This window comes from Dipodomys merriami, unplaced genomic scaffold (assembly GCF_024711535.1).
Source record: "Dipodomys merriami isolate MVZ:Mamm:240054 unplaced genomic scaffold, mDipMer1.0.p SCAF_26, whole genome shotgun sequence".
Classification (NCBI taxonomy): Eukaryota; Metazoa; Chordata; class Mammalia; order Rodentia; family Heteromyidae; genus Dipodomys; species Dipodomys merriami.
In genome coordinates, this window is record NW_027204048.1 from 15,233,729 (window position 1) to 15,305,817 (window position 72,089).

The window sequence follows — 72,089 nt, forward strand, 5'->3', positions numbered from 1 at the left end:
GGGCTGCTGCTGTTCCAAAGGAAATCAACTCTTCTCTGATCTGACATTGTGAGGGCTGCTGCTGTTCCAAAGGAAATCAACTCTTCTCTGATCTGATACCATGCCCACGTGCGCACAGGCCAGTTCTATACCTTGAATTCAGGACCTCATGCTCTCAATTGGCTTTTTTTCTCAAGGATGGCACTCTACCATTGAGTCGCAGCTCCACTTCTGGACTTTTGCTAGTTAACTGCAAACTGTCATAAACTATCTTGCCTGGGATGGCTTTGAATTGTGATCTTCAAATCTCAGCTTCCTATGATTATATGTGTGAGCCACCAGCACCTAGCAATGGCTTTGAAAACAAGAGAAATAGAAGAAAACAAAGTCCCAACTTGCCTAGTTCTTATTGTTTTTACATACCACTGGACACATTGTAAACACATAAAGTCAACTAAATATACCTGATTTAAGAAGAAACATGGGCTGGGTTAGTGGCTCAGTGGTAGAGTGCTTGCCTTGCATGCATGAGGCCCTGGATTCCATTCCTCAGCACCACATAAGCAGAAAAGCCAGAAGTGGCGCTGTGGCTCAAGTGGTAGAGTGCTAGCCTTGAGCTGAAGAGCTGAGGGACAGTGCCCAGGCCCAGAGTTCAGGCCCCACGACCGGCAAAAAAAAAAAAAAGAAGAATATAGAAATTTAGCCTGGTGCTTGTGACTCCTGCCTATAATCCTAGCTGCTCAGGAGGCTGGGATATGAGGATCACAGTTCAAAGCCAGCCTGAGCAGGAAAATCTGTGAGACTCTAATCTCCAATTAACCACCAATAAACTGGAAGTGGTGTTGTGGCTCAAAGTGGTAGAGCACTAGCTAGCCTTGAGCAAAAGAACTCAAGCTCCACTACCACTTCCGGCAACAAGAAGAAAATGAAAAATATAATTCTATGGGTTTATTTCTGTGACATGTTCATCTGTAGCTACAACATAAAAAAAGACTCTGAAATAGATTTAAAACATTTGAGGGGCTGGGAAGGTGGCTCAGTGGTAGAGCACTTGCCTTGCATGCCTGAGGCCCTGGGTTCGATTCCTCAGCACCACATAAGCAAAAAGAAAAAAGCCAGAAGTGGCGTTGTGGCTCTAGTGGTAGAGCACTAGCCTTGAGCTGAAGAGCTGAGGGACAGCGCCCAGGCCCAGAGTTCAGGCCCCACGACTGGACCAAAAAAAAAAAAAAAACATTTGATAGCCAGTATAGGAAGAAAGAAGCCTATATGAAATCACTTGTGTTTTGAATCACATTTTGGTTAGGATGCAAATATTATCTACCACAAATATCTAAGTGTAACCACCAAAAACTTGTTTTCTTTTGGGTTTTTTTTTCAATATTTTAATTAAAAACAATAAATAGGAAAAAATTGGGAGAAACAGGAACTGGGAAGCTGTATTTTTAGCAAAGTCTTTTTAAAACACAATTCCAAAAGTATAAGATTCTAGATCATCCCAGAAGTGGTTTTCTTTTTTTCTTTTCTTTTCTTTTTTTTTTTTTTTTTTTTTTTTTTTTGTCAGTCATGGGGCTTGAACCCTAGGCCTGGGCACTATCCCTGAGCTTTTCAGCTCAAGGCCTGTGCTCTACCACTTGAGCCACAGAGCCACTTCAGGTTTTCTGGTGGTTAATTGAAGAGTCTCACGGACTTTCCTGCTGGCTTTGAACCTCAATCCTCAGATCTCAGCCTCTTGAGTAGCTAGGATTATAGGCATGAGCCACTGGCACCCAGTTTTTTCTAGAAGTTTAAAGAAGGCAAGGATCCAGTTCACCACACAGCACAGAGTAGTCTAGAGACTCATACATAATAATTAGAAATAGAACAACTGCTTTAACATGATGTAGTGGCATATCTTAATATTTTCCTGGCATCAAAAGATTTTTCTTTGTAGTTCTTCACAAAAATAGCTGCAACAGGAATTATTCAATTGAATTACGAATTTTGACTTTGGACCTAGATTAAACACTGAGAAATTTGGTATAATTTTACTGGCTCTTTTTGTTGTTGTTGTTAGTCATGGAGCCTGAATTCTGGGCCTGGGCGCTGTCCCTCAGCTCTTCAGCTCAACGCTAGCACTCTACCACTTGAGCCACAGTGCCACTTCCAGCTTTTTCTGCTTATGTGGTGCTGAGGTCTTGAACCCAGGGCATCATGCATGCAAGGCAAGCGCTCTACCACTAAGCTACCTTCCCAGCCCTGGCTCTTTTTAATCCTTTGTATTTTCTGAATTTCCTATAGTAGGCATACAATGCTTTTAGAACCAGAGGAAAATATGAACATTAGATAGAAAATTTGAGTCAAAGTTGTATTGTCAAAGTTTATGGAATTTATAAACTTTATAGACCATGATGACAATTTGCCTTGTGAAGGTTAAAATGTGTCTGTGACTTCAACTTAGTATTACTATCCCACAATAATGTGAAATTTGTGAAATTTATGTAATCATTTAATCTCAATTTAAAAAATTTTTTTAAAGAAAAAAAAAATTGAGTCGAGATCCAAAACCCACTTCTTGAGGCCAACCAGAAGGAGAGAACAAATAGAGAAAAAGTTGTAAATTCTTACAAAATCTCCACCAAGTGTAACTTAGGTTTTTAGGGGCTCTTTCTTATATTTAATAACAAACACTGGGGATGATACAGGAAAACACAATGACTGATGAGCACTGCAGGAGGGGGTACTTGCTCAGCTTTTTACTGCATGGAGACTGGAAAATAAATCCTCCAGCACTTTTGTAAGCAATGTGAAGGCAGCTTTAAATAAAGCCAAAGCGGAGGTTGCTCTGGACAGTATTAAACCATGGGAGACTTCTGCCGCGTGCATTGTCAGGCCTATCGAAGCCAGCATGGATGAACTCCTCACGTGAAAATTAGTTCAGGGACTAGAAAGAGAAGCAAAACAACCTCTCTCTCTGTCTCTGTCTCTGTCTGTCTGTCTGTCTGTCTGTCTGTCTGTCTGTCTGTCTGTCTGTCTGTCTGTCTGTCTCTCTCTCTCTCTCTCTCTCTCTCTCTCTCTCTTTCTCTCTCTCTCACACACACACACACACACACACACACACAGGATACCAGATACTCTGTCAAGTGCTTGACCAGCTCTCATACTTAAGAGCTTTATGACCCTGGGCCATTTACTCCACCAGTCTGACCCTCTGCTAAGATTTAAAGGATGACAATGATCACAGTAGTACCAACAGAGAGGACAATTGAAAAGATTATCCTGAACATATTACTTGGGAAATTTGCTAGAATGGGGAGAATGTACCAATAAACATTAACTTTTACAGAAAACCACATGCTCTTCTCCACTGGCTCGGCAGTGATGCCAAAGTGAAGAGCAAAGTCTAGACATTTTAGATAGGTTGACCACAGAGAGGACTAGGTTGTACATACCATGCTCCTTCTCTTCATGCGAAGGCTACGACTGATCATTAGAGCCAGATAGATAGATCCTAGGACACTTGAGCAGGCAGATGGGGAGGGGTGGATGGACGGAGTGGAATGATGGAAGGGACGCCACTCATCAAGACATATTGTACACATAAAACAGACGTGTTAAGTTGGAAACCCTTTATACAACTGATGGAAAATAAATAATAATAATAATTCAAGAGGAAGAAGAGGAAGAAGGAGAAGAAGATGATGGTGATGATTTGGGCACCAGTGGCTCATATGCCTGTAATCTTATATACTTGGGAGGCTGAGGTAGGAAGGATCTTGGTTCAAGGACCTGTTCCTAGGACATCCAACAACAGCTGGATTTGCTAGCATGTTCCTTTTACGTTAGCGTCTTGAGAAATGTAAATAGGAAGCTCACAGTCCAGGCACATTCCTCAGACAGGAAATAGGAACCCTTTTCAGAAATGACCAGTGCCAAAAAGGGCTGGAAAGGTGGCTTGGTGGTCGAGTCCCTGCAAAGTACAAGATCCTGAGTTCTAGATCTGGTACTACTGGTGAAAGAAAGAAAGAAAGAAAGAAAGAAAGAAAGAAAGAAAGAAAGAAAGAAAGAAAGAAAGAAAGAAAGAAAGAAAGAAAGAAAGAAAGGAAGGAAGGAAGGAAGGAAGGAAGGAAGGAAGGAAGGAAGGAAGGAAGGAAGGAAGAGAAAGGAAAGAAAGAGAAAGAGAGAGGGAGGGAGGGAGGAAGGGAGGGAGGGAGGGAGAGAGAGAGAAAGAGAAAAAGAAAGAAAGAAAGAGAGAGAGAGGGAGGGAGGAAGGAAGGAAGGAAGGAAGGAAGGAAAGAAGGAAGAAAGGAAGGAAGGGACGGAGGGAGGGAAGGAAAAGAATTAGAAGGTGCAAGTGTGGTGAGAGCACTTTTCTGATTCATGAATGGTCCCCTCCTGCTACATCCAAAAGGGGTGGAAATGGAGAAGGCTACTCTGAGAACTTTCTCAGAAGGCCACTAGCCTCATTCGAGGCCCCACCGGTATGCACTAATTGCTTCCTAATAGCATCACGTTAGGGATTAGGTTTCAGCGTTAGGGTTGGAATGGGGCACAGACACTCAGGTTATGGAAGCATCAGTTCCTTGGGAGCCTCAGACGTGGCTTACGATGTTAAAGACACAGCTCCTGAATTTCCACCTTGGCGTCTGAGAATGCCTAACACCACCGCCCATATTCTCTCTGCTGGGCTATGCGGCGGGTACTCTTTTAATCCAGAAAGTCACACTCAGAGAGGTTGTGTCATTGGTTCACTGTCACACAGTAAGTCAATGGCCAAATGGATACTCCGGGGTGGAACATTGCACTGCAAGGTTTCTGAGCCAGGACTTGAGGGGGCAATGAAAGTGAGAGGTAAAAAATACTTCTGCAGGGGGTACAAGGGAGGCAGGGGAGGGGAGGGGAGGGGAAAGACTGCAGAGGGGCAGGGGAAGGGAAGAGGGGGCGGAGCTAATGATGAAGACGCTGGCCCTGGGAGAGGTGGGGAGCAGCTGTGTGGCCACCACGAACCCCTGGGAGCCTGGGACACGCCCTCTGTCCCCAGGTGCCCCAAAACCTGAGTTACACGGATGCTGGCCAGGACTTCTAGGGGTGGGCCACTTATTCAGGGAGGGAAAACAAAGGAAGGGGCCATTTTTTCCCCCAGTTGGACCTAACACTAGCCTTTCCCAAGACCTGCTTCTCCTTCTTTTGTACAGATTTTAGTTGATTTCCAAGTATTACAGTCAAGAGGGGAGCGTCTGGAAAGTTCTGGCTATTCCCACCTGTGCTCTAGCTGCTCCTGAGGTAGGTCCTGACCACAAAGCAAACAAACCCTAAGAGTCTACCCGGAAGAAATAACTAGAGCAAAAGGAGCTGGGATATGATTCAAGAGCTAGAACTCCTAGCTTTAGAGTCCATGATTTCCCAAGTTCACAACTCAGTAGAGCCAAGAAACAAATCAGCAAAGCAACCAACCCACAAACGCAACCAGGGTGGCATGGGATAAAAGTTGGTTTGTGTGTGTTTGTTTTGTTTTGTTTGGAGTGAGGAAAACTCTCACCAGCCGAGAGAAAAACAAGGAGGAAAACTCTTACACCAGAAGCTTCTTTTTTTTATTAAAGTCAGAGACACGCACAATAGGCCCCAAAAACAAAGCCACAGCGGGAGAACACTGGGGTAGGGGTTTGTTTGGTTTATTTTGTGTTGCTTCTCTCTTCCTCTCCTCTTACCTGTGTGTGCTGGGCAGGGAAATAGTCTGGGTTTGCAAGCTGTCTCCAGGGAGCGACAAGACTTTGTGTAATACACACGAGCAAATGCCAAAGCCCCCAGCAAGCCTATGAGCTGCTGGAGGCCACAGAGCCAAGGAAACCTTGGCGTGGGGACCGTAAGTGCGTTAGCTGTGGCCGTGGTCACTGCCCGCCTGGGCAGGCTCCTGACTCCCTTGGAGAAAATACAGACTCTGGTGATTGAGTGGTGTTGGTTATCAGGCGGGGGAACTCCAAGCGCGCGCGCGCACACACACACACACACACACACAGCCTCATCTAGAGAAAAAGATCCACAACCTCCAGCCTGTTTCCCAAGCAATCAGGACCCTCCAGACAGACATTACGACAACCAGAAGTTCCCACACCTCCTAGCACAGAAACATCAGGCTCGGGCCTTTTCTTTCTGGAACAGCTGAGCTGAGGCTGCCCAGCCCATTCTTCTTAGAAAAACCCCCGAGGCCTTCCCAAGACCACAAGGAGGGAAGGGAGCCAGCGATGGGCACTGAACTCAACCCCTTTCCCAATCTAAACCTAATCCTTCTTAAACCCCTCCTGGCCCTAACTACCAGGACTCCAGCCAGTGCCAGATGACCCTGGCGTTGATGTGTCTGCAGCTCAGGTCTTAGCACCGGCTCCCTGAGCCCCTGAAATCAAAGCCAACTGCCACCTGCTGATGAGTGGTAAACAAAGGGTAGCCAGGGCTGAGGAGGGGGCCGCAGCTGCGGAAGACAATCCCTGTGCACTCTTTCAGCTCAAATAAGGTCAGGGCTCCTCGGGAGTCCAGGGGCTCAGGAGCTGTGAGCCGGCTGCTTCCCTCTGGATCCCCTTCAAACCACAATGGGGTGTTAGTGACACTGCCCCCCTCTTCCTGAGACTGGGGGACAGGCACCACTTTTTTTGTTTTTTTGGTGTTGTTATTGTTTTGTTTCTGTTCTTGTTTTGACCCAGGTAGGTTTGTTTTCTAGAAGATTCTGAGACACCTCCAGGTGGAAACTAGCACATAGGATCTGACCCCTATTTATTTCCTCCTCCCCTCCACACAGAGTTGTTTTTCTGATCTGCTCTACCCTGGAGGAGAGAATTCCATCATTAGCCCTGGACTCGATGGACACATGAGCTTGCCTGGTCAGATTTGCTACGATCTGACCGGAGAGGGGTTAAAATGAAATAAGTGCTCTCCAGAAGGAGGTACCGCATTTGAGAGTCTTTCATCTGTTTCCTTTCTCAGAGCAAATGCCGCCTTTTAATAATTCTTCCTAGGAGATCTGGGCACTCTTCTGTCTTTGGGCATAGTAAAGAGAAGAGAGCCACGCACCCAGCATCTGCTTGTACCACGCCATGTGTTGCCACACTGTGCACCTTCTCGTACCTCTGCAACGTCTCCTCAGCTCTCAGAGGAGGACAGAGAGGCTGAAAACACCAACAGCCACACAACTGCCACCGTTTATCCAAGCCTAAACACTGGACTTGAACCTGTAACCAGACAGGAACTCAGGACCAGAGTTGACTGAATGCCTATTGTTACCTATGGGGTTCAGTGAAGAAGAGAAGGCTCTGTGTGTGGGGGGGGGTGTATTATTTTTATATCTTAAAATTTTTATATCTTAAAAATGAAGGTGCTGGGGCTGGGAAGGTGGCTCCATGGTGGAGCACTTACCTCGTATGCATGAGGCCCTGGGTTCGATTCCTCAGCACCACATACACAGAAAAAGTCGGAAGTGGGACTGTGTCTCAAGTGGTAGAGCGCTAGCCATGAGCTGAAGAGCAGAGGGACAGCACCCAGGCCCAGAGTTCAAGCCCCATGACTAAAAAAAAAAAAAATGAAGGTGCTCAGTAGAGAAATATCTACAATTTCTTTTTGTCTTTTCTTTTTTTAGCACTGGGAATCAAACCAGGAAGTTGCACTTGCTAGGCAAATGCATGCCTCTGAGCTACATCCCAGCCCCCCACATTTTCTTTTTAAACCTACCCCTTCACCATTCCAAGAGGAGTACTGTTAAAATGTTAATGTTAGGGCATTAGTCTGCTTTGATGCATAATTTTTAGTTCTGTATATTTAAAATGGCTGTGATTGTCTAGGCATATTTTGTTTTGCTCTTGTCACTTCATTTGACAACATAATATGATGTTATTTCCCAAAAGATTCCAAATTCTCCATCACTTTTGCTGGCAAAATACTAGTCTCTTGAGTAGGACAATCCAGGCTGACAAGGATTTGCTGAGCATGTAGTGTTTCCTGTATATTGGGCCAGGCACTAGAATACACAGATGCATAATTCTGGAGGTTTTGTGGTAGTTGTTGTGTCTCTAAAAGGAACTAACATTTTAATGGAGGACAAAGAAGGCAACAAGATAACTGTAGTTTCGATATTAGCTACCACCACTGCACGTAGACTGTGCTGCAATCATCACTTGTATGTGCAGATTCACCAAATGCTCATCACAAACTCCCAAGTAGAAACCATCCCTCAGCTTTTTAAATACATGTCAAGAGTGAAGCATACCTTAAAAAGATAGTGGTAATAGTTATGATATCCAAAAGAATGGGTCCTCAAAGCTGTTACCGTAAATGGTAGATGTTACCATAAATGGCTGTCAACTGTAAGGTAAAAATGATAAAATGGATTGCATAGAAAAATGGACTTTGTGGATGTGATTATAGAAAGGGTCTTGAGATGGGAAGATTATCCTGGATAATCATGTTGTGTACAGTATTATCACAGTGTGCAAGTCAGAGACAAGAGACCAGATCATGCAGATGGAGGGAGGGAGGGAGAGGAGGGGGGAGGAGGAGGAAAAGGAAGAGGAGGAAGAAGAAGATTTTTATTTATTTTTTGGGGGGAGGGGTGCTAGGATAGACCAACCCATACATAGCCTTCTGCATGCTGGGAAGAGCTACAGCTTTAGCCTAATTCTAGAAAGTTGGAATTTCAGCGCTTTATTCTAGTGGTTTCACATTGTACTAAGCTATTAAGTTTGTGTTCCATTTGTTACTACAGCAACAGAAGCAAATACACAAGGATTCAAAGACTCTACTGCCAGCATTTCGTATCTACAGCCATGTATGATGTTGTGAGCTGCATCCAAGATGCCATGTGAACCTAGAGAAAATGTTGCCCAAATGGCTGGTACTTTCAGAGACAAGCATGTAAGTTTTCAGAAAAAAAAAAAAAAAAGTGTCGGCCTTTAAGCGATTGTTCTAAAGTTTAGTTTTGTTTCTGAAAAGGAACAGAGAAATTTCTAAAGGAAGCTGCAACTGAACTCTGCTCATTACAATTCTAAATTCTCCACTCAGGTAGATTCGCAGCCACCATTCACGGAGTCTGGTATCTGCATGCTACCTTTACATGAATCTATTCTGAAAGAACATGTAGGAATCTCTCCATAAGAGGGGAGACCTTGCCTTGGGAATAATCCCTCATACTTTCCTTACTTGGGGCAAGTAATAAACTTCTTTTCAGAATCTTCCATCTCCCATGCACTAATCCAAAACTCCTAAACACTTCGTTTGGTTACAAAAAGGACACTCAACAGAGTTGGGTAATTAGCAGCAACAGGACAACCAGTCTTTTTAATACTAGGCAGGAGTTAGGAAGGAAGGAAGGGAGGGAGGAAGCAAGCAAGCAAGCAAGTAAGAAGGAAGGAAGGAGGAAGTGAGGGAGGAGAGGAGGGAAGGAAGGAAAGAGAAAGGGAGGGAGGGGAGGAAGAAAAGAAGGAAGGAAGGAAGGAAGAATAGGAGGGAGGGAAGGAGGAAAGAAGAAAGGGAAGGAGGGAGGGAGAAAGGGAAGATGAGATAGAGGGAGGGAAATTGAATTGAAATAGGAAGATACTCATGACATAGCATAGTAAGGAAAATATTTTAAATATTTTTAATATATTTTTAAATATGTGCATGTTTTTCCATTTCTGTTTTTAATATATATGTGAATGTATGTATTTTTATATTCATATTGCAGATGATATACTCCCATAATTCCTTCTTGGGTTGGAGTTCTATGCAGTAGATGTGTGGAGAGGTCTCACATTTTCCTTATCACTTTTCACATAATTTGAAAATATCACCATTTGTAAACCGAAACATCTGATATGTGTCCTTTAAATTTTTTTTTTTACTATTATCCTTAAGTAGTTGTATAAAGAAGTTGTCATTTAACAAAACAGTTTATGAATACAACGTGTTCTTCTTTTTAATTGAAAGACATAATATACATTAAGCTGCAACCCTCCTCCCATACAACTTGGTGCTTGCATGGGGAAATTTCATTAGTACATAAAAGTCCCAATTGTTAAATCAATGGATAGAAATATTTGGAAAATATACATTTTTAACAACCCAGAGTTATATAATCTGAAGCAAAATGAAGGGAGAGAGGATATAATCCTGGCACTGACAGATATGGTAGTTGTCCACTTAAATGTAAAAACTGATACATAGTTTTACCAAGTGCCTCATGATTTACACTCATTGTATGGTGCACATGATAATAATATATAACAGTGTATTATTTTCTAGAGCTGCTACAACCAAATCTCACAGACTAGGTGCCATGAACAACAGAAATTTATTTTCTCACAATTAAAGAAGCTGGAAGTTCAAGATGAAGGTGTCTGCATGGTTGGTTCTTTTGGAAAATTCTCTTCTTGACTTGTAAAATGGCTGCCTTCTAACTATGTCATCACAAGATGCCCTCTGTGTGTATGTGCGTGCATGTGTGCATGCGCACATGTGTATGTCTTCATTTTCTTTTTAGAACGACAGTAATCTTATTGGAGCATGACCCACCATAATAACCCTGTTTGAATTTTTTTTTCATTAAAAACTCTTGTCTCCAGACATAGAGATACTCTGTAAATACTAGGAATAAGAACTTGAGCATATGAATTTGAGAGGAATACAATTCAACCTATAACACACAAAAGAAAGTTCCAGAAGAATGAACCAATGCCAGTGAAGAGACTTTCTCTTCAATGCAAGAAGGAAACTTGGGAATATTTCACCATTTCCCTTAAAGGTACAGCATCAGGGCACACACATTAGGGCTGCGCTGGTGGTAGTGTGTTCTCGATTCCCAGCCGGGATCTCAATGCTTGTTGTGATGACCGAGCTGCGTAGACCCACTCTGGCCTTTCTCTTTGAGGTAACCCTAAGTCTGCTGTAAACAACTGCAGGGTTTTCTCCCAGCTTCCACTCTTGGCCCACTTCATTTCCACAATCCATCTTCGAAGACAACAAGAGAAGAGAGAACATAAATCATGATTAGGAAAAACACTTGGCTATTTTCCCCTCCCAACAAAACCTGCACTGTAACCCCTGTGTGCCGGTCTTCTACTATTCATCCATTCAGATCCCAATCCTCTTCTCTTAGAGAGGGAAAGGTAGGTAGGGACCTGTACACACTCTCTCTCTGTGTCTCTGTCTCTTGTCTCTGTGTCTCTGTGTCTCTGTCTCTCTGTCTCTGTCTCCCTCTCTCTCCCTCTCGCTCTGTCTCTCTCTCTCTGTCTCTGTCTCTGTCTCTGTCTCTCTCTCTCTCTCTCTTTCTCTCTCTCTCTCTCGCCAGTCCTGGGGCTCAAACTCAGGGCAAGGGCTCTGTCCCCAAGCCTCTTTGTTCACTAGGCTAGTACTCTACCATTTGAACTACTGTACCACTTCTGGCTTTTTCTCAGTAGTTTATTGGAGATAAGAGTCTCAAGGAGATAAGAGTCTCAAGGACTTTTCTACCCAGGCTGGCTTTGAACCTCGATCCTCAGATCTCAGCTTCCAGAGTGGTGAGGATTAGTAGTGAGCCACTGGCACCCAGCTTTGCCCTTTCTTTTTAAAGTGAGAGGACAACACCCAGAGAGAGCTTTATAGGTATGATTTAGGATCAGCAAACTATGTCTGTAAAAAGGCAGTTAACAAGTGTTTTAGAAATTGTGAACTACAGAATCTATATTGTGATTATTTAACTCTGCCACAATAGCATTAAAGCAGCAATAGATAATTTGTTTGCTTGGTTGGATTGTTATTTATTTATTTATTTGTGCTGAACCCTAAGGCTTAGACTCAGAGTCTAGGCCCTGTCCCTGAGCTGTTTTGCTCAAGACTAGTGCTCTACCACTGGAACCACAATGCTACATTCAGCTTTTTGGTGGTTAGTTGGAGGTGTGAGTCTCACAGACTTTCCTGTCCTACCTGGATTCGAACTGAGGTCTTTAGATCTCAGCCTCCTGAGTAGCTAGGATTACAGGTGTGAGCAAATTATTTCTTTTTAACAGATATTACTATGTTCCAATACAATTTTCCAGTTTTCATTTCAGTCTATGAGTTACAGGCCAAACTTCCCAGTTTCCACTTTGGGTCTATGGGTTATAATTTGCCAATCGTTGATCTAAAAGTCATAATCCAAGATAACTGAAAATATTCACTAGTTTGAACATATGTAAATAGTGATCCCTGACTAAGGCATTATACTCATTTCATTGTGTGTGGTCTGTGTGTGTGTGTGTGTGTGTTTGTATTTGTGTGTCTGTCTGCCTGTTCATTTTTTACCTAAGGAAGTAGGTATGAAAATCAATAGTAGTGTATTTCAGAACTAGAACTTTAGGTGTTCTAAAAGGTTATTTTTTTATGCAAATGCTTCCAGCAAATCTGTCACCAAAAATGATGTATCGCACACTATAATTCGAAAATAAGAGACGAAGAGACAGAAGTCAGGGTTATGAGTCTCAAAGAGTTAGCCTTTCATTCTGTCACGCTTCTAACCAACTAAGTCTTTCATGTTCCTATGTTCAAGGCTCTAGAAAATTCCACAAAATAGACATAAACCCTATCTTCTAAGCCCCCATTGTTTCTTCACTCGATAAAATGACCAATGTGCTCACAGGAGATCATGGGACCAAGGCAGAGGAAAAGGAACTTTCCTGTGGAATTTGAATCGCAGGTGGAAAAACATGGCTGAGACACATGCAGTTATTCCTTTGAGGAAATGCTTCAATAGCTTCTGCAACTGTGTCACAAAGAACTTTGGTTTGTGGTGGGGATTAATAATAAATAAGGTGGGAAAAGTAGGGTGAAGGCCACTCTGATGGGCCTTCGTGACGGAAAAAGCCTGATCTGTGTTCTGCAGAAAGAGAAGAAAAGCTTCATATCATTCTGTAATAGATTTGAATGGGTTCATGAGAAGCCGTGAATGCAACTTGAATGTCTGGAAGGTGTTAAAGAATAGCCTGGATTGTTCTAGGCAGAAAGGTCATTGACGATCAAGACCATTTTGGCATTGTACTCGGGCTTTACTCTTCTGGGGTGATCCAGCAGAATTTCTCTACCTTGACCTTAGTGCTGTCTGGCTGGGTTCTTCTTGGGGGCTTGCCTGGCCTGTGCACGGGAGGAGGTTTAGTAGGATCCCTGGCCTCGCTCGCTATTACCCAGAACTGCTGCCCCTTGCACCATGACACACAAAAATGTCCCCAGACATTGCCACATGTCCTCAGGAGACCTGTGTTAATGTCTATTGCTGTAGTAACAAAGGAGGGCAAAGTTAGTGCCTAAAAACAACACAGATTTACTCTCTTCAATCCAGACGTTAGAGGTTCTGAATGAGTATTATGCAGTTAAAGTCATGGCAGAGCTAGCTCTTCCTTTGAGCCTCTGAGAGGGGACTCTATTTGCTTGGTGTTTTCCGTTTCCAGGAGCTACCTACATTCCTTGGCTTCTGGCCTCTTCTTCTGTCTTCAACACATATCATTCCAGACAAACGAGCCATCACTCTTCCTCCACAGTCATTTCCCGTGGTCTGCTTTTTAAAAATAAAATAAAATGAAGGCTATTGTGATTAAATTGAGCATACCTAGGTAATTCAGTCTTAACTTCCCCCACCTTAAGATCCTTAATTTAATTTAATTGCATTTTCAAGAAGTGTTATTTGTACCATAGGGTAATACTCATAAGTTCTTATTTTTTGCTGTTTGTTTTGTTTATTATCAGTCATGAGGCTTGAGCTCTGGGCCTGGGGGCTCTTCTTGAGCTTCTATCGCTCAAGGCTAGCCCTCTACCACTTCTAGCCACAACCCCACTTCTGGTATTCTGGTGATTAATTGGAGATAAGCCTGCCCAGGCTGGCTTTGAACCACGATCCTCAGCTCTCAGCCTTCCGAGTAGCTAGGATTACAGGCGTGAGCCACCAGCGCCCAGGAGAAAGGTGTAGGCTGGTTTAGTCCTCCTGTCTCATTCTTATTGATTACGGACATGCCCGCCCCCCCCCCCCAGTCGTCCATCAGTTCTGAGTGCTAGGTGTGGAAATGTTTTGGATGTGGAAATAGTCTTTTGCAGGGGTAAAATTCCTCCAGGTTCAGAACTTCCTTTCTAAATGAATGAGTGCCACAGACCTAGAGATTGCCTACCATGTATGAAACCCCGGGTTCGATTCCTCAGTACCATGTAAACAGAAAAAGCCGGAAGTGGCACTGTGACTCAAGTGGTAGAGTACTAGCCTTGAGCAAAAGAAACTCAGGGACAGTGCCCAGGCCCTGAGTTCAAGTCCCAGGACTGGCAAAAAAAAGGAAAAGAAATAAATGAATAAATCAAGTTTTTTCTTACATAAACTGGGCCTAATTCATCGTCACTGCCTAGAAATAAAGCAAAACAGAATGAAAGAATAGGAGCATCTTTCAAAATAATACTCCTGCTTACATATGTTGCCTGTTACTTTAACAATGCGGGGATTCTCAGAACCACCAAGCAACAAAGTATATACAATGGCTGGTTTTCCGAGGTGCGTTGTTTCTGTTTTCGTTTTTAATTCTTGGATGCCTCTAGAGGACCACAGATGTTTTGCGATATGACACCAGAGGATCTGTGTATTAACAGGCTTCCTAGCAATTCTTTCCGGTGCTCAAGTGTGAGAACACTGCTGCCAACATTTCGAATCTCACCTCTAATCCATCAGGGAGTTTTTTTCCTCCTCCATGGGAAAAAGCTCCATCTTAATGATAACTTCCCAGAGCTGCCTTATTAACTAAAGAAGGCAGAGACTCAACTCTCTGTGGCAGGCAATTGCTGCAAGGTAATTCCTGCCATTTTTTATTTCCCCCAAGGAGCAATTTAGCAGCAAATGACTCCTTCTTAACTTAACCAATTGAATGGGTAATAGCAAAACTATAGCAACCTCCGTTTGCTTTGGGTAGGTAGAAGTGGTATGGCTTAAAGGTTGAAAAGAGACTTATCTTTTCAAATACCTCCCCAGCCAGTCTTCTGAAAGCAGGGGGGAGGTGGGGGGGATGATAATTCTTTAGTTTGGGTTTCCTTAAATGACAAATACATTTTGTGGAAGGAAAGCAAATTATACATTAAATGGATATGTGTCAATCATACACTAAAGGATGATAGCAAAATTAGTTACTAGGTAACAGCAACAAAACCAAATAGGTTATAGACAGAGGGAGATATAGAACAGTATAGATGCTTTGTTGTTGTTGGTCGTGGTGGTGGTGGTGGTGGTGGTTGGTTGTGAGGCTTGAACTCTGGGCCTGGGCGCTGTCCCTGAGCTCTTCAGCTCAAAGCTAGCATTCTACCATTTGAGCCACAGTGCTACTTCCAGTTTTCTGGAGGTTAATTGGAGATAGGAGTCTCAGGGACTTTTCTTGCTCGGGCTGACTTTGAACTGTGATCCTTAGATCTCAGCCTCCTGAGTAGCTAGGATTACAGGTGTGAGCCACCCACACCCAGTTTAGATGGTTAAGTCAAGAACATAGACTTTTACCAAAGGTTGAGTGGATATACTGGATCAGCATATTTTCTTCCAGTATTTTCTCTTAGGCTCCCAGGCTTCTTCTAAGGTAGGAGTCAGAAGACTTTTCTCTAAAGAAAACATTTAAGCTCATCATCCAGTGAAGCTCTTTTACAATTAATTCAAGTCTGACATTGCATGATCACAGGCCTATACAATATGCAAACAAGTCTGGTCCTGTTTCAATAAAAGCTTAATTATGAGCCATGACATTTGAATTTTAGATGAATGTTACAAGTCACACATTCTTTTTCATCGTTTCTCTGCAACTATTAAAAATATAAAAACTGTTATTAGCCTGGAGTACTTAAAAACAGACAATGGGTTGTACAGGTTATAGTTTACTGACCTCTGTTCTAGAACACAAAAGATTTTACTATTTAAAATGCATATCCCCATGAGTTGGGGCTGGTGACTCAAGTCTGTAATCGTCACTACTCAAGAGGCTGAGACTTAAGGATGGAAGGTAAGGGAGACAAATCCAAGAGACTCTTATCTCCAGTTAACCAGTAGAAAGCCAGAAGTGGAGCTGTGGCTCAAGTGGTAGAGTGACTTGAGCAAAAAAAAGACAAGTAAGAACATGAGGTTCTGAGTTCAAGCTCCAGTACCTACACACACACACACACACACACACACACACACACACACACACACACACACACACACACACACACACACACACACACACACACACACACACACACACACACAATACCTGGCCACCAGTAGCTCAGTCCTATAATCCTAGCAACTCAGGATCTGAGGGTTGTGGTTTGAAGCTAGCCTGGGCATGAAAGACTGTGAGAGTTATCACCAATGAACTACAAAAAAAAAAGAAAGAAAAAAAGCCAGACAAGGACCTGTAGTTTAATGGTAGAGCGCTAGCCTTGAGCACTCTCAAGAGACAAAACCCAGAATCTGAGTTCAAGCTCCAGGATTCCCAATATAATATAGGTAATAAAAATGCATATCCCATGTTTTCTTTGGGAATCTTATGTTCCAACCCCTATATGTATATCTTTTCACTTGGTTCAGTTACTACTTTCCTTTTTATAGGGATCTCTCATCTTTTAAGGAACTTCTACCTCTATTAAAATAAAGTAAAATAAAATAACTGGCCTCCAGGGTTTTTTTGCATTATTTTTGGCCTGGGGTATTTTATCTTTGCGTCCTCTGCGGCACTGAGTTTAACACAGAGTTACCAGCATATTGACGGTGATCTGTTACAAAAAGCCAGGTACAGAATTTTCCCCTTGTGGCGTCATGTAGATACTGAGAGTGTCTGAGATCGGAGGGTTTCTTCGAGGCAAGCTAGGACTTCTCGGGCTGCTGTCACCAGAATCACTGGCCAGGTCAGCCCTCACCTTCCTCCAGCTGGTAGCTATGGCAGGGTGTGGCAAACCTGGAAAGAAGGTGTTCACTGCCTCCTTCCCTTTTGCTGTCTCCTCTGTGACAGCTTCTCTTGTTCACTTTTGAAAAGCTGTATGGAGATGCAAATAAGCTGGCAAGAATAAATATAAGAAGGTCCAGCACAAGTATAAGAAATCTACTGGCGCTGGTGGCTCACCCTTGTAATCCTAGCTACTCAGGAGGCTGCGATCTGGGGATTGCAGTTTGAAGCCATCCTGGGCCTGAAAAGCCATGAGACTCTTACGTCCAATAAACTACAAAAACAAACAAACAAACAAAAGCCAGATGTGGAGAGAAGTTCCTTGGTCAAAAATGCTCCGGGAGAGTACCCAGGCCCTGAGTTCAAACCCCAAGACTGACACTAGAAATGAATGAATGAATGAATGAATGGCGAAGGAAGGAAGGAAGTCCAATAAGTACACAAATTCTCTCTTTTAAAAATAATTACAAAATAATGCCAGGCATGGTGGCTCATGCTGGTAATCCTAAACTATCAGGATCCTGAGATCTGAGGATTGCGATGTGGAGCCAGCTGGGGAAGAAAAATCATGAGACTTTTTTCTTTTTTAATTTAACCATCAAAAAGCCAAAATTGTAGCTGCAGCCCAAGTAGTACAGTGACAAAGTGAGAGCACAAGGCTCTGAATTCAAACTCCAGTACTTACACAAAAGAGAAAACAATGAAAAGAAAACATGGTTTTAGAGAGGAGAACTTTTCTAATCTACCTCGAGTGATCCAGGACATTTCCTAGCTCCCCTGCAAGAACATCTAGTTAGAGCCATCATCATCATTTAGTCCTTCCCGCCCACCCACACTCCTGCTGTCTGCTCAAAGCCTGCATTCTCCCAGTGTATTGTCACTGATTATTGAGACATTATTATTCTGCTGCTTCTGTTGTGGCCTCTTCCAAACTGAAATCCTTTGCTTCAAAGATACCATACTGGTGAGAATACTGATCTTTTTTCCTTGCCTTGTATCAGCCAGATCTCATAGCTTAAGCCTCTGAAATATGGAAAAATGGAATATCCAATATCATTCGTATAAAGTAGCACAACCTATGCACATGTAGAAATGTCACAGTGAAACTCGTTAATAGTAATCATCATTAGTAATTCTTAGATTAGTAATTCTAATTAGTAATTATAACTAAAAGAGCATCCAATAAACAGAATGGAGTGCATAACACAATGGATGATATCACAACTTTCTTGCCACGATTTTCTATCAGTCTTATTTTCAAAGTCCTTTCTATCTTTCTGATACAGATTTTACACACTTCATCCATTGATTGTATTTGGTTTGTTTGTTGAAGGCTTAAGACCCAGGGAGAGTGAATTCATTGTTTAGGCTGGTATTGTCAAATCCATGAGTCAACATGAAGATTTTGATTCCTCACAACTCCCAAATGGGATCAAGCAACAGTGCAGTCTAACCCAGAATGGAACATGACAAGTTAGAGGATAGAAATCCACACTCCTATCCCATATGGGCACTCAACAAATCTTTTCTTTTCTTTTCTTTTCTTTTTTTTGGTCCAGTTGTGGGGCCTGAACTCTGGGCCTGGGCGCTGTCCCTCAGCTCTTCAGCTCAAGGCTAGCGCTCTACCACTTGAGCCACAGCGCCACTCCCGGCTTTTTTCTTTTTGCTTATGTGGTGCTGAGGAATCGAACCCAGGGCCTCATGCATGCAAGGCAAGTGCTCTACCACTGAGCCACCTTCCCAGCCCCCTCAACAAATCTTTATTAACAAAACAGAGGCTTAGGAAAAACAACCACAAGGCAAACATCAGGATAGTCAAACACAACCAAATAGAGGGGTTATTTTCATTCCTCTAAGTCTCTGGACAACTTGTCAAAATGCAAGAGCAGCTGGTCAACATGTGCATTAATAGATTCGTGGTGCACAGGGTTCTGATATATAGTTGCGTGTGATCCAGCACTAGTACCGCACAGAGCCACAAGGAGAATGGGTACTACAACTATTTAAAGCCACATAAGGGACCCCTTTCCTTTATATAGTGCTGTGCCCTCCAACCTCCATGTGATGCCTGTGGCACAGGCATCAGGCCCTCCCATTTTATTGCCTTAGCATTGCCTTTACTCTGAGTTAATGTTCTGTCTCCCGTCATGCTGAGAACACCTTCCTCCTCATCTTCCTCCTTCCTTTCCTCTTCCTCCTCCTCTCTTTCTCTTCCTCCTCCTCCTCCCCTTCCTTCTCTTCTCTTTATCTTCCTCTTCCTCCTCCTCTTCTTCCTCTTCATCTCTCTTCCTCTTTCTCCTCCCTTTCCCTCCTCTTCCCCCACGTCTTCCTCCTTTTCCTCCTCCTCTCCCCCTTTTTCTTGATCTCAATATGTAGCCCAGGCTGACCTTGAACTCAAACTCTTCCTACTTCATCTTCCCCAAGTGCTGACACGGCAGGTGTGTGACACCACATCTGCTTTCTCTAAAATGATCCCCAAACAAACAGGAGTTACCCTACTGATTATTTGTCTTTGGCATCTTTGACATCTAATGATTCAGGTCGAAGGGATTTGCTCTCGATGATGCATCCTCTTGCTTTTTGCTGATTTGTAGTGCAAGAATTCACCACCCATTAAATCATAAACCCCTTTGGCTGAACCTGTTCAAAGAATAAAACAAATTCTTCATCTGGATATAGGCCTGTAATTTCTTAGCCAGGATAACATTTTTAAAGATATTTTAGTCACATTTATAGTCCCTTTGATCCACCTTAAAAATTAATTTCAGCATTGTATATCATTTAGTCTTCTGAGTTCTTTAAAGATAGCAAGGAATAACACTGGAAGATAGCATTTCTTGGGTTTGTTTATTGGAGTATCTTTAACAGCTCCATCTTCTTATTTATTGCTGGGGCTCAGCACAGTGCCATCATCATCAATTAAAATCCACAAGGCACTCAGAGCAACAGAAATAAAACTGTGGAGACCTCAGTCTTGTCCTGGTGTCTTGCAAGGTGAGTTAGCCTATAGCCTTCTTTTCAGCTCGAAAATCACAAAGATTTCTTCGCTACTAATTCATAGCAAGACAGCCATTTGCTAAGAGAAAGGTCTTTTTGTGACCCCTCTGTGGGTCAAATTTATGACAAAATGCAAGCTAATCCGCTGCCATCTGTCGACGAAACCCCATCTCCATTCTATACCCAAGTGTCTCAGAGCAGAGAAGGAGCAGAGGAAACAGGAGAGACCAATCGTGTGCTAGGAGCTGCTTCACCACGACTTGATTTCTGAGTTATCTTCATCGGAAGGATTGCAAGTCTGGCTGTGTAAGAAATCTCTCCAGGACAGGAAGATCAGTGATTAAGGGCTGGAGATCTTTGGGAGGAGAAGTGTGTTCTGCTTCAGGGATGGGTGGGGAAATGAAGAAGGAAATGTTGAATCCTTAATGAATCAGAAAGCTGAAGATATTTCTGCTGGGAAGGGATAGCGGTGCACTCGGGGGTCTATGGAGTGCCTACAGACAGCATCCTGTGTTAGTCCGAGGAAAGACAATTATTCCTCTTTAGAGAAAGTCCTCTGTAGTTGTTTTAGTTGGCTTTCTGTTACTACAGGAATGCCTGAGCTAATCTGCTGAGAAGAAGGAAAGGTTTATCTGGGCTCACCGTTTGGGGGGCTTCAGTCTGCAGGTTGGTGGGTCATTGCTTTGGGGCCTGTGGTGAAGCAGATAGAGGAGAAGCTGTTTGCTTCCTGCTAGTCAAGGAGGTGAAAAAGAGAGAAAGAGGAGGCTTCCATTTCAATATGCCCTTTGAGGCACAAGCCATGACCTAAACTCCTCCTAGCAGGCTCTAGCTCTCTCCTCAAGGCACTCCATCAACTCCCATGAGTTGGTCATGAGCCAAGGATCTCAGCCTTCAACACATAGACCCTTGAGGGATCTTCAAGGCTCAACTGTAGCAGTAGCCAAGGATGTGTTCTTGAGACAGCCAATCCTGAAAGCCTTCTCATTTTTGGGTGGCTTTCTTTTTTAAGGAATAAAATGTTTTGTTGCCAGCGTATTTGTGTTCTGATTTTCCCACTGTTTATTTTCCATTTTTGATTTTTGGTATCCTAGAGATTGAATTCATGGCCACCTACTTTGTTAGGCAAGTGTTCTACTACTTGAGATATTTTGAATTGACAAATAATAATTGCACATATGTATGGAGGACAAGGTGACAGTGTAATATGTAAATGCTTTATGGGATGATTGAATCAAAATAATGAATGAAAACCACTTATTTTCTAATCACCATGGAGAGCTCAGAGACAGTGGCCAGGCCCAAAGTTCAAGCCCCGTCACCAACAACAACAACAAAAAAATGCTAGGAGTGGGGGTCACTAGATAAGAAAGATTTATTATCTACACAATAATTGTATTTTTGTATAAAAGAATTATCATATATCTGAGAGGATAGATAAATCAAGCACTATATCAATCACTCATCACACTCTGTACATTAACATATATTAAAATGTTAAGCCATACTCTATAAATATGTACAATTATTGTGTCTGCATTAGGAGTATACATTATGGCTAGCACAATCTACATAATACATATAACATGGTCCCAAGTTTGATACCCAAAACATTAAATTAAAATCTTATAGATAGATTTATAAAAGAGCTGTAGGTGTGCAAATTGCAAAAATATAAAAATGAGAATTTAGTGTTTGTTGGCAATTTATTGAGATACTTGAAAGGTAAACTGCACATTAAAAAAAAAAAATCACCTGCTGAATGCCCCAAACCCTTGCAGGCTTGAATTAACCATTGTGTTGATGCGTGGAAATGCTTTCCCATTCATTGTCATTTCCAAAGTTCTTGGCACAATTGTCATCACCCTAAAGGCCCGGCTCATTTTTAGCTTATCAGAACAGGCTGTTCCAATCTGTCAGTTATAATTGTTCATCTTAGTTCTTTAGTCACTTTGCTTAAGGTTCCCTGAGCTGCACAGCCTACTAATCTCCTCTTCCTGCATTCCCAGCCATCACCCTGGATCTGGCGTTTCTTCACTGCGGATTGGTGAACTCTCGCACCTTTTCCTGAGCCTCCGTATCAAACGGCCATTGTTTTGGATTGGCTGTGTGAGGGCCACTATAGCCTTTCTTCCTTTCTATGTGAACTGATGAAATTCCTTTTGGATGATTGTTTCTGGTATATTGATACATTTTTTTCATAAATAATAACCACTAGGTCATTATTTTTTTTAAAAAACAGGATAATTTGCTAACTGTATTGGCTTATATAGTCCCTCTACACATAAATAAATAAATATCTATATAAATAAATAAGTTCTGTCTGTTTAACAACAGAGAGCTGGATGTATGGAAGAGGGCTCACTGTTTTGTTTTCTGTCATTGTAGATTATTTTTCTTTCCAGTACATTTAAAAAAATAAGATGCCAAACAATGAGTATTTGTTAGAATGTATGATAGACTGAAAAAGAGTACGTGTAGTGATTTTTGAAGATCAATTGCTGATACAAAGGAAAACAACCCTTACGATAATCCACGTGCTGTGCAAAGTGCTGGGGTAGTACAATGCTAAATGCATCACAGCAAGCTAATTCCAGAAGCTGTGAGCACACACAATTTGCTCTGCTTTGCCACGTGACCCCTCTGCTGCGTTATGATACAGCAGAAAAGCCTTCTCCAGATTCCGAGCAGATGCTAGAAGCCACCCTCCTGTACTTTCCAGCCTGCAGAACTAACTAGATTGCATGTCACTGAAATCTTTTTTTTTTCCAATTCATATTGGCTGATTCTGCACAGCTATTCCTTTATATAAATTTTGGAATGTGCTGATACAGCCCCATGATAACACGATACATGACTATTTTCTTATACCTAGGTGGGTGTATACCCTGGCATGCTCCGTTATCAGCTTCACAGGAGAGCTGGGCCCTGAGGCCAAAACACAGTTAAAACCTCATCTATTATTTATGCCATACTGAGGTACAGGCAGGTAGCCCGCCCCGAGCTGCTAATTACACCACTGTAAATGTAATCCCAGAGTCACCCCAGCAAGGAAACAAGAGAAAGGAGGTTCAAGTAGAAGGTTTGTAAGGGCCAGACTTAAAAGTGCTTTACATCTGTTCCACCATCCATTCATTGGCCATTTTCTGTCACCTGCTTGCAGCAAGCAAACCTGAGCATTGTCTTCACTGTGTGCTGGAGAAGATAACCTGGAGCAGTAAAAATTATCCATCACACTTGTTTGTCTGGAACAGCAGATGATTGAACAGGTACAGCAACTATTGTGATGGAGTTTCACAAGAGTGGGAAAGGATGGGGCTCAGCTATGAATACCGCATGGATGACACTGGTCTTTGATTGTTGGATGGAAAAGGAAAGAAGAAAAGGTTACTCAGAAGCAACATCAGAGTCTCGCTGAGGACAACTCAAGCGGAATCAGACATAACTTGGAGGTTGGTGGGGGATGAGGAAGTTGCTCACATATTGAAAACAATCAGATTTTGAGGATGGGGGATTGGGGCTACAGTATAGCTTCGCTGCATTCTTGCTATAATTGGGTTCTAGAAAGTACACAAAAGAATGAGGCCTACTTGAAAAAAAAATGCATAGAGAATTGATTAGTGTCTGGTCTAGGGGGAAAAAAAAACCCATTGAGTCTTTAACGTTGTTTCTGCTAAATAATCACAGATCTGTTTCCTCCTAATCTTTCCAAGTATGTATTAGCATTAAAAACACATGCCATATTTCTTTATAACCATGAGAAACTGAATGCTTTCATAATTATTTTGGTGTTATGGTGCTTCTCAGAAAGAATTATTTGTTTCATATTGAGTCTGTCGCATCCAGTAAGTGGTACAAATTAATAGGATTTCTCTATCTGTGGCCAATACTGTTAATAAAACCCATTTAAAATTCATGTAAATATATATTTGAATTATAGGCCACACAATTCTTTATATTTCATATTATGAGTCAAAACAAGACTCTTTGCTCAAGCATTCTTCTCTTTATTGTACCAGTTATGCAATTAGCTGGACTGTCTCCTAAAAAGAGATATTGAGGCCTATACCCCAGTGCCTATGAATGTGAACATATTTAGAAATAGGGACTCTCCAGGTATAAGCCACTTAATCTATGGTTATACTCGATGAAGGTGGGCTCCACATCCAACAACTGCTGTCTTAAGAAGAGAAAGAAGAAAAACTTGGATAGAGGAACTGAGACACTTGGAAAGCTGTCCAAAAAGACAGAGGTGAAGAGTGCTGTGAAAGAACTACAGGTCAGGAAACTTCAGGAGTTTCTGAATGACTAGGGGTGGAGCTCAGGGTAGCACATTTGTCTAGCATGAGCAAGTCTCTAGGTTCTAGCCTCAACAGGAAGAAAAGAAAGAATAAATGAAGAATGGGCTGTTGACAACTAGAAATGCGTAGAGAGGCATGGACAGGATTATCTCAGAGCCACCAGAAGGCATAAACCCTATTGGCCTCTTTAAACCATACTTGCAGTCTCCAGAAATGGAAGAAAATAAATTTGAGCTGTTTTAAGGGACATAGAGTCATTTGTCATAGTAGCTTTAGGGAATGTGTACACTTCACTTACAAATAAGCTTATAATGAAGTTATAATCTCTTAAAAGAGATAGACGGACCATGTACCAGTCATTAATGCCATCCTAGCTACTTCCAAGAGGCTGAGATCTAAGGATCCAAGTTTGAAGCCAGCCTGGGCAGGAAAATCCATGAGACTCGTTTCCAAATAACCAGCAAAAAGCCAGAAGTGGAGCTGTGGCTCAAGTAGTAGAGTGCTAGCCTTGAGCAAAAAGCTCAGGGAAAATGCTCAGGTTGTCCCAGAACTAGCACACACACACACACACACACACACACACACACACACACACACACACACACACACATTAAAAAAAGGAATAAGTTAGATACCAGTAAAAAAGAAGATGGTCAGGGGAAGGAGAAAGAACAGAGGAGAGAGAGGGAGAGAGAGAACAGAGAAAGAATGTTTAGGTGATGAGAAACACAGTTGCGACTGATAATATAAAGCAATTGTGAGGGGCTGGGAATGTGGCTTAGTGGTAGAGTGTTTGCCAAAGATGCATGAGGCCCTAGGTTCAATTCCTCACTACCACATAAATAGAAAAAAAATGGAAGTAGCACTGTGGCTTAAGTAGTAGAGTGCTAACCTGGAGCAAAAGAAGCTCAAAGATAGTGTCCAGGCCCTGAGTTCAAGCCACAGGATTGGCAAAAGAAAAGGAAAGAAAAGAAAAAGATATTGTGAGACGCTTACAAACTAGTCAAGGCGACAAACATGCAAATGGACATTTTTTAAAATTTTTATAGGGGAAGGCATTCTTGTCCTTCAGAATCTCCCATCCAAAAACAGAACCCATACAATGTCAGATTCTGTTTTACCTGACTATTTCTCATTCTTCCTCTGAAAAAAAAAAAGACTATGTCAGTTCAACAACACCTGTTGCTTAACTGAAACCTTCTGAGACAATATCTATATTCCTGGTGTTATACAAACTATCTAGTACAGGAAATATCCTTTAATCCTGAAGTCTTCGGGGAACCATTACTGATATTTTAGTGTTTGCTAGGTCTTTGATGTTTTAGAACGTGGCTACAAGCTAAAAACCTAAGTTTCAGTCAATACTACGTGGAAATCCTTTCATATTGGGAAAGTAGGGCAAATAAAAAAACACTCCTTTGTGATGCAGGATGGTTTTTTAAAGCCAGACAAAGCTGTTCAGTGCTTTAAGATGTGATGTTCAATTTGGAGTGACTTAAGCTGTTAATTGGGAACCTTACTGACAACAGAAATTTCTCACTGTTCTGGGAGCTGGGGCATTTAAAATCAGAGCTCCAGAGAATCTGTTTGGTGAGGGCTATCTTCTTGCTGTGACCTTTCATGGTGGGAAATGTAAAGCAGCTCTCTGGGTCTTCGTTTGCAGGGCAGCAATCCTGTGGACAAAGACGCTATGCAGCCTCCTAACAACAATCACACCGGAATTGATGCGTGTGTGTTGAGGGGGGCCCAGTATTCAGAACTTAACAACCACTGGTTAGAAAAATCATTTCATGATGGAGAGAGGCCATCCGGCGATTCTTCTATATGTGCGGAGAAAGAACGCCAGTTAAGTAATAAAGCTGAAAAATGTCTGATCGCTTCTAGAATCACCCTTTTTGCTTACATCTGCTAAATGTAAGACAAGTTCATAGTCAGCTCATTACAGAAGAATCATTAAGCTCTTGTAGTGGGGTTCTGACTCTATGAGTGTATAATTTATGGCTTTTGTTGTAAGTTCAATTATTAACTTCACTAAGGAAATGATGAACTGTTGCTTTCAATTTCTAGGCTTCCCACTAGGGACTACATTAAAAGAAAAAAAAAATTAGTGATTCTCATTGGCTCGATTTTCATAGTCCAGGTAGGAAATAGCACATTAAACCTGTCTTGTTCAAATGATAAGTACTATGATACATTTCTCTAAGATAAAGAGGGATTTTTTTTTAATGAGTTGCCCCTGGTTTGGTACATAAAGTCAAATCTAGTTCAATTCTATTAAGCATCCTGTAGGATGTCAGCTACATATCATTTTCAACTACAGGTTACACCAAAGTACACAAATCATGAGGGATGTACACAAATCATGAGGAAAGTACTGTCAACACAAAGTTCAACATGGTAGCACATCTAGGAAATACTCAGGTCAAAAAGCTGTAAGAAGCCAGGGGCTGGTGGCTGATGCCTGTAATCGTAGCTACTCAGGAGGGTGAGATCTAAGGATCACAGTTCAAAGCTAGCCTGGGCAGAAAATTCCGCAGGACTCATTTTCAATAAACTACTCAGAAAAAGCCCAAAGTGGTACTGTGGCTCAAGTGATAGAACACTAGTCTTGATCAAAAGAAGCTCAGGGACAGTGCCCAGGCCCTAAGTTCAAGCCCCAAGACAGGGAGAACACAAAAAGGCTCCAAGAAGAGAAGATTGTCATGAAGCCAGTAAGTAGCTGCAGCACATGTCAGCTACACAATAACTCATCCCTCCCACCTTGTAGGTCTCATTTCTCAAGGGGACCTCTTCTACCTTGCATGTGGTCATTCAGCCTACTTTGTTTGTATTTGTCCCCTTGTGACTCCCTTTCTGGAGTCTACTCTCGGAAGCTGGAATCATATGGAGCCTGCTAAACATCTTACTAAAGTCTGCATCTTGCCCAGACCCTCTAGCTCCACCCTCCTGAGCTCCAGTAGCTCAGGAAGGCCTGCTCTTGTAACCCAGATCATCTGTCTTGGATAAGTGCTCATCAGAAGGCTTTTCCAAATGGATAGAGCCCATTGCTTTCATAGGAGGGAGATGAATTGTCCTGCGTATGCCATTATCACCTGGAAACTTGTTTTTGCTGTCTTCTACATTCCTTCCCGGCTCAGGTCTTTCTTCACTTAGGCCGAGGAGTAGGGAAGGAAGTATGAAGGTGAAGAAAAGTGTGTACACCGTTTTGAGCATCAGTAATCTGCGGCAACTATACTGCTTAGCTCTGTGGATGCAATTCCACTTAATAGGGAAAAGGAAACTGTAATCTTGTCGGGCACGCTTTTTTTGAGGAAACTTAAGACATTAAACAATTTGTCCAAACTACACAAGTATTAGGACTGAAGCAAAGGTTGGAACCCGGAATGGAATTTCAAGGGTCCTTGAGTTTTGTTTTGTTTTGTTTCCCCCTTACATTTCTCGGTAAGAGATGTCCGTTCAAATCCCCTCTGTCTCGCTTCAACATTAGTGCCCTTTCTATGCTCACGAGAAGGTCCCGAGGCACATTTCTCTAACTACCTCCTTACAAATGCCTTTATCTCTTGGGACAAAAAGGCCATTTCAATCAGTCTTATTATTACTCTGTATGTGTCTATGTCGCTCTGGGTTGCATTTAGAGGAAGGAAGCCAAGAACTAACTAGATGTTTGTATCTATCTGTTGATTGTGTACTTAACAAGATTCTGAAGTTGTGCCAGGAAGACAGAGCAACGGGTATGCTGGAGAGTGTTTCCCTCCTCCTAGGTAGTTTTTCTAGGTAATTCATACACTACAGCTGAAAAATGATTATTTATTCCCACTGCCTTTCTTTATCCTTTCTCCAGAGCAGGGAGAGTGACTGAAGCTTTAAACAGCTCTCTTTCAAGGATGGTAAATAAATAGTAGAAGCAGGTAAAATGGGTGGATAACTGGTTTTACATGTGACAGAACTCCAAGGAACAATGTGAACAAGTAGTTTGTTTTACATCTTTCTAGGTAAAATGTGTGAGCTGGGCTTGAGAAACCATAAGGCTAAAATCAAAGTAGGTTTGGGTCTGTGTCACCATTTTATAAAATTAATGTGATTCTATGCATGCATAGAGACTACTACTGTAACAAAACACCCGAGAAAATCCACATATAGAAGGATTCTATCCCCGGCTTAATCCATTGGTTAAGTGAGAGACCTCATGTCTGAACAAGGTTGCAATGGAGACCAAACCTAGAGAATGGGAGCTTTTGGGGGGGACATTGCAGACCCAAACTATCACATCTGCACTTTAAAGTGAGGGTAATACAAGGTACCAAAAGCTGTATTTTACAACAGCTCACATTCCTGAACCCCTGGAGTGTCTGAGCTCACTTCTTTTTTTGCTATATGGTTCTAGCTTGTAGAAAAAGGATAAAGATATTGTTTTCCAAATGTGGTTAAAAACAGAATCATGTAGACAAGAACTGTCAAAAATACAGATTCCTCCACATATTCTGATTCACTTTGGAATAAACTGAGGCCCAAGAATACATGTGTTAAACACTCCCGTTGCTTTTGGTAATTCACGGGTTTGAGGATAACTTTGCTAAATGATTTAGGCTACCTTTTCATTCACAGGCATGATTTAATGACGTCCCATCCATTTTCAGCATCTGGATTGATGGATTAGGAGAGATTAGAAGAATTTCAAAGATTGACCTAAGATTTCCCTCCAGTAATAACAGGCTGGGTCAAGGAAATACAGGTCAGAAGAGGGCTCCATCAGTGATAGACTCATACTGAATCCATACTGTTTTAGACAGGAAACAAGAGTTGGGAGGAAGATTTTGGTTTCTATCTCCTACCCAGAATAGTACGGTGCCAATTCAGCCAGGACCATACAAGCCAGTTAGAATTACAAGGCCGATAATCACTCCATAGGGTCACATTGGAAACCCGTATTTCTTGGCATGGAAACTCATGTGTCATGAAAAGCATGTCCTATCGAGACCCTGGTTTGTGTTAGAGAAGAACAGAAGAGGAATCAAGAGAATGCAAGACAAACAGGACCAAACAGGGGACCAAGTACATGCCTCAACATGACTCATTTCCTCCTTCAGTCAATGGCACCACACTGTGCCTCTAACAAGAGAAAAAAATAGTACTATTTTTTCTCTAATATTGTCTGAGAGAAACAAGGTCGATTTGATACACTTGGGTGGTGTAACACTTAATTTCATCTGAAAGTATTCATGCATTTTTCACCAGAGGGCCACTGAGATCCTGAAGGTCTTGAATCGTGGATCTCTTGGAACATTCTACCAAAAGGTTTAGCATACAACTTCAGGGATTTCTGTGCTGTAGTTTTTAAACTGCAAGTATTACACAGTAATGACTATCTCCATTGCAACAGATGAATTTCAGTTGATTACAGAAAGACTTATCTTACACCACAGATCAGAACCTGGCCCCTTACACATCTGTGAATAAAGCCTTCCACAGGGGTCACTGGCTGTATTAAAAATAACACACACTTTGTACAACTACTTAAAGATAATAATAAAATTTTTAAAAATAACATGCAAAGCTAGGGGTAGTGTTACACACAGGTGATTCCAGCACTCAGGAGGCTGAGGCAAGATTCTGAGGACCAACATGGACAACATAGTTGAAATCCTGTCCCAGAACAAGGCAATTTGCACCCAGCTGCTGTAATGTACTTAACACCATTAAATGTACTATACACATCATATTTCTAATCCCTGGAGTCTGGACAGAAAAAGGCACTTGGGGGTAAGGTTAAGTAATTTTTCCAGTTTGTTTTTGAGTAACAGATTTTAAAGCCAGTATATAGTGATCATGTACTTCATTGCTTTCCCTAGAATGAAAAATGTACTTTACACTTACAACAGTTACAGTTTTCACATGGTATCTTATCACAAGTATTCAAATAAATGTGTTTGTGTGTGTGTGTGTGTGTTTCCAAGACAGGGTTTCACAATATCACAATACAGAACAGGCTAGCTGGGAGCTCTCAATCCGATCTCCATCTTCCTAGTGCTGAGATTACAGGCAGGAACTACCACTTGCAGCCTTTAAATGATCTGTCTAGTAATACCCAAAATTAACTCAGATTTCTAACCACTCACCCTCACAAAACTCAGGTTACTTTCTCAATTGTAGAATTAGCCCGGGCAATTTAGTAATTCAGATTCTTCATGTCCATGACCTCTGTAAAAGTCCGAACTATGTATCCTGAGTGCTCACAGGCAGCACAATCAGACTACCCAAAGATGCTGTGAGAATTGAAATACAGAATCTTGCCTGCTCTGTTTTGTGTGCTCCTGAGAGTAAGAGGCAACAATTCTAGCTGAAAGTACCTTCTTTGGGTTTCCTGGGAGATGACACAGCCTTCCACAACTGTAAACCTTTGTCACAACTTCAACTTTTTCACTTGCTTCCTACTAGCAGGTATCATACACATCCTATTTTAAGAGGCAGCGATTGATTCTTTACAAATATATGCCACTGAACAATTAAGTTCAAAAGGCTGTCATTCAGCACCAAGTATTATGTTCAAACCAGTGTGAGGACTTCTGCACATAATTGGGCAGATTTGGTTAGCTCTAACAATTTGCTAACGGTCCTTTAAGATGCCTCCATAACTTCTAACTATATACTCTATGATAGAAACCAATAGCCCCGTGACTAGTGAGCAATTTCACTGTGACTAAACATTGTACAGTTGTGAATTACTTTGACTTTAGATGGTATATTGAAGTGATGCTATTTGACACAAAGGATTTTTTCCCCTTTTTTTCTTTGGGGTGCCAGTCCTAGGGGTTAAACTCAGGGCATAGGTGCTGTCCCTGAGATCCTATCCTCAGATCTCAGCCTTCCGGATAGTTAGAACTACAGGCCTAAGCCTCCAGTGCCCTGCTATTTTTTAATGTGGCCATTCCCTATCTAGTTCAGAATTGTCAGAAACATTCTTCTAACCTGTACAGAAAGTAGTCTGAGGTATGCTAAGTCAGCATTGGAGTTAAATACTAAAGCACTTAGTTTTCTTGTACTTTCTAGCCATTCTTTGTTGTTTGTTCTTGGCTGTATTTCATAATTCATAAAACAACCCATCTGGATCATCTCAATGCCAAACAGGAATGGGCACATATAAAGTAATTTAATGACGATTACTAAAAAGGACAAATGAAATAAACTGATTGTACTGGAATGTGCATTCACACTCAGCTTCCTAGGAGCAAATTCACGCCATTTCTAGCTTTCAACTTGCTGTCCGTGGCAGGTGATACTGAAAGCTCAGGAAATTGTTTAAGAACCTTAAGAGGGGAAATCATGGTCTTATCAGAAAGTTTTAGATTCATGTTTTCTTGTTAAAAGTCATTTTCCTATGAAAATCTGTTTTAACTTCCAAGAAAATCAGTTTCGAATTCGCCACCAATATAAGATACAACCAATAAAGGGATTAGATAGATTTATCTGTTCTGACTTCAAACTAATTCAAATATACTAGAATAGTAAAATCCTCGCCTTAGAACTTTCACTTAGTATTTTTAACTGGTGTAATCCTCTTTAGTAGCATTACCTAGTGGTTATGTATTATATATATATATATTTTTTAACAGAATGGATACTATAGTAACCAACACATTTGCTGTTAGCAAGGGTCCCAATTTCTCAAGCAAGTGATACAGCTACTTTAACCCATTTCATAAGCCTTACTCTTCCCAAGATTCAAACATGCTAATAATCTGAATGCTGAAGAGCCATGCCTGAATACAAATGCAAAATGTTTTATGTCTGTACTTGCTTTGTTTATTGAGCATGAGGTCGCATGTGACACTATTTCTCATCTGATATAATCTTGACAGTTATAAAACATAATCTTCATGCCAACCAAGTAATCTAATAGCTAAAAATAAACTTGTTTAAACACAGGTTATTTTTTAGCATTTATGTACAGTACAGATACTAAGTGGATGTTAATCATTATTCCATTCTTACTTTAGAATGACTTTTCACATAGCAACAATTACTGCAATATGTAACATTAGGAGCCAAGTATCTCTAGCATATCTAGTGTCTCAAACCATTACCCTGGGGTACATCTGGGAGGGGTTTCTGAAGGATACACCAATTCAGTAATTCAGTGAAGTACTTTTCTCATACAACTTAAAAATGCTTTTCACGCAAGGGTAGATGCAATGCCAAACAATTATTTACATAGTATTGTACTGTCTATGATTAGACATCCTGTCATAAAAAAGGACAAGAGGCAAAAGCATGTTGGGAAACCAGGACTAGGTATCTACTGTGAATTACATACATAGGATGTCTAAGACGTTTACTCAGACACTAATGCTTAAATTGAGCACAAGCAGGCTAGTATAATGTCATCTACAGTTCCTGAGCCCCAAATTTGATGTCAGCTTTCTTGTTAACTTCTTAGTAGACTGAGAGTACCTCAACTCTTGAACAGCTGGTTAATTTCTCATTATATACAATCTGAGGTTTTGTGGTGACATTGTCAATGAAAATCAAAGGCAAAATATTCAAAAGAACCTATTAAAATATAATTTTCTCCAATTTGCTGTTAATTTATGACACTTATTGACATCTGTATCCATACTAAAAGGGCTGGTTTATAAACAAAGTGGATTTATATTTATGCCACAAAATGTCTTTTACTTGTAGGACTGTTAACAGAAATGTACTCTAGAAAAGAACACACTTAAAACTAGCATTTGTATGTGGAAACAGTTAAGCACTAGATAGTACGTTCACATTGTCCTACACACACTTGTTAAAGCACATTGTACAAACATGAAAAATTGCTTTATGAAATTTCATTTAAAGTCTGCTATAACAAACATCCTCATAGTTCTAGGGCATTTAAGGGAAGCCTTAGTAATAAATCAGCAACAGATCAATCAATTTTTATAACTACTCTATGGAGAATACACTATAAGGAGTCTCCATTCAAATAAAGGTGTCAATTATATTGTACATGGCCCAGTGTTTACAAAGTGGAAGAGACCAAATAACCTTCCTAAATATGGAAATTTACCAAAAACCGTATGTGCATCTCTTGAAGCAGAGGGTAGAAAACGGTGCAGATGCTTCCCAATGCATTGATAAATTGTGGAACCATATGAATTTACTACGGATTAAAAATAAAGTCAACAGTATACTGAACAGCTTGCATTACATTAGTAGACATTGGCCAATTTTAGCTATTTGCTAGAAACTTCACTTAATGCAGACAGCTGAGAAGTCTTAAGAGTGAATCCAATCATTTGAAACAAAGTTCTAACAGATCTTTGCATTTCACTATAGCTTGGTATAACCCACTGCATTCTCAACTTCTCTCCACAGTCTAAGAGATTAATCTAGATTATTAAGAAGCAGTCTTCAATGGTTTTGTCACACTCCTAAAACAAGTAGTTACCAGCCTCACTTAACAAAGCAGCCCAACGGGAACCTAAAGTAACTTCCAAGATAGCCAGGTTTTAAGGGTGTGACTTTGACCATCATCTATTGTTTAAATATAACTTTCCTTTAGGAATTCATCTGCGTTGAAAGCCAAAGAGTGTATCAAACTGTAGACTTTGGTTCTACAGATGAGGGAAGCCTGGTACAAAGGTAAGATTTCAAAGTAGAACCAATAGCAAATTCACACCACCACATGTCCTAGGCAAAACTTCTTACATGTTAGAGCTGCACATTTGTCCAATTTTATCATGGGAAATATGGTAGTCTTGAAATCTTGGTGCACATTCCAAAGTTAAAGCCTATTTTTCTGGAGTCAGGGAAACCTTCAGGTCAAAAACTGAGTCTAGAGTTGACCGAGTCTTCTGAGGCATTTTGATGCTTTGGTTCCCTTCAAGTGGTCTTGACTAAAAACATCTGCTTTAGGAAGTGCTGATGTGAGCATTTACTAGGATCTCTTGCTACCAAGCATCTTCACAGTTTGGGGGCCATCATGTTCTAAATCTTTAACATAAAAATGTTCTAAGATTTAAAGTTAAAAACTCATTTAACGAAAAAAGAGCTAAATTTTCCCTCTACTATTCTTCTTCATACTGAGATAGCACTTTTCTTGTTGGTCGTGGAGCTAGAACTCTGGGCTTGGGCACTGTACCTCAGCTCAAGGTGAGCGCTCTACCACTTGAGCCATAGCCCCACTTCCTGTTTTCTAGTAGCTTATTGGAGTTAAAGAGTCTCATGGACTTTCCTGCCCAGGCTGGCTTTGAACCTCAATCCTCAGATCTCAGCCTCCTGAGTAGCTAGGATTACAGGCATGAGCCACTGGCACCTGCTGAGATAGTACTCTTATCTCAGCACATTGACTTCTACATACAGCTCTTCTCCATTTGAAGCAAAAGTAGCAGAAAAGCACTGACAAAAGTGAACCTGGGTTAAGTATTTCCATCTCCAAGTAATCCCTGAGACACAATGGTTCTGTTCTTGGCTTTAGTTGTTCTATGGGCAAACCTGGCACATACCTGTTATCACTTATTATTTGGTACAACGCCTGCCCAAGACCAAATCCGTGGTTCCATCTCTACAAAACCAAAGCCCAAGCAGAAATTAAAACAATTGTTTCTGTAAACAAAGTCATACACTTTACAGATCTTCATTCCAAGTCACTGGTAAAAAAGCACAGTATGAAAAAGGGAAATAGGCAATTCATGGTTTAAATTTAATTCTTTCCTCAAGTCTTAAAAACTGTTCAGATCCTACAGGCGCCTATTCAATTCTCTGAAAATTCCTAATCATGTATCATTCTGAAAATGTTTCCAACATCACCTCATGTTTCTCGCCTAGCCACATATGAACTCAAGGATGGCAATGGAAAATGAGTTTGTTTACAGCCATGTCTACATAAGGTCTACAAGGTCTACATAACCAACTATAAAGCTGAATATAAAACATTTTCTACTTTATAACCTACTAGGATTCTAACTAAGGCTTAAAAACCCAATGAACAAGTGGAATTATCCCTCTGTACATGGCTTTTATTATTTACATAATACAATATAGCATCAATGCTGAATAGCATGATTATGTGCAATACATAAATATGAACTATCTGTACACATCTGCAAATCTAAATCAGGACTAAGGTACATAAAATTGAAAGCAGAACTGAATGCTTTGAAAGTAAAAACTAGGACCAAACACTGCAATAAATCAGAAGTAGTGCCCTGTGTACATACATTAACTATTTACAGATGAAAACAGGCATTACCACAACACTAACTATACTCATTTATATATAAAAAACACAAGGTTCATACATCACAAAAAAAACCTTCCATTATAACACAGAAGTGATATTACCAGACAAGCATCAGTGAAGTATACTGCCTTTTCTAGTTGTTATTGTACAATGCTGTAAATAATGCAGCCCATGCAATACACCCAAGAACACTAGAGTCCTACACCCAAGTACAATTAATAGGATAAAGCAGCCCTCTGCAAGTGGTGCTGGATACCACTAAGAAGTCTACTGCAGCCATGTTGGTTATGCTTCTCCATGCAGAAGGGTACAGTTACATTAAAAACTGAAGTCTTTTAAAAAGCTTTATAAACATTCTTTCTTGAACCAAACATTCAACAAAAGATGCACGTGAAAAATTAACTGTTCAGATACCTTTGTAACTTAAATTTCAGATGCATGTTACTCAATAAAGCTGCTGTATGTGAAACCAAACGTAGAGTTCTAATTTCTTCATGTAAACAAATCAATCCTAGTGCAGTTCTGTGCTATATATTTTTATTAATGAGAGTAACGCAGGTATCTTCTGGTGCAGGCCAGCATAAGCTTCAAAGATTATCTCAAGACCCTGTTGATGGCTTGATGGTTTTACTTATAGCCAGTTGCGATGTTTACCTTTTGCAGAATGTCTTATAGCTTTTAGAAGACCAACTGAACCAGGCTTACATATGGCATCAAATACTGGTTTTCAATGAAAGGAAGGTCTGATCCTCTTTATAGCTTTCTTCCTGCTTTCCAAAAATATGTTGAAATTAAGAGGGTGAGTTTAACTATGGTAGAAGTAGACTGCCAGTCCTTTTCTGGTGTACCATTTTTTTTAAAAATACAGGCACATAACACTAGCCAAAGATTATACCTTGATTACATTCCCAAAAGGCAGGTATGCTGCAAACATGCAGAGATTTTTTTTTTTTTGGCACGCGGGAACTAAATTTTGTCCCTATTCATCTTTGTTATTTCAATTTACTGTGCAGATTTTCACCCAATTTTATTCAGGGGAGGGCATATACATTTTGTAGGGCTGTATCTATTCAATTCTGCCTGTAACAAACACCCAAACATCCTAAAATATCAATTATAAGACAGACAAGTGTAAAGTAAAACTCTGGAGAACATCAAAGGAAAATGGCCATGCATCTGCTCTTTAATGTTTTCCTACGATATATTAAAATAAAAACAAAGTTTCAGTCTCTTCACAAGTAGTAATTTATATTCTCTGGATTTTTTCAGCGACAACAACTGGATTCTCTTTTCTGATTTTTGCTGCAGCTTCTGCTTTGTAATCATATGGACAGTTGTGCTTGTCAGAGTAACGGTGAAGTCCACAAAACAAATTTCCACATCGGCAGTCAAATCCTGTACAAACAAAGAGTAGGCTGCATCACTTGAGAACTGTGACAATTAAAGGGGGAAAAGAGAGTCCTATAGTCACTATAGAAAAGCTGTATTTTTCACTGCTTTGCAAAATAAAGAATGTCAACTCTTGATAGTCTGTCACTTTAAATTGCCAAAGAACCTAACCTTACTTAACTCTGACATGGTGAGAAATCCAAGTAACTATAATAGTTTTCCAAGACTTAACAGGGATTGTGAAGGAAAGTGCTTTGTGCTTTCTAAGTCAGATCACATAGGGAAAATAAAATGGGCTATTTGTCAGCTAGCTAATCCTATGAGATAATTTCCTTCCACTGAGTCTCAGACATTACAAGGTTTCAAGTCAGGCTAACCTGAATTCAAAACATAACCCTGTAGTTAAATACCAAATGGAAGCAAGCAAAAGCATCTATAGAACAATTTCATGAATCAAAGGAGATGAATTTAAAAAAAAAATCATCAATCCAATAAAGGGAAACAATTTAGAAGGCTAAAGGTTAACTTAAGGCCTTCTCTTAACACTAAGACACCATCTCCAGTGCTGTTGTTATTTTTGAGATTGGTTCTCATTTCCTTCCTAGAGCATACCTGGGTTATGATCTGCCTAGGATAACAGGCACATACCACCATGTTCGACATTTTGTTGAGCAGGGATCTTAAGAACTTTCCTGCTTTGGCTGGCCTTGAACCATAATCCTCTCAACTTCAGCCTCCCACATAGCTATGATCCTAAGAGTGAATTACTGGCACCCAACTGGTGGTAACCACCAAAATTAAACCCAACCTCCTCTCAGCCCATTAGCCTATTCCCCCAACTCTGCCCTTTCAAGAGAACCTAAAAGTTTTTGTCTGAGATTCATCAGTCCCCAGGGAAAGCCCAAGACCAAGATTTTCTTGTTAATTGTAGGCAGTACACACAAAATTATCTCATGTCTTCTTAGTACCTGTAAGGCCAACTTTCTTTCTACACATGAAACATCTGTTCTTCTTTGGTTTGGGCAACTCAGGAGCTTTTTCTTCACTTTGAGAAGTACTTGGCTGAGAAACTGATGGACTGGGCTGAGTGACAACTGAAAAATAAGGTTAGACTTCAGAAATTTGTCTAGAAACCACTAGCTGAAAATGATGTAAGACAAAAAGGAAAACAAAAGAATCAGGAAAAGTTATACATTTTCAGAAAATGTACTGTTAGCACTTTCTTAAAGTATTATTTTCCACTTTAATATTAGGCTTTCAGGGAGAAAACTTCCTCCCAGTCCATAATAAATGCCCCTCTAACTCTATGACTAAATTCTTTTAAAGTCAGTCTAACAGCTAGTAGGAGAAAACAACCGTGTAATTCCATTTTAAAGACCTGAAAAATACTGACTGCATGCTTAGCCTCTCACATTAGTTTCTTATTTATAGGGCAGTTCAAACTTACTACTCTGCAGTAAGCTTAGCTGCCAACCAAGGTACTGGACCTTAAGTCATTAAACAGAAACACCTTGAAACAACCAATTTTGGCAAAGAACAACTATTAATCCATAAATCAAGTTTAAATCTCTTAAGTTCCAAAGTAATTATTTTGCTATTTTCAGAAAGTATATGCAATTCTGGAACTTTTTAGTGCTTTCATGAGACAGGGTAATCTAGCCCCAGCTGGGTTCAACCTCATGACTCCCCCTGCATGCTTGGACTCAGTGGCACGTAGCACAGCACCGCCACTTGGAAGGTTTTTACAAACTGTCTTCTTAAAGACTAGAAAATAGTCTGATGAGGTTTGTGATGTTTTGATGTGAGAACAGTAATCACTCCAGAGGTAGAATAGAATACTTTGCATTTTTAAATGTTTACTGTATCAACTCTGAATGACAAGATATAAGATAAACAAAGGACTTGTTCTCCATCTACGAGAGTCCTTGTTAGAAAGTCATAATGAACAAAAGTTGTAGATTGCATTAATGCCTGTATTTTCACTAATTGGTCAAAATACCAAAGTCCACCCATACTTGAAACACTGTAAATCCTCAAGTTTTAATACTAATCCAAATTCTAAAAATAGCAAATTCACATCTGAAATGCTGAAAGAAATTCAGTTTAAACAACATTCTAGAACTAATACCATTAGTATATTCAAACCTTTAGAGCAAACAGATTGGATGGTGCACTGGCTTTAGTGATATATCCAGTCGTGCATTCTATAGCTGGCGTAGCAAAATGCTCCTTGACCTGATTTTTTTTCCTACTAAGCCACTATCACAACCTTTTCGTAACTTTTTGTGATGTAGTTGGGGGCGTAGGTGTTGGCTTTTTCCTTGTCTACATCTAAAAACTTAACAGTAAGTAATCCTTGGATATACAAGAAAGTTGGGGGAAGAAAAAAAATACAGTGAAGGCAAACAGCAGTGGACTGACCACAGAATGACTACCAAGTAACAATAACTACATCTCTAATCTTAAATGGCTTCCAAAATCACATTTAAAAAAAAACAACCAAGTACAGACACTAATTTAGTTTTATTTAAAAGGATGAAACTCATTTCAAAATATCAAATACAAATAGACTGACCTGCCTTTTGATGACCAAAGAGTTTGACTTGTAACACTGGTATACATGTAAAATTGGATGAGGGCAAAAACAAGCCTCCAAAACAAATTAGATAACCACTCATACCATTTTCTTTGTTTTTGTTGCTTTCAATGGCCACTCTACCAACAAATTTATTTGAATGAATAAACTATGTGCGCACAGATAATCCTAACAAGTCAGTCTTGCTGCAATATTATTACTTCTGGTTGTGCTATAAGCATAGCCGCAAGGTTACTGCCTATTGAAAAAGCAAACTGAGTTTTAAAATACTATTGAGTTATCCAACAGACAGTCCACTTTTTCAACTTCTAGTATTCAGTATATTCTCTTTCTTGAATTTTTCTACACATTGATAGTATCAAGATTAAAGTTCCTTTTTATTATAAACTTTTTTTTAAGGCCTTGAAATTGAAAATTTTTCAACATATTGTCTCCAGGTAACAAACTTGTAGATTTGAGAGTAATGAGATAGATAAGTAGAGACTAAGGAACAGAACTTATTATATTCTTGATGATTGCTAGTTCTTTGGCTTGGTCTGTATTTCAATAGCTCTCTCTTCCTCTTCTTTGGTCTTTCAATTGGAAGGAAAGAATACCACCACCAACTCTTTCTCATACTACCAAGTCGAGAACTGAACTAGTATTAAACAAAAAGCATACCTGGCTCTGACACCTCTGTTTTCGGGGTAGTTATTTTGTCCTCTCTTGAAATGCTCATTTCTGTCATTTGCTGAGTTACAGGCAAGGCAGCCACAGGCACATTTCTATTTGAGTTCAAGCAAACAATTATTTTTAAAGATGTTATGAGTACTCCTTTTTGAGATTGTCAGTTCAACTTTTAATTGTGTGTTATTTCCAACATAATCAAATGGAACTAGATATCCTCAAGGTTTTGGGAAAAAATAGATTCTCTTCATAACTGGTTTAGAATAAAGTAATTTGATAAATACTTATCTACTTATGGCTGCATATTTGTATAGAACATCATCTTCTCTTATAACCAGTAATAAATTTTAGCTGTGCCTATAACTTAAGGACAAAGAAGCAGCTGTGCAAACATCTTGTGTGGAACTGTAAGTCTGCAATCTCCCTCTCTACAGTCCCTAAAGCTCAATTACAAGGAAATAAAAATACATTAATTTACTCTAGGAAATGGAAACAAGTTTCTTTCATTGTTTAAAAACAAAGAAACACCAAACACACATAATTTCCAACTGTATTCTTGAGGAAGATATGAAATGTGTTCTGACATATAACTTTTTATTCGATGACCCAGAAGTGAGATATTAAAGAACAATGGAACCCTTGATTGCATAATACAAAGCCAAGGGCACCTGATACCTCCATTACTATACAGAAAACTGACATCCTGATTTCCTCTTCCTATAACCACCCCATAATCTTTCATCTTACCTTGATTTTTCAGATGTGCTGCCAGCAGCACCTTCACAGTTGTTTAAGCTAGCATCTGCTCTTTGTACAGATGCAGAATCTGAGGTAGGACTGTTGGAACCACTAGCTGTTCCTATTTAAGAAAAACAAAAGATCTATAAATAACAAATCAACACTAAAAAGCTTGCTTAGTATTGATTTAATAAATAATAATACCTGCATTAATTGGTTAGTGATTTAAGCACTTTCACTGCATTGCAATCCTACACTTAAAAGTTGAGTATCCAAACAAAAAATTTAAAAGTTACATCCAATAAACATGTAACACCTCAAAAATACAACTGAAAAAGCTAGAAGATACTTGTAGATATTCCTTCCTGAGGCAGTCATGTCAAATACTTGCATTGTTCCTTTAAATTTAAGTTCTTGTAAGGTCTTCTCTCCTTGGGCTTTCAGAATTCTGTCTTGGACCCTCATTCTTGGTTCTATATTTTGTCTCCAAAGTTCTTCAACTGTGTTTTCCTTGGAAACAACTTACCCATTGGGCTCATTCTGCCACTATTCTGCTGTCTCTGAAGATGTTCTTTGTAGCAAACAGAACACATTCCATTTGTCCTAGGATTCCCATAAAAGCCACATCCTGTACTACACAGCATGGGTCCTGGGGTCTGATTAGTCTCCTGAGCCATGTTTTCTTCTATGAACAAAACAAAGCAAAATTTTAGACATTAGTAGAAGAAATTAGTAAGTCACCAAAATAATCACCACTGTACCTTTGTATTTCTAAATACTGTCATTAACAAAGCCCAAATGGTATTTATCATAAAAAGATGGAACTCGGGCTGAGAAGGTAGCTCAGTGGTAGAGTGATTGCCATGCATGCATAAGGAACTGGGTTTGATTCCTCAGCATCACATAAGCAGAAAAAGCCGAAAGTGCCACTGTGGCTCAAGTGGTAGAGTGCTAGCCTTGAACTAAAGAACTGAGGGACAGTGCCCAGGGCCAGGGTTCAGGCCCCAGGACCAAAAAAAAGAAAGAAAGAAAAGATGTAACTCAATTTGTTACCTTTATAAAACAAAGAAGGTTTAACCAATGAAATTGAAAACCATAAAGAAATTCTACCTTGAATTACTAAAATGATAATTTTACTAATCTTAGTTTCAGTGTTTAAAAATCTCATAAATTTTAATCAAATTTGGAAATTGGACATATTTGGGCCATATCAGTAACTTAATTTTTAAGGGAGGCACATTTGTAATGTGTATTCATTTAAAAGGCACAACTGTGTGTACAGCATCTATTACCAGTCACAAATTTCTCAGCCAGATTATCAATTATAATATTTGTCTTCTTCCCACTAAAAGACACCTTTCCAAGCTTGAATTTTATATATTAAGCAATATGAAAACATAATCTTTAGTAATGGTTAATATTTAATGCTGGATTACCAGATGAAACTTTATGCAAGCATACCTTTGCTTCTACAGAAATCCTGTTAAAATGAGTATAAAAATAGTATGAAGTTAAATATACTGTCTTCCTCTGGTTAAGAGAAAATACACATTAAGAAAAATCACTTTTGAAAGAAAGCTATGTAACTATTTGAGAGCTTTTAATTAAAGAGAAAGTATGTGCTAACTTGTGTTCACTCCGTTTTGCAACTATCATACTAGAATATACCCTCTACTGAACTTTAAAAGTGTTTTTATATTAACTCTACCCAAAATTTTACACAAAGAGGGAAGGTATAACCAATTTGACATTATCAGAATGCTAGTTAACTTTTGCTCCCCTAAACATTGAAATGATAGCAATCTTTCTTTCCTTTTGTAAGCAAAGGTATCTCGAAATCCAAGCTTGGATGGATAAAGTCCAAACTCTACAACTTACTTTGAACAATACTAACTTAGTTGACACTGTCTCTTTAAATAGTAAGTGGAATTTAGCTGACTCATTTTGAGCCGGGTAAACATTTCAACATCAACTCGCAGTTGAGGTTTTTAAATATTGAACAGGAGTAAAAAAATGATTCAAGCAGTAAATTATGTACTTTTTTTTAATCCCCACGGTGAACAAAAAGGTGGGCCATTACCAATTATGCTAGTTCACTTTCTATACGGTGAGTTGGCTAAGACTTTAAAAGCCTGAAATGAAATTTTAAGATGACATATCAAAGCACGTAATTTTAATAAGTTGGAATAAATTCTTAGAAATAAAACGGAGGAGACCTAACTACCTTCAGTTCATTGTAATTTAAACTTGAAAACAGAGACGCAGATATCAGAATATTCTATACAGCTTCCCATCTTTTAGATTTTTTTCCCTCTAGAAAGTCAGCTTTTAAATGCCATCACATGCACAGCTTGCCTTAGTATTTCTCAGAAGCTGAGATCACATGGGAGGGCGCTTCAGCCTGTCACAAGGCTGCAATGTGACAGGCTGAGCTGGATGGAGGTTCGCTCACATAAAGCCTAGTCAACAGGGGCCTCTGAAATCAGCTTCTATTTATATCTCAGAGCTTGCCAACTCCTACACAACCCCAAGAACTAAAGATGCAGCATCCATATATCTAACATAAAACAAAAAAAAAAGCAAGTAAGACTGCCCATTTTTTTAAGAGTAGGACTAAAGAACAATCTCAAATAAGCACCATTTATCACCAAAGAAGCTAAAATGGTCAAGACTGTTTATGTTAAAACAAAACTAAGCCAAGTGGAGAGCAGTGGAGAGCATGGAGGCACAAAGAACCCTTACAATTTAGTGGCAATTACTAGGGAAGGGTAAGAGGAGTTTTATGTCCTCCATCAAGCACTGAACTCACTTGTTTAGAAAAATTCAAGTTTCCAGAAACTAGCATGTGCCGTGCTAGCCAGGCACAGATGGAGCACATCACGTGTGGATAGATGGTAGCTCTCTAACTCAAGACTGCAAAAATACTCGTGTGTAAAAAAAAAAAAATTATCCAACCCCAAATCTATAGCTTTACATCTATGCAAGTTATTTAAGGTGCGTTAAGATGTTTTAAGACGGCAAGGAAACCCACTCACCTGGGGGAGGCCCGAGTTCTAGAACGCTAGGATCTGTCACTTAAAAGTCAGTGACCTTGGGCAAGTCTTTAATTCTCCAGATCTCAGTTCCCTCTGCCAGAGAGAGGAGATTTTTTTTTTTTTAAAAAGGCCTCTTTCCAGGCTAACTATCGGGCCTAAAAAACAAACAAACAAAAAAAATAGACAACTAAAACAAATTCGTCGGGGAGGGGTGGGGGCGATTCACCAGGAAGAGGTGAAAGAGAATATACTGCCGTATTTCCACCGTGGAGGACGAGTAAGCCCTGTGAAAATTATCTTAAAAAGACGTCTCCAAATTACCTGGAAAAATTATCTTAAAAGTGACCTTCTAGCCTCTCTTTCAGTTACTGGAGACGAATTGGGACCCGGATCCCGTGACCTACATATCCCACTTCACCTTAAAACATGACCTCAGGCAATCATTCTTTCGGGAGGGATTCAATCCACTACCGGGTCCTTTTTATTAAAAAAAAACAAAACAAAAACAAAACATCGACGGAGGGGCACACGTCCACATAAGGCTAATAATAGTTAATAACCAGGATCGCGGCGGGCCCCGAAGCCCGTCGGCGTGCGGGCCGGACACAAAGGTGGTGCCCGGTGCGCGCACGCGGGGCTCCCTCCGCTCCGAGCGCTCGGCGGGCCCGGGCTCGGCGGGCCGGACGATCGCAACGAGGGCCGCCGGCTCCGGGTCCCGTCCGGCCCGCCCAGCCGAGGCCTCACGCCGGGAAGCCCGACGGGGCCTTCTCCCCAAACCACTGAGTCACGGCCGCCGGCGGCTCCGGCCGGGCCCGGGGAGGCCGAGGCGGCGAGCGCGGCCCGCGGGGGAGCGGGGGGGGGGGGGGCAGCCGCCACCTCCGCCGCCGCCTTTGTTTTCTCCGAGCCCGGCTGCCCACGCCGAGCGCCATCGTCTCGGGGCGGAGGTGGGGGGGGGGGAGCCGAGACGGACGCGAGCCCCCGGAGCCCGGCCCCGCCGAGGCTGCGCGCCGCGGGCATTGTTCCCCGGCCGTGCGGGCCCGGGGCGGGGGGGGGGGGGGGGAAGGCCGCGGCCCGCGAGCGGGAGGACGCCGCCGTCTTTGTGTCCGGAGGCGGGCGGGCTCCCTCCCTCCCTTCTCAACTCCGACGCCGCCCTTCGCGGCCCCGGGCGGGGAGGCCGCGGGGAGGCCCGAGGCCCCCACGCCCGGCCCGGCCCGGCGCCCGTCCCCAGCCCCGCACCACTCACCCTGCGCAAAATGCCCGGATGCAGACGCCGAGCTGGCGCGCGCGCCGGACGTCGGGGCGGTGGGGCCGGGCCTGAGGCCTCCAGGAAGGCAGGGGCCGGGCGCCCCGGGGCCGCGGCCGCTGCAGGCCGCGCGGAGCTGCCGCCGCCGCCGCCGCCGCCGCGGGGTCCTCCTTTGTTCCAGCAGCGGCGCCGAGCGTGGCCGGGACACGCCGGGGCTCGGGAAGGGGCGGAGGGACGCGGGGCGGGGGGAGGAGGGCGGGGAGCCGAGGGGGAGGCCGGACCCGGGGCCGCGGCGGCTAACGCTCTCGCAGGCGTTCGCCGGCCGTCGCCTAGCGTCTCCGCCGGCGGCGGGACGGGCCGAGGAAGCGGGGCGGAGAGCGGGCGCGGCGCCGCGGGGCCCGGGCGTCGAGGAAGCCGGTCGAAGGCGTCGTCCGTGGGCTCCGGCCACCACCGGGGCGGGGGCGGGGGGAAAGCAGCGCGGCTCCCGGCAGCGAGCGAACCCCTCGCGAGGTGCACCCCTCTCCGCGGATCCGGCCGACTGACGCGGGCCCGCCCTCCCGCTCCCGTGCCCAGGGCGGAGGGGGCGGGGCCGGGGCGGGGCCTGCGCGTCAGCGAAAATCCCGGCGGCGGCGGCGGCCGGCGCGGTGACGTCACGGCGCCAGCCACGCCCCCTCCGCCCTTCAGTCACGGGCTGGTGGGCGGGGCCGGGGCGAGGGGCGGGGCCGGGGCGAGGGGCGGGGCCGAGCGGGGCGGCCCCGCGGTCCGGCCGGGCCGAGGCCCTGGCGGGGCGCCCGGCCGCGGGGTGGAGGCCGTGTCTATTTTTACCCGGATGGTCCGCCCGCCCCCATCGCTCCCCGCGTCCCTCCCGCTCCCTCCCGGCTCTGCCCCCCACCCCCGAGTTCTCACGCTTCGCCTCCGGCCCTCCCGCCTCGCCCCCGCCCGGAAGGAGCGCGGCCCGTCCCTCCGGTGTTTACCAGGCCTCCGGCCCGCCGCGGGGCCAGGTGCAGCGGGGCCCGGCCCGGCCGCGCGGGGCGGGGCGGGGCGGCGGCGCCAAGGTCACGGCGGCCCGGCCGAGGCGGAGCCCCGCGCCCGCCCCGGCCCCCGACGGGCCCCGACGGGCTCCGCCTCCATCCCGAACCCCGCAGAGGCGCGGGCACGCAGTGGAGGCCCCTTCGGGTTTCCCGAAGTGGCTGACAACAACAACAACAGCAGTAATCATAATAGGTCATCTGGGGTGATAGACTGTTTCAGGCCCCCGCCTCCCCAGGGCATGGTGTGCGTGACTCAGAACGCGTGTTTTAAGCCGGACTTCCGCTGATTTCCGTGTTGTGAGTTTCAGGGGCCCCCGTCGGGGCTGTGTGTCCAGCAGCTCTCCGCTGATTTCCGTGTTGTGGAGTGTTTCAGAGGCCCCCGTCGGGGCTGTGTGTCCAGCAGCTCTCTGCTGATTTCCCGTGTTGTTGTGAGTTTCAGGGGACCCCGTCGAGGCTGTGTGTCCAGCAGCTCTCTGCTGATTTCCCGTGTTGTTGTGAGTTTCAGGGGACCCCGTCGGGGCTGTGGGCCAGCAGCTCTCTGCTGATTTCCCGTGTTGTTGTGAGTTTCAGGGGCCCCCGTCGAGGCTGTGTGTCCAGCAGCTCTCTGCTGATTCCCGTGTTGTGAGTTTCAGGGGCCCCCGTCGAGGCTGTGTGTCCAGCAGCTCTCTGCTGATTTCCCGTGTTGTTGTGAGTTTCAGGGGCCCCCGTCGAGGCTGTGTGTCCAGCAGCTCTCCGCCACTGCCCAGCCCAGTACCTGAAACTGAGCGGAACCTGTTTAAAACAGTGACTTCAAGGCTGTGGCAATACCCAGCTAGTTATTACAGATTTGAGTAGATTTGGGTCGCGGATCCGCAGACCACGGCATCTGTTTGTAAATAAGTTAATAAAAGCAGCAGCCACCAAGTTTTTAGTCGGTCGTGGGGCCTGAGCTCTGGGCCTGGGCGCTGTCCCTCAGCTCTTCAGCTCGAGGCGAGCGCTCTACCACTTGAGCCACAGCGCCACTTCTGGTTTTCTACTGGTTTATTGGAGGTAGGAGTCTCATGGACCTTCCTGCCCGGGCTGGCTTTGAACCTTCCTTGATCCTCAGATCTCAGCCTCCTGAGTAGCTGGGATTATAGGCATGAGCCACCCATGCCCGGCTGTATAGACCATTTTCAATACCAAGTATTTTCCCTGTAGGGTCCAGTGAATGCATCACAATAATTTATTTACTGTGATAGGTGGTGTTTTCCTTTCCATTTGTAGAGATCTGGGAATAAGGAGTAAAGATTGATAGCCCAGCCCAGCGCTGGAGGCCTAAGCCTGTAATCCTAGCAACTCAAGAGGCTGAGATCTGAGGCTCAGGGTTTAAAGCCACCCCGGTCAGGAAAGCCCCATGAGACTCTTATCTCCAATAAAACACCAGAAAACCAGAAGTGGAACTGTGGCTCAAGTGGTAGAGCGCTGGCTTCGAGCTGAAGATGGCAGGGACAGCGCCAGGCCCAGATTGATAGCTCGAAAGGGCAAACCAGGCTGTGGAGGTGATTCTTACTGAAAAGAAAAATAAATGTAGAGTTCCCCATCCTACAGAATTTTAGTTCTAATAAATGACATGAAATAATTCCTGAAGAAGTGTAATAAAGGTAATAAAGCTAAATCTTTAGACAATGTACATCCTATATATTATGTAATACTGCTGATAGTTCATGTTCTCCACTGATCGTTTATACTGTTCTCTGTTAACATTATTTTCACCAAGAATGTGGCTAAAATTAAGCATCGATGGGATTAAGATTCCCTTCCAGCAGCTATTTCCTACTAGTTTTCAGAGTATGGTACCCAGACCAGCACATCAGCATCAACTGCGAACTGGGTAGAAATAACAAATTCCCTTCAAACCTATGGAATCCCCGCCTCAGGATTGACACAACCATCTGTGTTTTATTTAACCCATCCTCTAGGTGATTACTCTGCCATACATGCCATCAGGCGATCTCTCTTCTAGATGGCTCATGCCATGTGAAAGGTAAAAACTAAAAAGCCTTTATGTTGCTGGTGTAACAGATTAAGGGAATTACTTGTTTTGCTTTAGTTTTTGTTTTCTGGGATTCTAAATTTTAATTCTAATAACAACCTGCTTTATAAAACACCAAATATGGACAGGGGCATAGCTTAATAGTAGGGTGCTTAGTGAGAGGTCCTGGGTTCAATCCCCAGCACCTCAAAAACAATCCTTCCCCTCCTATATACAAAATATGCCCTAGAATGTTCCTCTTGTAGCATGCAGAGACTTCAGCTTATCACCTAAACTCAAATGCTATACAAAAAGATAATGGGGAAAATTGGGTGTGCTTAAAATGTGATATCATCCATTAATGGTTCAAAAATACCTTCCATAGAATTTCGTTTTGTAAGCCATACCAAATGACTGGCCCTATTCCATTTCCTAAGTGTTCCTTGCAAATAGTGCTAACTCTTAATACTTTCTACTCATTCTAACCACCAACTGAACTGGAGGCTGGAATATATATTGATGGGAAAATAGATATTACCCTGTTTTGTGTGTGTATGAGGGGATAGAGATTATCTCACACATATCTAACTATGAACTGACAAATACTTTGAAAGTACTGCTTCCTATAGGAGTGCATAGCTATGGAACCTAAAACCTCTTCCAAGTTTGAGTTCCTCCCATCTCTATCCTCAACAGAGCCTGGCTTATTTTCTAACATATAAATTCTGCATAGAATTCTGTATAGGAAAGGAGAATGTCATATGAGAAAAGTACAATAGTCTATCTTCTTCTTAACAACTCCAGTGAAATCACTATAGGTTAACTTACCTCTCTGTGAAGTAGGGGAAGGATTGGAAAGGAGATTGATGATTTGAGAACAGCAGATATAATTGAATTTTTTGGAGACTGGAAACTGACATCCCTTAAACATAGCAATGTAAGTTATTTGCCCACTGTAGAATATAAAAGACCCACGGTTATTTTATCAGGGTTATTATAGAAAAAACAATTACTTCAGTGAAATTACCATATCTTGTCATGGTGAACTATTCATTTTTCTTTTTGTACATAGTGACTTTCTTCCTTTTGTTTTCCAAACTCTTCTGAAATTTCAAAGATCAAGGTAAGACATTCCATTTTTGAAAATTGTTTTTAAAAGAGTGAAAAGGATTACAGCGGTATGTTTAGAGCAAATCAGGAGTATAGCATTGGGATTTAATTAAAATGTATTTTCTTTAATAGATAATGATTAAATGATAGGCAACGTATCAATAAATTCAGTAATGGGTTGTATTTGCGGTTTGACAAGGGCTTGGCTGATTTATTTTCCTCCTCAACAACATAATGAAGCAAGAGGCAGTTATTATATGGAACTTTTGATCATTTAAATGCCATGCTTATTTTCACAGAAAACTACTTGATTGAAGAATCTTCACATAAATATCATGAAGATCTTACCAGATTTGAGAAGACTTTCTGACACAATTTAGAAAGCAGAAACATAGCTAGAAGTACTTTTGAGATTATTTTGGAAAGCAGAAGTCATGGACTATGGGTGTGAATCAAATGGAAAGCATACTTGCCTATCAGACATAAGGGCAAGAGGGGCTGGGAAGGTGGCTCAGTGGCAGAGTGCTTGCCTTGCATGCATGAGGCCCTGGGTTCGATTCCTCAGCACCACATAAGCAGAGAAAGCCAGAAGTGGTGCTGTGGCTCAAGTGGTAGAGTGCTAGCCTTGAGCTGAAGAGCTGAGGGACAGCATCCAGGCCCAGAGTTCAGGCCCCACGACCCACCAAAAAACAAACAAACATGAGGGCAAGAAAAAAAGTATTACTTATGCAAAACAAAAACTTAAAGGAAAATGATGACTTAAACCATATATATATATATATACACACATAGATATATAATTTGCTGTGAATATCACCTTTTAAGAAACAAGGTACTTTTATTCTCCAAACTCTACATTTTTGTGATTGAATAAACCAAGTGTGGGATGTTAGGTACCTGGAGTTGCCCTGGAGTTGCCTAAGCACCATCACTTTGGAACGTATTATATAACCTGAGCTCGTGAGCGATGGAACAGGACAGTAGGGTAGTCAAGAACTAAACTGGTGACTCCGCTTGTGCCCATCAATGGGATGGTACAGAGCTCGGACAGTGCGCGGTCGGCTTTATTGGTCTAGCTATTGGGCAGCAGAAAAGCATCACACAAAGCAGATACTATGAGAAGGACAGAATTAAGGCTGAAGACTGGCAAGAGAAGGGGATCGAGCAGATTCCCATTTAGGAGGAATACATATTCTAGGAAGAGGGTGAAGTTTAGGTAATGTCTTTCCAACGTGTGTTCAAATTCTTGAACCATAAATTCTCACAACAGCCCACTGAGATAAATGATAGCATGTCTTCCTTTTACAGGAGAGTTAACGACTAAGCCCAGGTCTAAAAATACTAATTGGTTTACTGTTCTACAAACCCAGCCCATCATTTTCTGTGTAAATCACAAACAATAAACAGGATATACTCAGTGGTTACTTCTAAAAATAAATAAATAAATAAAAAGACTTGATGACAGGCTGATGGTGAACTGCATGTTCTGACATTATCATATGTCTAGTAGGAGAAGAGTCTTCTGTTCCTTAGTTCAGCATTCTGTTATCTTTTCAGGACTACTTTGTTCATTTAGTGCACACCTAAACTGTACTTCTCTTTCACCTTTATCTTGTTTATTTGTTGCATGCAGCCCTATGATGTATCCTTAACAGAAACTCCCTAATGGGTAACTCCTTTCTGAGTCTCTTTTGCTGATTTCTAGGTCCTCCTCTAACTGTTCATTCTTGCCATTTCTTAAAATAAGATCTCCAGCACTGTTTCTCTGTTGTACACACTGTCTTCAAATGGCTATAACCATTTGAACTCGGCTTCTCCCTAGGCCGTATGATGATGGGTGATGAGTTTCCCCCTAAGTTGTGCAAGTGTGTGCATGCCTGTGTGTGTACGCGTGTTTGTATGTGTTTAGAAGAAAATAACAATTTCACTGATGGAAAACAAAACGCCAGTGGTTTAAAGTTCAAGTAAAGGAATTAAGTACTAATAGACATACCACGAAGCATAGTGAACAAATTGAAATAGTAGATATAGTTTGGATAATCACAAAACTCAGTGCTTTTGAAACTATGAGAAATGACTCAGAAATGACAGGTTAATCCTCCAAGGAAATATTTAAATGCTATCTGCACCTAATCCTTGGCTTATGAATGCTTGATTTATGAATTTATTCACAAGGATATGTCTGTTTTGAAATTTTAATTACATCTTAATTTATAACTTATTTATACTGAAGTTATACTCTGGTATTGGAAGATAAAATTCATAGCAAGCCACCAACTAGGAGGACCTAGAAATAAAGATCAGTTTATCTTTATTATTTGTGGATCAGTGGCTGTAGGGTAGCCAAGATAAAGTCAAAGCCTTGGAATTCTAGAACAGGTGTATCAGTTATTAGTATATGGCTAAAATTCTTTGTATGATTAAATGTGAACTGGAAAACACATAACGAAAAATTATACTGCAGAATTAGGGCAAAGAAAAAGCCTTCCCAGAGAAAGTGTACAGATGGCAAAATCAACATTAAGTTACCCACCATATATTAGCAGTGGAATGCAAGTCAAAAAGAACAATAAGACTGGGCACACTTGTAATTCCAGCACTCAGGAGACTGAGGAAAGTAAATTGCAAGTTTCAGACCTGTACCTGGCCTATTTTTCGATGCCCTCTCTCTGAACAAATAGAAGAAAAACTTAGAATGGCTAAAATCTAGAACACTGACCAACTTAAATACTAGGAAGGATATGGAACAATTCTCATTCAGTACAGATGGGAATGGGAAATAGTACAGCTAGTTTGTAAGAGCCTGCCTGCCTGCCTGCCTGCTTTCCTTCCTCTTTCCTTCCTTCCTTCCTTCCTTCTTTCCTTCCTTCCTTCCTTCCTTCCTTAAAATTAAACAAGTATAGTTTCCCAAATGAGATGAAAGTATGTCAGTACAAAAGTGAATGTGTGGGCTGGGCTGGGAATGTGCTTCGTGGTAGAGTGCTTGCATACATGAAGCCCTGGATTCGGTTCCTCTGTATCATATAAACAGAAAAAGCCTGAAGTGGTGCTGTGGCTCAAGTGGTAGCCTTGAGCAAAAGCGGAAAACAAAGAATGTTCTGTTAACACAAGATAATGTGCATCCAGATGTTTATAGCAACTTTATTCATAAGTGCAAAAACTTGGAAGCAATGAAGGTATCATTTAGTAGGTGAATGGAGAAATAAACTGTATTAATATGTTTTGTGTTACTATCAGGAAAAACCTGAGCGTGAGTAACTTTTAAACAAAAGAAAATGGGGCTGGGATTGTAATTCAGTGGTGCACACTGCTTGCTTAGTATATATAGGGTCTGGGTTTGATCCCAAGCATGAATAAACAATTATTTTGGCCTACAGGTTTTTATTTTTGTTTTGTCTTATTTCTGTGCCAGACCTGAGGCTTGAATTCAGGGCCTGGACACTGTCCCTGAGATTTTTTTGCTAAAGTCTAGAACTCTGTCTATCCTTGGAATCATAGTTCTACTTCCAGCTTTTTGGTGGTTACTTGGAGATTAAGGGTCTTAAAGACCTTCCTACCCTAGCAGGCTTTAAACCTCAGCCTACTGAGAAGCTAGGATTACAGTTGGGCTGAAACCTGGTTTCAGTTCAAAGTTCTAGAGGTCAAGGCCAAGATGTCTATTATAGTTGGATCCAGAATATTCCCTAAAGGTTCATATAAGATTTGGTCCCCATCTGGTGACACTATTGGGAGCTAGAGGTGACTTTAGGAAATGGATCCTACGGTAGGGAGGAAGTAGATGATATATTAAAACCAGAGCCCTCCTGCTCTCTCTCCTTCCCGACTACCTCCTTTACCACGGCTTTTGCCATGGGATCCTGCCACCCCAGGCCCAAAGCTCCAGAACTAAGCAGTCATGGAAAAGTGAAACTATGAGCCAAAATTAACCTTTTTTTCCTGTATATTGAGCAACTCAAGTATTTTTTTATCAGTGATAGCATGCAAATGCAGAAGTTTGAGAATAATGTACTATCAGGGCAAGTGCTAGATTGCAACTGTCGGTGAGGAAGTGCTCCAGTGGCCTAGAAGAACCTCAGAATAACGTAAGCAGCCATTCTTACCATGGTCTTTGAAAGAAGTTGATCTTCCAGGGAACTCAAATGTTCTCTGGTACATCTCATCAGACATGGAAGGCTAGTCCAACTCAGTCATTTCTAGCTTTCCCAAGCTGGAAGAAGAAAAGATTACTATGTGCTTCCTGTAATATACAAAGAGCACCTAAAATGGGTTGGTTATATGTAGTTTCTCTTCTGTTCCCTATGTTTCAGAGACGTCCTCCATCATTTTCTGGCTTAAGAGATTAAGAAGCATGTTTCTTTTTGAGCAGCTTTCAGGAAGAAAGTATGAAAATAAAAGATTCATAAAATAGGAGTTAGATTCAACCAGATAACTTCTAAAGTCTCTGAAAATCATAAGGCCTTGTGATTTGCTTGAATGCTTATTTGAATGAGTAAACTTATAGTTCATGTAATATTTTTTACAGTTTTATTTTTTTTATCACTAAACTTTTATAGTAAGTTTATTTTCTTATAGTTTATTTATATTTTTGTCAGTCCCAGGCTTGCACTCAGGATCCTGGACCCTCTTTGTACTCAAGGCTAATGCTCTATCACTTGAGCCACAGCACCACTTCTGGCTTTTTCTAAGTAGTTTATTGGGGATACGAGTCTCATGGACAGTCTTGTCCAGGCTGGCTTTGAACTGCAATCCTCATATCTCAGCCTCCTGAAAAGCTAAGATTACAGGCATGAGCCACCAAGTGCCCAGCTTATGTTGAATAATTTTTAGTGTGGGTGAAGAGCCAGATAGTCATAGTTAAATTTTTATAATGAAGATCAATATAACAATTCAGCTGTATAAGGTTTAAAAGTACATTATATATAACTTGGAAACAATATTCATCTTATTTTGTGTTTTTATATTCCTCATCTCAACTCCTTTATAATAATCCCTTCAAGTCATGATGTTTATCTTCTAAGGCACAGAAGGTAAATAACATACCTAAAAAATCATCTAATTGATTTCTAAGCCTGTCAGATCAGGTCAGTCAGACTCTAGAACTCAATTTCTTTCTTTTTTTTAATGTTTTTTATTGTAAAAATAGTGTACAGAGGGGTTACAGTTACATGAGTAAGATGATGAGTCCATTTCCTATCGAGCATTGTTACCCCTCCTTTGTTTCCCCCCCATCCCTTCTCTCCCCATCTTCCCAACTTCCCCCTTTTTCACAGTGCAGCAAATGCTTGGGATGATACTTCGTTGGTCCCCATCAGTCTTTCATCCACCTAAGGAACCCCCCAGATTCTGTGCTAATACTGGAAAAGGGCCAATTCAGTCCTGCTTCACTAGAATTGTAATGCAAGACTTAATCCAGTTTATTACCATTATCACAATGATACTCTGGGTGGTGGTGGACCACTAAGACCATAATGGAGCTGGGACGTTCTTGTTACCTGAGAGCATCACCTTGTAACAGTGCAACCTGGTCCTTGCTTGTGGTGGTGCTGGTGTAAACAGCACTTCTGGCACAGCCAGAGAAGTATAGCACATGTAATTATGTGCACTACATATACTTGATACTGGGAAATGATTATCTTACAGGTTTATGTATTTTTGTCATTATTTTACAGTGTACTCTTTGTACTTATTAAAAGATGTTTACTGGGTTGGGAGAAAAGCTAACTGATGGAGGCTATACTTAGTATCTGTGAGCCCTAGGCTTGCTTTTCAAATAAACACACACACACACACACACACACACACACACACACACACACACACAGAGTTTACTATAAAAGTATGGGTTGGGCACCAGTGGCTCATACTATTCAGAAGGCTGAGTTCTGAGGACTGAAGTTCAAAGCCAGCCTGGACAGAAAGGTTCATGAAACGCTTATCTCCAATTAATCACCAAAAGGTTGAGAGCGGTGGTATGACTCAAGTTGGTAGAGAGCTAGCCTTGAGTGAAAAAGCTGAGGAAGAAAATACTCTGGCCCTGAGTTCAAGCTCTAATACTGGCAGGAAGGAAGGAAGGAAGGGAAGAAGGGAGGGAGGGGAAAGGGAGAGAGGGAGGGAGGGAAGAGAGAAAGAGGAAAAAATGAAAAGAAGGAAGGAGAAAAAGGAAAGAAAAAATATGTGCATCAATACTAGTATGTACTACTATTAATAGTATTTTTCTATCCCCCACCCTCCACCTTTGGTACTAGGGTTGAATCCAGGATTTTGCTCATACTAGACAAATACTCTACCGCTTGTAGTATGTCTCCATTTTTTTTTTTTTTTTTGTATTTTCTTTCTAAGCTAGTCTCTCCTCAACTTTGCCTGGGCTCTCCCAGAACTTGAGACACTTCTGTATGGGATTAGAGAAGTAAGCTACTACATCTTTTTTACAGAAGTTTTTGACTGTCTTCTTCTCTTGTGCTTGACTAAGTCTGTGTTGACTTGTTCATCATGGCCCTAAGAGCAATAGCCTATATGGTGTGTGTATGTGCATGTATGTGTGTGCACACATACATGTATATGTGTGTATGTATGTGTGTAGCTTACTGCTATGTAGCCTTGGTGCAGAGTAGGCTCTCATCTAGATTTATATAAGTGAACTCTAATGTTCACACAGTGACAAAATCCCCTAACGACACATTTCTCAGAATGTTTTCCTGTCATTAAGCAACGTGCCTATATTTAGATTGCAAAGACCTCAGAAAAATGGAACTTCAGTGTTCTATTTATATTGGTTAAAGCAGCCAGCTGATTGTATTTTTAAAAGTGTTAGTGGCTCATCATACTCATCTCTATTAATTTATACTTGGTTATAATTTTGTGAGAACTTCACCATTGTCAACTCTGATTTTCCATGAATTGTGCACTGTGCACCTCAGCTACAGAAATTTGGACAATTTAAACATATACCAAGTTTAGTTCCCTTTTTTGTGGAGGGATATTAAGGGCAAGGGAAAATGAGAGGAGAGGTAAAAAATGAAAGAATTTTCCAAGGAATTCTTTCCTGCAGCAGTCTTACAAAGTATTCTATTTTAAAAATTACAAAATATTAATAATATATGAATATACTGTCTTTGTAAAAATTTCAAGCAACATATGATTTTGACATCAAAGTAACTCTCTTCTTTAAGATCCAACTCCACCCCATTTCCCCATTTTTCTGGGATTAATCTCATTGCGTTGAAGGATCGGTCCTTTCTAATGTTGTTCTCTGTATTTGCATATGTACACATATGAAAAGCAAGAAAATCCTTGTGATTTGTTTATTTTACATGACATGTTTTACATATACGTTTGACATGCATTAGGTTTCTTCAGTATTAGTGAACATAAGTCTACATTATTCATTTAAACAGATTATAGGGTTTAACTATAAGATAATTTTTAATCACTACTCAACAATGGTTTTTAGGTTTTTAGTGTTGGTAAGAGAAATTGCTTCTCCTGAAAATGTTGAGCACATTAATACAAATTATTTGTGTTTTACAAGTTTTCACATGGACTCTGCCCATGCTCCCATGTCACTTCTTGTGGGTAGATTTAATTTTTAAGAAAGAATAGTTGGGTGTGGTAGTGTGTGTTTATAATCCCAGCACTCAGGAGGTTGAAGTAAGTGGTTCAGGAGTTTGAAGCAGCCTACACTTAAAAAAATAAAAGAAAAAAAGAAAGAAGGAAGGAAAAAAGGAAGAAAGAAAAGGGATAAAGGAAGGAAAAGAAGTGAAAGAGGGAGGGAGAATGGCAGAGGAGAGAAGAGGGAAGGAGGAAGTAAGAGAATAAAAAGAAGGAAGGAAAGCAGGCAGGAAGGTCTTCTGTCTTAAATGAATATAGGTTTATATCTTTCCCTCTCTTTTTCCATTCTTTTTTCCTTCCTCTCTCTCCAATACCTTACTTTGAAAGCATAATGCATTCACAGTAAGACTCACCAGATAAAAATCAACCACAGAATGAAAAAGTCTTACATCCTACCTCCCCTTCCCATAAACTAATCGTTCTATGAACAATAGGTAATATTTGTTTAGCACTGAACTTGTATAAGGTTTTGTCAGCACTTTTCATGTATTATTTTAATTCTAATAGGAGAACTAGAGTTAGGTATAATCATTATCCCCACTTTGCTCATGAGGAAATAGCTAGAGTTTATCCTGTCAATGGAAAAGCAAGAATATGGCATCATGGTATACCTCAGATGTCTGGACCTGGTAGCTTTACTCTTTGTATGCTACGAGGGAGCAGAACATCTCCATAAAGGGTCAGATGTCCACAATGCCAGTCAACAACTGTCCATTCTTTATGGGAGTTCTTGTTAGGTGATGAACTCTTCTGCTTTGCCTGAGATCTTCTCAGTTTGGGCATTGGAATTTCTATGCCCCTGTCAGACCTTAAGGCTGGATGGAGCAAATTTACCTGATGGGACATCCCTGTTCAAGTCATGTCTGTTTTGAGGAAAAGAAGATGAGAAAGTGTGTGGAACAGGCAGGGGTCATGGTAATCAGAGAGTGTTTTCAGGCCCTTCCTCATGAACTACTAAGGTGAATGTCTTTTAATAAATGCAGCCGGAATACTACTACACCCAAGGCTGCTTTGCCTATTTGCAAGGTTACCCTGGAGGATAGGAAATAAAAGAAGAAAAGGCCTATCAGTGAAGTTACATTCTAATCTATATGGTAGCTAGGGATGCTGAATCAGAACGTGCCATGGTTTGGATGTCAAATATTCCCCCTAAAGGCTTGCTTTCTACTATAGGGAAGTGGCGGAACATGGAGGAGTTGGGGTCCAATAGAAGGAAGTTGCATCATTTAGATCATGATCTGAAGGAGATATCAGAATCCTAGATCCTTCTCCCTCCTGCCCCTGCCCCATTTGTTTCTCCATGCTCATCTGCCCTGATGTTCTGCTTGAGCAAAGGTGGATAGGCAGCAAGGCCAAGTGACTGGGCAGAGCCCTCTAAAATCACTAGTCAAGTCTCTTTGAAAGTGTGTATCTCAGGAATTTTGTCACAGTGACAGAAAGCTAGGACCTGATCATACAAACTCTGCAGCAAAAGGCTTTATCCCTTTTGGTTCATAATAGCAGCCAGTTAAATCCAATGTCCTGCCCCTGACCATAACAGACCAACAAAATGTTTACTAGCATAAATATGAAGCTTGCAAAATATACTATTTCTTGTTCAGTGATAGCATATAGTTCAGGCAGTTTTATTGATCTTGTATACATTTTTTGTGTGTGCTTGTGTGTGTAGATGGGTGTGTGTATGTGAATGTGTCTGCATGTGTGTGTGTTTAGGATGGGGGGAGAGGGAGAGAAAAAATTGGAATTAAACTAATTCCATCAAAATGAAATGCCCTTGTAAGAGAAAAATTTAAGTTAGCTTAAAAAAAGGTATTTTAAAAGCAAAGATTGGATTTCTTTGAAATATTTGATAATGTTAACATATTTAGAATTGTGAATAAAAAAGATTTTTACAAGCCCTTATTCACAAATTATAAAGAGAAAAACAGAATTCAGCCACATTTCTTAGCAGATGTCTACCAAGACTAGGGCGGTCTTTATAAAGGAAACACCAGATACAGGATTGTTTGTTAAGATCTCAAGCCTGCCTTAAAAACTGCCTCATTTGAATCTTGTTCCACTTAAGAAATGATGCTAAAAAAATGGCCTCATCCCCAATCTACAAATATAAGAGTAAAGCCATTTCACCCCCACAGTACTAAGTTAGCATTGAAATTGTGATAAATGCAGTACTAAGTAGCCAAGTGAATGACATCATTGGCCAAAACTAAGGTGACAGAATTCCTGTGAAGTTCAGCGTTATGGTGGGAAGCAACTGATTTTTGCAACATTTTGTCTCTCTCCTGGTTTAAAACAATAAGTGACTTTTGTGTGCCAGGAGATCTAATCTATTAATGGCATTCACTTTTTTTTTTTTTTTTTTTTTTTTTACCAGTCATCATTTTCCTTGGAGCAGGCCATACTATGTAACTTGAGGAGTTAGAATATCAGAAAGGGAGGCTGGGAATATGGTGGGAGATGTAGCTCTGTAAATACTGGGGACATTTTGTTCTCAAGAAAAGGGACACTAGGAAGGGAGACAGTACTTTCTGTCAGAGCTGGGGATTTTATGAACCGGACAAATAGAAAATTTTGGCCCCTCTGCTTTTTTGATAAACGAATGAAGAAATTAGGCTTCAAAACTATATTCTGCTTACCAAAGAACAACCTTTCTGATTCTCTTCCACACATTTATCAAACATTGCTATGATTGAAAGATGATTTATCCTCTTCAAAAGTTAACTTGTTGGCCTGAGTTTGCTCTGTGTTCCACCCTCAGCACCCCACCCCCTGCAAATATCCCCAAAACTAAACAAAAGAAAATAAAACAAAGTATATGTTGAATTTTAATCCCTCTTATGGGATATTAAAAGGTTGTGCTCCTATGAATAGTTTAATCCATGCAATTAATGGATTAGTCAATTAATGGGCTAAAGGCTTATCTTGAGTGTGGGTCGGCTATGGAAGCTGGTTCGGCTAGGTTTGTTTCTTGTACACACCCTGTGTCTCACCATGAATTCTGGATTCTGCCAGTACGAAGGGCCTCACCAGATGTGGCTCCTCCACCTTGACCCAGATTGTGAGCTGGTCTGTGGTATTGTGTGATTAGTAACAGAAAATAGACAATGATAGAAAATCTACCACATCCCTCCTACTGATGCCCGGGGACCAACGCTGAGGGTGACCTGACTGGGTCCCCAGCGGAGTGTGCATGTTTCTCAATCACCTGCTTCTGCTGTCATTCTTGCTTACACTTTTCCTCCTGTGAGCTTGCTTTCCTTCAAACATGCCAACCGCTCTTGCTTCAGAATCTTTACACTTACTGCATCTGCTGCGAGAATAGTCATTGCCCCAGATTTCTCAATTTACTTCCACCTTAACCACTACTTTTTTTTTTTTTTTTGATGGTGCTAGGATTTGAATTCAGGGCCCGGGGATTAATAGGCAGGCCATATCCCTAGTGGGGCAGGAGGGGGCGTGGATGTTATTTTTCAAATAGGTTCTTGCCCTTTGCTCAGGCACAATCCTCCTACTTACACCCCCAGACGTTTTGGTTGGAATGGGGATCTCTGTAAGTTTTTTCCCTAGGCCAGCCTCAAACCACAGTCCTCCTTATCCCTGCCTCCCAAGTATCTGGAATTACAAGCATATATATCCCCATACTCAGTGAAAGATCACTTTCAAAAGGAGACCATCTCTCACCCACCACATGAATATGCAAATACCCTCAAGCATACAACCACTTTGTACTTTTCTCTAATGCTACTTTATTTCTCTTCATATCCATCCTCTTATTACATCAGGAATTAATACCCTATGAATAATTATAGAGAGAATGAATGAATACATTGGTCAAAGAGACTGCTCTATTATTTAACAGTATTTTTTTCCTTCCTTTTTTTAAAAATTTTATTGTAAAGGTGTTGTACAGCAGGGTTACAGTTACATAGGTAAGGCAATGAGTACATATCTTGTCAAACATTGTTATCCTTCTTTTTTTTCTTAGTATTTTTTATGCCTTGAATTTCTGAAGATTGAGAATCAAATTCTAAGTGTCCTCCAAACCCTCAGGGTCAGTAGTTTTAGTCATGTGCAGTTTTATTCATGACTTAGGGCAAAAAGGAGCATAAATGATCCAGTTTTCACTCTTCTTCCACCCCTTTTCCTTGGATGTCCTTCATCTACAATTTTGACTTTAGCATTTTCATATCTTGGGATATGAAAGTATATATATATATATATATATATATATATATATATATATATATGTCAGTGTCAATTTCTTGTAAGATATGATTTCTTAAACTAACTATTAAACACTTAATAAGCAAATAAAATCCAGAAAACAAAATCGAAAAACTGACATTTTTAAGGAATGATCGTGACGGATATTAATTCTTCTTCTTCCTCTTTCTCTTCCGTTTTTCTCCTCCTCCCCCTCCTTCTCTCGTGTGTGTGTGTGTGTGTGTGTGTGTGTGTGTGTGTGTGTGTGTGTGTGTGTGTGTGTGTGTGTGTGTGTGTGACTGGAGCTTGAACTCAGGACCTCTCACTCCCCCACCGCTTTCTTACAGAGGCTCTTCCATTGAGCTCTGCCTCCAGTCTAGCATTTTACTGGTTAATTGGAGAGGAGTCTCACAGACGCTGCCCAGGTTGGCTTTGAATCCAGCTTGTCCAGATCTCAGCCTCTTGAGTAGCTAGAATTACAGGCATGGGCCACCAGCACCAAGCCTGCTTCATTATGCTTATCATCATTTCTCAATAGCCAGGAAGACAGATCTGAACCGAGTAACACAGCTCTCTAATCTTTAAACTGGTTCCACTTGCCCCAGGTCAGAATGGGGTAAGAGCATTTGAAAGAGAGGACTTGAATGTTTTAATTCCTTTAGAAAGATCTTTATTGAAAAATCCTTATTTTTATTGCCCAAATCACCACGATTAGCAGGGCAGCTATTAGAAGAACAACAGTACCCACCATTTGAACAATAAAATACTGTTTGGATTCTCCCCAGTTGTCCACTGTTGACTGTTGACAGAGACAGCTGCTTGCTCTGTGCTCAGTGTTTTCTCATGGCCTACATGGCCTTGGGGGAATCCTACAGTTGTCATTTAAACAAACATATCGTTGTTCTGTTGGGAGAGGCCATTAATTTAATTCTGGCAGAATGGTATAATCCTGAGTTTGAAGTGGGCAGTTGGGAACCTTAAGAATGCTTCTGCACACTGTGGGGATTAAGGGAAACTTTGCTCTCAGCTTCTATTTTCTATTGTCTCCAGGACTGCCGATTGGTCCTCTAACAAACTGAGTAAGTGTGAGTTCATACTCAGTGGAAGGGGCACAAGAGCCTCAAGTACCTGGCGATCTTGCATGCCGGCCTCAGTGCTGAGCACCTCAGGGTGGATTTTAAAGAACTATGAGACTATCGATGCAATCCTGTTCATCCCGCCATCTTGGCAAAATCTAGATAAAAGAGGAGCCTGTTTGGATTTTGGATTTTTCTCTCTCTCTCTAAACACTAGCTTCTAAACTATACTGTCTCTGAAGTTCTCCTCAGGAATATCTAATGGATTTTAGGATCTACTCCCTTTAGTGCATTTCATGCATCTCTAGAAGTAGATTTGAAGAGTCTGGGATTTGGAGACAGACCCCTGAACTCAAGAGCTGATTGATGTAATGCTTATTCAAATAACAAATAATACCAGTATGGTAGAAATGAAATTGTGTATGTAAAAATAACTTATAAAGGGTGAAGATTAATTAAAAATTAAAAAATAATTCTTGTTATTAAGCTCCTCTTTTTTTTTTTTTTGCCAGTCATGGTACCTGAACTCTGGGCCTGGGCACTGTCCCTCAGCTCTTCAGCTCAAGGCTAGTGCTCTACCACTTGAGCCACAGCACCACTTCCAGCTTTTTCTGCTTATGTGGTGCTGAGGAATCGAACCCAGGGCCTCATGCATGCAAGGGCAAGCACTCTACCACTGAGCTACCTTCCCAGCCCCTTAAGCTCCTCTTATACCACTCTAGGTAATGAAAACCTTCAGAACTCACCTATTGTCTACAGAATAACAGTTGGTATGCCTGTTACAAGAGATCTCTACTAACATGACCTGCGTCTCATGCCTCCTGCGTGGAACCTATTCTTCAAGCCACCCAGGCTGTTCACAATAATTAGAAGAAAGGCTTGCTTTTCTATCTCTATAACCTCTCTGAACACAGTTCCCTTTTCTCAGAATGTCCTTTCATTTATCTAAGCCAGTTGAAATCTGCTCACTTGCTAAGGTTCAACTCGGGTAGCATTTTTCATGAGTTTGGAGGAGAGACTAAATGAACAAACTCAGGATTAGGAGCTCATTTTATATAAAATGTTCTGGCTTCGATGTTTAAAGTCATCTTCAGTGGGCATGTTTATCTATTAGACAAAATGTATAGGAAGTTCACTTGGTTTTATGTAATTTATTTCTATCTTGTCCAGAATAAGGGAGAAGGCCACAGAGATTTCACCCTCTCTAACCCTTGTCCAGCTCTTCCAGCCCCCTCCCCTGCCCTGCTTTCTCCCCCCCCCTCCCCTGCCCTGTTCCCCCCCCCCCCCGCTTCTATTGACTTCTGCATAAAACTTCACTTGAAGAATTAAGTCATTTGGAGACCAGACTGTGTTTTATTTCCTATTGCCTTTACAATTTATAAAAGTTATTTCATGTTGGTTATTTCCCCCCCACCCCAGACTTGCAACAGTGGAGAATTGCATCTATTATCATTCTGCCACAGAGGAGAAACTTATGACCCAGAAAAGTTTGGTGACTCAACAAAGTTATGAAGACAGACAACAAAGGCAGAAATAGTCCTCAAAGCCAGTGTTCTTTCTTCTCTACCACAGCTGCGATCTGGAGCCTGGCAAGCTTTTATTTTATGTCTTGTGTTTCTCTTTAGGCAAGAAAGGGCTTGAAAACACTTTGAAAATAAGGTCACTTTTAGGTCATTTTCTCCTTCATCTGTCATACCTGGTTACCTTGTATCTGTAATGGGATGGTGGGAAAGTATCATAGAAGGCTCTAGGCATACTTTGCTCTTAAGATGCTCCTACACTTCATTATGTTTTTGAGCCTAAGGAAATGCAGTATTGCTGCTCTCATGCCACTGACTTGGACGTAGAAAGACCTGAGAAGTACCTGTGTTTAAAATGTGTTTTAAATTTTTAGGAGCTTCTAGTGTAACATAGCAAAATGAATGCTGGGTGTGGTAACACACACTTGTAATCTTGCAATTGGATGGAAGAACTGGGAAAATTATAGGTTGCTTAGGCTGTAGCAAGACCTTGTTTCAAATAACAACAACAACAATAAACAAAACAGACAAGGTGAGCAAACTTACTACTCTTTATGCCCAGGAGTAATTTAAAATAATATCAGAGTAATAAGTCAGGCATTATGCCACTAGAGAGACTGAGGTAAAAGGATTATTAATTTGAGGTTAGCTTTAGCTACAGTTTCAGACCAGCTTGGGCTTTATAACAATAACCTGCCTCAAAAAAACAAAATCAAACATCAAAATAAATAAATGAAAATAAAATAACATCAGAAGGATAAGAAAAGATGGCTAAGAAAAAAGTAGAATGAAAGCTGGGTGTCGGTGGCTCCTAGCTCCTCAGGAGGCTGAGCTCTGAGGATCACAGTTCAAAGCCAGCCTCGGCAGGAAAGTCTGTGAAACTCTTATCTCCAATAAACCACTCAGAAAACTGGAAGTGGCGCTATAGCTCAGGTGGTAGAGTACTCTCACCTTGAGCTGAAGAACTGAGGGACAGTGTCCAGGCCCAGAGTTTAAGCCCCACAACTGACCTCCCCCCAAATCTCCCTCCCCACGCAAAAAAAAAAAAAAGTAGAATGATAGTGATCATGAGCAGATGAAAAGAGAGAAATCAGTTTATGAGTACAGGGGAAGAAGAGGGGGAGGCAACATGCCAGAATTAGAGAAGGGACCACAGAGACAGAAGATTCCAGAGGAGCTTTGGATTCAGAGGACAAGCATCAGTCCAATACCTCCACTGGCCTACTAGTTCGAGTTCTGGAAAGACAAGCACTCGAAATAGAGAGGATGGCATTGTTGTAGACATAGTGTGTCCAGCACTGAAGAGGCATCTTCCAATTCAAAGGATACATTTCAGCCAAATAGGATAAAAAGATACAAATCTATAGTTAGGGAGCTTACTGTAAAATATCAGAAACCAAAGGTTTAAATGAAAATTTACATTTATGCATTCTTTTTTGAGGATGTGCAAACCAAGAGAGAAGAAGATATAAGGTTGGGTAATAAAGAATTTACCTAATTGGGTCCCTGTGGCTTGGTTTTTGTTTGTAATCCTAGCTACTTAGGAAGTTGAGATAGAGGGTCTCTATCAAAGGCAGCTTGGCTTAGAAAAGTCCTAGAGACTCTTAACTCCTATTACCCAGCAAAATGCTGGACAGGAGGTGTGACTCCAGTGGTAAAGCACTAGCTGTGAATGAAAAAAAGCCAAGCCCTGATTATGGCCTTGGCTTTGAGCTTGTGGGAGGTTATCTTTGTACATGAGGAACATGCTACCTAATAAAATGTCTTTGTATGCTGAGCCTTAAGCTAGCCAGAGAGTAACCTTGAGATTGAGGGAAGAGGTTTGTTCTAACCAAGTGATAACTGGGATTTTAGGGTAGGGGCTTTTGGCTTGAGCGGCTATAAACTGGTACTAAAATTAGCTATGTGGGCCATCAGTCTGTGTCTTCAATGAATACTGAACATGAAGATTCTGCTGAGTTTCCCTTGTGGGCAGTTCATTTGTCAATCCTTACTCCACCCAAGACAACAATGGTAGCCTTGTGTCAGTATATTCATCCTCCTTTCCTTCCCATTCTCCCTTCCTCCCTTCCTCTCTTCCTCCCTCTCTTCCTCCTTTTTTCCCTCCCTCCCTCCTTCTTCCCCTCTCTTCCTTCTTTCCTTCCCAACATAGTATTGAACTAAGATATGCCTGGTGTAAAAATGACAAGGATGCGAGACAAAACAGAATAAAAAAAAAGCATAGTGTATGATTCCTTATATATAAAATTAAAAACAGATAAAACAGCTATGGTGTTGAGTGATGTGTTCTTAGTTGGTAAAAATACAAAGAGCAGCAAGAAGTGATTACCACATGTCAAAAAAGGTTTACAGCACAGCACAGGGCTGACCATGCCTATAATTTCTTTTTTTTGGGTCGGTCGTGGAGCTTGAACTCTGGGCCTGGGCGCTGTCCCTCAGCTCTTCAGCTCAAGGCTAGCACTCTACCATTTGAGCCACAGTGCCATTTCCGGTTTTCTGAGTGGATTACTGGAGATAACAGTCTCAGGGACTTTCCTGCCTGGGATGGCTTTGAACCGCAGTGCTCAGATCCCAGCCTCCTGAGTAAGCTAGGATTACAGGTGTGAGCCACCTGCGCCCAGTCTCTGATACACTTTTCTCCAATTAGCTACTAAAAACAAACAAACTGGAAGTGAAGCTGTGGTTCAAATGGTTGAATCAAGAAAACTCAGCTATAGCTCCCAGGCCTTGAGTTCAAGCCCAGGACTGGCCAAAAAGAAAAAGAAAAGAAAAGAAATAAAAAGAAAAAAATATAGTATGAAACAGGAAACTATTCATCCAATGTTTGAAAAAAATAAAGGAACTTAGAAGTTGAGATTCTACCCTGTAAATTAACTTCTATATGCAAGATGGATGAAACTCCACCATCTTACACAATATTTCCACAACACAATGAAATCGTAATTTTTTTTTTCCAGGTAGATTATTGCTGTTTAACCTAGGCTGGTCTTGAACTTGCCAGAGTTCTTCTATTTCCTATTACTGATATTCTAGACATGTATTACTTGAAATACTACAAATAGACACCTGGATGAAATTATATGTATATATATATATATATATATATATATATATATATATATATATATATATATATATATATATATATATATATATGATGATCTTGGTGTTTGAACTCAGGGACACTCTACCTCTTGTGACATAACTCCAGCCCAGGGCTGGGAAGGTGGCTCAGTGGTAGAGCGCTTGGAGGCCCTGGGTTCGATTCCTCAGCACCACATAAGCCGAAAAAAAAAAGCCGGAAGTGGCACTGTGGCTCAAGTGGTAGAGCATTAGCCTTGAGCTGAAGAGCTGAGGGACTGCGCCCAGGCCCAGAGTTCAGGCCCTCTACCGGACTCAAAAAAAAACAAAAAACAAAAAAACTCCAGCCCAGAAATCCTAATTGTTTATAAAGGGGAACAGAGGTCTTACCATAACTTAGTAGTTCTCCTTTAATTTTTAGCTAACATAGAAAAATAACGATTACATTTTCCTGATTAATCTGTCATCCCCAGGGGGTTCAGAAGCAAATCTATCAATCATTCATGGAAATCAGATCTGTTTTCTCTTTGTGCACTGTAAACTTGCTTTTGAAGGAAGTATGTTGAGACATCTGCATTCTTTTCCTTTAAAATTTGGAATTATTTTTGTCTTTCTTTTTCTGTTATTAACTATCTGTCAGCTTGTAATGCCTCAGTATTTTGCTTGTTGACAGAAAAGAGAGTAAAAACACCCATTGCCTACAGGAGTTATTCACATGTCTGCCCTCACTCCTGGTCATCTTCTGGTCATGTGTTTTGGCTTGATGGGTTCACTTCAGTGCTGCTTCACACTTCTAATCCACAAGTCTACATAATGAAAGACATGGATTAGGTCTTCCTGCATTTCAGAACTGGTCTTCGGAAAATAACTAGTTATAGGCATAAAGGTCAACTGATTTGTTTTAAAAACAAGGTTGGCAAATAATGAGCTGTTGGCACTAAATTCAAATTACAAGTGTATTCTTTCAGATCAGTTCTGAGTCATCTGCTCTGTCTGTTTGGCACCCCTGTTTATAGTACATCTTGAACTCTTGTGCAGCAATGCTGTTGGTAAATAGCTGGTTAGGGAAAGGACAATCTGACCTAAGAAGACAAATGTGTATCGTGTGTATGATAGGATATTTTAGAAAGTCTTGAGCAATTATTTAAATGCATTCTCTCTCTTTTTCTCTCTCTCTAACACACACATCCACACAGCCACATGCAGTATTATATAATGATCTATTTTCTGAGATGCAATGTCCTTTTCTCTTATAGAAACAGTACCTAGCCTATCCTCTTAGATATAGGAAATATCTGAATTAATCTGGACAAGTAGCTGCATTTACAGACCATGAATCTATGCAAGCAGAACTACTAATTACCTGTGAATATTCTCTGGCAAAGTCTCCAAAAAGTAACCAGTAGGGGAAATCTTTGAAAATTTGGCCTTGGATTTGAGTGCAGTCTAAAAGGTGAGAACTTTGAGTTAAATTTCAGATTGTGGGGCAATAAATTTAGATCATATTTTTCTAGTTTTTTTGTGTGTCTTAGTTTTCTAATCTGAAATGTGACAATCAAATTATTCACTCTTCTGTATATAGCAAAATGAAGCTTTGCCAATCGATTTGAAGACCGAAATCAATTCTTCTTGACAATCAAAGCCAGATACCCTGGCTCACCTGCTCCTTCTTTATGAGACTAGGGTGGCCCTCACATTTCTAACTAACAGGAAAAAGGCTTACATCTACACCGTGCATCCAGAACCAAGAAAATGACCCCTTAAACATAAGAAGGCAGAAATTTCTCAGAGAACATGCATGAGTAAGGCGAGTCTGACCTGTTAGGAAAATGACAGATAGCAAGAGAGAGAAAATAGAGCACTCACCTTTCTGAGGATCTTTAAAAGAGATAAATTAAAAAAGAGCAAGTGAAAATAAATAACAATATGACTTCTGGACTGAAACAAGAAGACTGATTCTGTCACTAGTTTGGGAGGTACTTTTAAATTGCAGCATGTTGGCATGAGTTGTGAAACTGGCCACCCACTAACTTATTGAGTGCCAACCTATCTGATAGGCTGTGTATTATGTAATTGTTTGGTCTCAAGGTCTCAACCTCACATAGGAGAGAAATACAGATACATAATTATAACTTTATGTGATAAGTGCAGGCTGTGTGATCACACATTTTTGCCTGTTGTAGTTGGAATTAAGGAAGGAGAATCTTCTTGGCCTTGAAGACCTAGTTAGGTTTGGAAGGTCATTTTAGACAGAGAGGACATCTTGACCAAGGGCCCAGAGAAGTGGATATTGGTGGTACATGGGGGTCAGTTTAAATGGGAAAGTTCATGTGAAAGTCAGACAGCTTCAGATTGGGAGCCCTGCTGAGTGGACCTTCTGGGTTATATAATTTGAGGCACATAACTTAGCCTTTCTGAGCCACAGTTTCTGTATCTGTTATATAGGAGATTATGATCTAGCCCCACAAGCTATTGTCAAAATTAAATGTAACCCTAAATGTAAAGGATCTGAAGCAGTACGAAGACAGACATACTCAATAAATGGCCACTCTTACTGTGATTGAGTCTTAGCAACAACATATTGTTCAAAATATTATAATATTATCCTAGGAGGGGTTTCTCAATTGACTACATTGATCGATTGACTGATTAAGTCCTGGGGTTTGAACTCAGGGCTTTGTGCTTGCTAGGCGGGTGTTGTATTACTTGAGCTATACTTCTAGCCTTGGATTGTTATTTTACTTATGAATACATAAATGGCTCATCTTACAGATAGTAAACTATCTTTTTGTGTGGTAGTGAGGCTCAAATCTAGGTTCTTGTGAGTGCTGGACAAGTACTCCACTACTGAGCTGTATTCCCAGCCCTAGCAATCCATCTTGACAAATTGCCCGCAACCAGACATGGCACCTACTTTTAAGGGTTGTCTTGAGGATTCCAATCGATATCAAACAAGTTCCAATAAAGATTTTTATTGTTATTAAAATTATAATAACATATCTTAAAGACCCAAATTTATACATAATATCCTCAAAGTCATATTGAAGAAACTAGGAAGTTTTGTTTGTGTATAGGCCTGTGCTTTTTGCTAAGTCAAAGGGTAAAAAAAAAAAAACAGTTTTCAAAGTATCATATTTTTCCTTTGAGCGTAATGTGTGACATTGATGAATATGTTTTCTATGAGTTGGGATATAAATACCATCTAAGCACATTTGTCTGCTTTGTCATGTTTGTGTTCCTTTACCAGGCGGTATATATTTAAAGAAACGACTACTACAAGAGTTGGTGGTAGCTCTCTTGAGTAATTTTGTTTTTTGTGTATTTTTGAGGCAGGGTCTTGTGTCCTGCTGTTATATAGCAGAGGCTGCTCGCGCCAGCCTTAAACTCACAATTCACTCACTACAGCCTCCTGAGTGTTGGGATTTATAGTTACGAATCACTGTGGCCAGCTTCAAATATATATAATTTTTTAATGTAGGAAAACAATTTTATATCCTGAATTAGCTTTTGGAACAATGCATATAGTCTCAGTAAGTGACAGGAATTGGATGGTATCAAAGTCTTGGCCTAGAGGATTCATTGTTCCAACCTGTAATTACAATTGTAAGCAGTCATTATATTTATGATTATCATGACAGTTCTAATAAGAATTTTGGTAGAGGTCAAGTATGGAGGTCAATTGTATCAATAAACCAGATCAAGAATACCTTTTATTTATTTTTTTTTTTGTCGGTCATGGGGCCCCAACTCTGGGCCTGGGCGCTGTCCCTCAGCTCTTCAGCTCAAGGCTAGCGCTCTACCACTTGAGCCACAGCACTACTTGTAGCCTTTTCTGCTTATGTAGTGCTGAGGAATCAAATCCAGGGCCTCCTGCATGCAAGGCAAGCACTCTACCACTGAGCTACTTCCCAGCCCCTAGAATACCTTTCAGATTCACCTTAATTATATAGGAAAATCCAGCACTTTCTAGTTTCCAAAAAATAAACACCTTTTAATGTTCCTTTTGTGCCCAAAATACATAATCTATCTGAAAGGTCATGTGCTACCTAGTTTCATGAATGAACATGGATAATAATGGAAATGGCTATGTGTAGGGAGGCTCAGCTGGTGAATATGACATTCACTCAGACTTGCAAGTTTATATTGCAGGAAGATCATCATAGGTCCACTTGAACTTGTCATAGAATGTAGCTACAACTTCATAGTAGTGGTTATATCTCTGTGCAGAACTGGCATTAGCCATGCTGGACCGTGGACACATAGGTCTTAAGTTTCAGTTTCAAGAAAGAGAATTTATAAGTTTCTTTGAAACTCTATGTGTTCTTTAATAACTTATTTACATTCCAATTAAAAATATTATGTTATATATTTAGCTTAGGTCACCTCAGTTGTAATTATTTATTTAGTCTAAATTTGGCTACTGATTTTTTTGTCATTTTTTTCCCTTGGCTGTGCAGAGGATTAAATTTTGCAGATGCTAGGCAAACACTATATAACTGAACTACAGCCCTAACCCTAGATCTAGATTTATAATTGTCCTGATGGAGGAGATTTTGAAAATCTATTCTTCTATAAATTTGAAAACAAGGGAGTTTTGTTGGATTTGTACTCTACGGTTTGAAGAGGCTCCCTGGCATATTCTCAACACTGGATGTACATTTGGTTAGGACAATGTTTATTTTAGATATTGCCTTTCAGATTCATAGTTATCACAATTCTGGTCCTCCACGTTTGACTGTTCTTTCCAGCATCGTCATTTATTGACTGAGCAGCTTGTTAAAGTGACATCTACATTTAAAATTTGTAGGCAAAATGATAGAATAAGACAGAAAGGAAAAGCAATGAAAGACAAAGTTAATGATCAAATTTGTAAGAATTTATTGAATACCTATCAGATACAAAGCAAAGGTTCAGTTTATGTGGGGAAAGAAATCTAAGAGTTTATGTTATATGCATTTAATCCTGGCACTTGGAAGTCTAAAGCCAGATTGTGAATTCAAGGCCAGACTAATCTACCTAGTCAACCTTGCTTTTTTTTTTTTTTTTTTTTTTTTTAAAGCATAAAATATCAAACACCTTTCTGAAAATTCACTCTCTACACTGATAGGGCACAATTTTTCTGTTTGTAAACAATATTGTATATAGTCTATGGTTTCTTAATTATCCATTTGTAAATCATGTGGTTAATCCACTTGATTAAAGAAGTTATCAAAATATTTTTAAAGTTTACAAATTCAAAAATAAAGTTTTCAAACTTATTAAATTGTAGTTATATAATATGGAAGTCTATAAAACAAAAACTGAATGTTCTTTTCTTACCATCTGTGTTAACAACTTTTATTCCAGATCACTCACTTCTTTATTTTGCATTTAAAATAAAATCAGCAAAGTAATTTTTTTCACTTAGAATTATATCATGGGC

At 41.0% G+C, this 72,089-nt stretch overlaps 1 protein-coding gene across 3 annotated transcripts; it reads right to left on the reverse strand.

The window, feature by feature from the left end:
* Nucleotides 1-36,538: 36,538 nt before the first annotated feature.
* Zfand5 (zinc finger AN1-type containing 5) lies at nt 36,539-45,579 on the reverse strand. 3 transcript variants are annotated; one of them, XM_070035752.1, is made up of 7 exons: nt 45,046-45,119; nt 43,803-43,895; nt 41,294-41,452; nt 40,777-40,888; nt 40,024-40,127; nt 37,736-37,861; nt 36,539-36,773 (listed from the first exon to the last, which is right to left on the reverse strand). In XM_070035752.1, the coding sequence occupies exons 3-7, from the start codon at nt 41,442-41,444 to the stop codon at nt 36,625-36,627; spliced, it is 642 nt and encodes a 213-aa protein (XP_069891853.1). In that variant the 5' UTR covers nt 41,445-41,452; nt 43,803-43,895; nt 45,046-45,119; the 3' UTR covers nt 36,539-36,624. The 3 variants fall into 3 exon arrangements, with proteins under 3 accessions (XP_069891853.1, XP_069891851.1, XP_069891852.1); XM_070035750.1 differs by lacking the exon at nt 43,803-43,895 and having other exon boundaries at nt 45,046-45,579; XM_070035751.1 differs by lacking the exon at nt 45,046-45,119 and having other exon boundaries at nt 43,803-43,957.
* Nucleotides 45,580-72,089: the final 26,510 nt, after the last annotated feature.

Bases quoted from the DNA above. Each gene is read 5' to 3' on its own strand.
- Zfand5 (XM_070035750.1), bottom strand. From the start codon at position 41,444: ATGGCTCAGGAGACTAATCAGACCCCAGGACCCATGCTGTGTAGTACA. The intron at 40,889-41,293 runs GTAAGTTGTTTC...TTTCTTAAATAG, and splicing joins TGGCAGAATGAGCCCAATGG to GAACAGCTAGTGGTTCCAAC. The intron at 37,862-40,023 runs GTATGCTTTTTG...CTTATTTTTCAG, and splicing joins AACAGAGGTGTCAGAGCCAG to TTGTCACTCAGCCCAGTCCA.